A 72,089-nucleotide genomic window follows, 5' to 3' on the forward strand; every position below is an offset into this window, starting at 1 on the left:
AGTAATTCATAAATTATCAACCAGTAAATATTACAATTTAAATATGCACACAGGAATGACACAAAATCTGTAGAGTGCTTGTAAACATAAATCTCACTCTTACGACTCACTCGTCCCCGTTTTTCTTTCTATATTTAGACATAAAAGCTACTGATGCTGGTTTTGGGAGAGAAATGAGTCCATTCTGCCTCAATGCAAATCCAAACATGCTGCAAATCATTCGTTGATAAATTTTGAAATTGAAATACTTAATTGTTATCACAATAAATCTGAAGTCGTGATAACACTTTCCATTTTTAGATCAAGTATAAGATTGGTTTACTTTGTCCTGAAGGTATCTTATGTCATGTAAAAGATTTTACAACCAACATGATTTCAGAATCGAATCCCCATTCAGACTGTGTTTCAGTTAAGAGATGCCTAAGCCACTACTCAAAACATGATTCCGTTTTGAAAACAAATCAATAACTTATATGTGCACAAATAAAAAAGGGTAAAGAAATCACGTATTCCGCAGTTACTACCAAATTGTTTTGTGGATATTCAGTCAGGGGAGATGTCTGAGACCTACTAAGTTACAACACTCAATGAAAGGAAAGGACGATAACACATCTCCCCTCCTTCAAACCATTTTACAGTTGCCATCATCCTCACTATTGTTTTCATAGAAAGGTCACAAGAATATTTAACCAAGCCATTGTTGAGCACGACGATCGCCGCTAGCTCCAACAGAATGCCGAATGCTAATCTTTTCACTAGCATATTTTTGTTGAAGCCATTCAAAAGCATTTACATCAAGTTTTCCATTAACTGACTTCCCTTGCTTCCGACGAGTTTGTTGTTCCCATATGGAAGCCCACAGTTTCCCAACGGCATCCCTCTGACCAGTTGTAAATCTTGCCACATTATCAAAGGCATGCTTTACTAAAATATCAATTACAGTTTGACACCTGGGTAGAGAAAGGACAAAAAATGTCAAAATGACAAAACATTGTAAAATACATAAAATAGAAAATAGTACCAGCATCTACCATGGTGTTTTATAACGCCGAGCAGCAATCTCTAAACAAGTAATCAGGGCTACTCTTTGTGACTTGAGGAATCTCTTGGTTTCTTCCTCATCCTCTTTCCTTATTTTCACAGCTACCTCATTCTTTTCCTTTAGTTTTTCACCTTTCTTTGCGGATCTAGGAATCAGAGCATCAAGTCCAAATGGGTCAGCTTCCTCCCCACCATTATCCTTATCTGTATCATGTGTTTGACTACCTTCATCTGCCGTAACAGTGCTATCTATCAGAGACCTTGCTTCCTCTGCATCCTCTTCTTCTGTTGCAACAGGAAGATTAGATATAGCTTCCTTGATTTGCCCAGATGCTTTAGAAAACTGTATAAAAAGTAGGAAATAAAGCATGAGCAACAAACAGATAATCTTTATGAATCCACGTATTCGAGCTAAATATAAAAAGCTTAAAAAGGGCAACTATATCCTAACTTTAAATCTGGTGACTAAGCAAAAGATAACGTTACAAGTTACAAAATCCAGACAATCTTTCTCACAAAAATCAATTTGATACATTAATACTTTAATGGTCTCTCCACAAATACACAAAGTCAAAATATCAGCTAGTAGAATGCCAAGCCAGGAAATCAACACTTCACTTCAATGAAGATTATTGCTAGTTACAATCAAGACAAATTTTCACTACTCCCCAATAAAATGTTTTGTCCCTGGTGTCAGTCTATATGTCCACATTCAAGAGGTAACACCAGTCATGCACGAGTGCAATACCATGCCCCACTATGCACCTGTCACAAAAAAGTATGGCAAGAGTAAACACAGTGGATGGCTGTATTGGGAATGATGAAGCTTATCAATCAGTCATCCACTAGCCAATAAATCTTAGTATCGCTCCAAAAGATTTTTTCTTCCCAGTCTATCTTGACTTCAGCTTGAAAATCAAATCTTCAAAAGGCTATGTTGAGACACTATGATCCATCTTTGATCATAATTCAAGTACATGAAAAATTACTGATTTGATATGTCAAAGTGAAATGACAACTTCAAAGATAAACTACATCAAAGTAATAACAACTGTACTTGAATATTATGAAATTGTTCACAAAGGAAAGAATAGTACATCAATGATGTCATACTTTTCATTTTGAGATGATTGGAACAACATTACATGTCAAAATCAGTTGCATATCATTCCAATATGCTTTCATTGCCTCAAATAGGAAGAATTTCAGCAAGTTTAAAATAAAACTTTAGTGAGGATCATACCACGAAGCTGTCATCTGTATATAAATCATTTGCCACCACAGCACTAATTGTCCATGTTTCCAATTGATTCTTTTGCTTCTTATTGAGGTGCTGCAATTAAAGGATGGGTGAGGGGTCAAAAAATCCTTCACATACCCTCTCAGAGAAAAACAATTGTTAACAATGAATTGTGAATATCATGAACAAATTGTTAATCTTACTTCTTTGGCGTCTTGTGCTATGGTGAACAAAGAATGATAATCTGCCCGCACTGAAGGATCTGTACAAGTAATGGAAGATGACATTGCAGCTTCTAATATGGCAAAAAAATAATCACTAACTTCTGATTTTACACTTCCTGCCTGAATCAGCTGTATAGCAAGCTTTGCAGCCTTGCTGAACTTTGCAGGGTTCTTAATGTGTGAAGTTATCTTCTTCATGGCCTCTATAACCTGTGCTTGGGAGGCATCCGTGGTGGTTTTGAACTTCAAGCTTTTCTTAGGTGCTGTAGCTGAAATCACAATAGATAATTCAGAATTAAAAATAAAAAAAAATACAAACTCCATCATTTTAAACAGGGATGGAAAAAAATATAAAAGCAATACGTAATAACTGCACAATGTAGAAGCACCCTTAAAACCAGGAGAAATTTAACCTAAATTTTTATCATCTTATTATTTGTTTTGGAACACAAAATAAATAATCAAGGCAAGCTCAAATTGAAGGGTTAATGAGTGTGTTATACATTCTTTCGACGAGTCCGTGTCGTCAATCCGAAGTGTGAAAAGGATGGAACGTAAAAGGAAAAAGGGAAAGTGGAAAACCTATACAACTAAGGGTTGACGCGAGCAAGATATAAATTGAATCAATTGTTTGAATGAGTAACCCTAGGGTGGCATTTAGAAAAATTGCAACAGTATGTTGAAAACACAATTTGAAATAACCAAGAAGGGGAAAAAGAAGAATTGACCTTGGGTGTCAGGTTGAGTAGGGTTGGGGCGCTTGAGGGCACTTTTGAGGATTGGCTTAGGAGGCGGAACTGGAACTGCATAGGATTCCGTGTTGCTGGTAGGAACAATAATTGGTTCTTCATGGCGTGGATGTTGAGAAATAAGAGTGTCTGAGGAAGGAGGAGGCAATCCTTCGAACAAATCGTCTGCCATCACCAATGCTCTCTCTCTTTCTCTCTCTCTCTCTCTCTTTCCTTTGCTAATGAGGAAGACAAGCCTTTCACCCAGCCATAACATGAACATAACCGCGCATATTTGTCGTTTTGGACCAAACGACACGATACCGCAGCATTTTTTTTTTTTTTTAATGAAGCGGCATCATAAGCCTAAATTATTATTTTTTACTTAATTATATTTTCATTCTTTTAAATTTGAAGTATGTACTTTTTTTCTTAAAATTTAAAATTTATATTTTTAAACCCTAAAATATATATAAAAAATATTATTTTGAATTTTCAAATTTAAAATTTATTTTTTTATCTCTCAAATTAAAAAAAATATATTTTTAGTCTTTAAAATATATAAAAAAAATTATTATTTTAGTTTTTTTACTAAAATGTCATTAAATAATTAGTTGTATAAAATTATTTTACTAATATTATTGTGAGAGAAAATATCACATTAAATCAATTAATATTATAAAATTATTTTAATTTGTCATTGTTAATATTGTTATCAATAATTGTGAAGAATTAAAATAATATTTTTGCAATTATAGAAATTAAAATAATAAATTTTAAATTTAAAAGACTAAAACAATAATTCTTATATTTTGATAATTAAAAACACATGTTTTAAGATCGAGAAACCAAAATAAATATTAAAATAATATATATATATATATATATATATTTTAATATTACAGGGATTACAAATATAAATTTTAAATTTATAGATAAAAATAATTATTATCTTAAATTTAGAGGACTAAAAATAAAATTAAACCTTATTTTTTTCTCTCTCTATTTATTTATTTGAGCTAATTTTACTTTTTAATTATTAAATCGTTTAGTTTGAACTTTAATTTTTAAAATCGAAGCAATATTATATTTTCCGTTCAATTAAATTAATATTATTAGTTTTGTAATTTTTGGCTGTTTAAATTTATACATAATACAATTTTATAATTACTATTGAATTTACATTTATGAAAATAAAGATGAATAAAATACACATTGGTTTTGAGTTTCAACGTACTTCAACTATCTTTTTTCTTAAACTTTTTCTCAATATATTATTTATAACTTTTGAGTGAAATATAAAGACTTAATATTTTTGTACATGCCTCTTACTAATAGCAAGTTTAAAAGTGTTAGCTTAATATAGTTTTTAGTAAAATTAATATAAGTAAAAACTAACACTACTAGAATTTCTCTTATTACATGCGATTTTTCCTGCGAATTTTTCATAAAAATTTGCAAGAAACGTTGTTCCTGCAAATTTTTATCTGCAGGTAATACCTTCGTGGATAATATTTTTTTGCGAATAATTAAAGAAATTGCTATAAATTTTATTGATAATCTTTCAACTTTCAAATGCTCACAATGAATTCATCCGAAGCATTTGTTTCCATGTCTCCAACATGTGATACATAATCTTTTAAATTCTAAGATTATAGATTATAAGCCTAACACTCAACCATATAAATCAACTTGTAAGGTAAGTGTTGCCCCAACTTATATACTCTTTAACTGCTTTATTTTCAATCGATGTGGGACGTGAAATTTTTTTAAAATATTAAACTTATAAATTTAAATTTATTTTTTTATTTTTCCGGTGGATTAAAATTTGTAGGAAAATTTGCCTGCAAAATTTTTCTACCATTTAGTAAACATTACTTGTGAATTTATTTTTGCAAGAAAATCTGCAAGAAACAAAATAAAATTCTTACAATATTTTCTGCAAATTTTTACCATGGAAAAAAAATTCTATGATTATTAAAATTGTAGCAAAATTTGTAAGAAATATCTATAAATTATTTTTCGCAAATAAATTTGCAAAAAATTTATGCGAATATTTTTTTGCAGGAAAATTTGCAAAAAAATTCTGCGAATTTATTTTGCAAGAAAATTCATAAAAAATTTCTGCGAATATTTTTTTACAAGAAAATTTGCAAAAAATGACACTTTTCTAGTAGTGTAAATGTAATCAAAGAATACTTAAAATTGATCTTAAAGAGACTTGGGAAAATAATACTTGAGATTGTTTAACCAAGCATGTAAATATAATATTTGTTGAGGTTAAAAAGTACTTATAACAACCATATATAGCAATATAAATCTTAGTAGTGTACAAAAAATTTGGAAGTGGTCTTGGATAAAAATTATTACCAAAATTTGCAGGTGCTCTAAGGGGAGAGGTAATGTTCTTCATACTCTAGTTATTGATAAAGAGGAAGGGCACCCAAAAAAATACTTAACACTCAAGTTAGAGAAAAATTCAGGTAAGTGTAGAATTAGGATTAAAATGATACCTCATACTCAATATATAGGAGATTGATGTTATCTCTAGTTTTAGAGATAATGTTATAGATTTATTTCGGATGATGTATGGAGATATTATTCTTGATAATATGATCTTAAGTGGGATCTTGGATATCTGGGAGATATGGTGCAGTGCAAAAAATATTATTTGGTTGCTGGAGATAATAATCGCTTATGACTTTATCATTTAGGCTTAGTATGGGTGAGCTGTTGATTTTCTCGGTTTGTCCAAGCAGATGTTAGCTCAACTCAATCTTGCCGATCTAGGCAATACATAAGACCCCCAATTTTGAGCTCTTTCAAAGTGAAGGGACTAGTAGCCAATTCGTCTCGTCTTTGTTAACGAAAGTGAAGTAAATGGTTGGTGAGGGAGTTGTTAGGGCGTGTTGTGTGCATTTTGATAGTTTCTTGTGTGTCTTAAAAAGTGATGGTTACATTTTCAATGACGATATCTAGGTCATTTAGTAACATTTGATCTTTGATTACAAGCCATTTATGTAGAGAGAATGAGTGGTGGTTACTTCCTCCTCTTTTAAGAAGGGTTTTAATTATGACTATTCATTTTTATATGTTTTGTTGTTATGGCTTCTTTACTTTTGTTTTTGTATTGTATTTGTGACTTCTTGGCTACTTGCTTGTTTGTGTGCATTAGAATTTTCACTTGTTGCACGAGATTCATAAAACTAAAGGTATCTTTCTTCCTCTTCCTTTATTTTGTTTGCACGTTTTATGGAAAAAGGAAAAGTATCTTTGTAGGTGGCCTTCCTCATTGTTAGCAACAAGAGTATGAAGAACATCCTCTCTCTTGTCAAAACACCTACGAAATATAGTGAGAACAAAAACAAACCAATATAAAAAATGCATTTTTTCCCTTTTCCTTTTACCTCCTTTATAAGTTGTTTAAGTCATAATTGTATTTAATGTGGTTGAATGACTTCATCTTATTAAACCATATTATCTTGTCCTATATGACAAGAGCTAAACTTTGTTTATAATTTACATGATTAAACTATTGAGAAACCTAGTAATGTTGGTTCTCTTTTCCTCCCTTATACTTGCCCTCAACGTGTATTACTCTATATTTTGTCTATACTCTTCTACACTCATATTCTTTTGATAAAATGTTTCCTTCTTATGACACTCTTAAAGTCATACCAATATTTAATATTAGGTTCATTGTGAAGCCTTCTATCTTTTTATTTGAAGGTCCACCAATATATAGCATACCCTTAGAAGCTAAGGGTTGCTAGTGAAATATTTCTCCTCTTCACTCATTTTATGACGAGTAAAGAGTTGTTCCATTTTTATCTCTCAATCAATATATGCCCCTACATCGTGCTTCCCATGGAAGTGAGGGAGATCCACCTTGGATCCCCTTACCCACTGCTCTTTCTTGGACTTGGAAACTCTAAGTTCTTATCGGTAATAATTACTCATGTATAAACTATCTTCATGATGAGTGAAAATATGACTCTTAATGAGCTACTACTATGAGAACTATTACCATACTTTTTCTTATTTTTCATTTTCTAAGAGATTTTATTACTCTCTAAAATCTTTAAGTTCCAGTGGATCCTAAGAGAAAATATTAAGAAAAATAACACAAAATCATATTGTATTAAAAGATTTAAGTATTTGAACATCAATTAAGAAAATAAATAAAATAAATATATTAATTATGATTAATTAATAATATATTTTAAAATTATCAAAGCATTAAATATCAACATTATAATATTATCTTTCTGCAATATTTCATTTGAATGAAAGCATGCATGTATTAATATAAAAAAAATCATATATATAAGTAAATTATATAAATACTCTTCATATTTCACAAAATAGCATGTACCCTTTCTACTTTCCCCCTACACTAACACTTTGATTCAATAGAAATAGCTAAGAAATTGATAAGAGAGTCAAAACAGAGCGTAAAAAATCCCAAGCGTGTGGTTCAGTGGTAGGGGTTGATCCACGCTTAAGCAAGGTCAGGGGTTCGAATCTTGTCTTGTGTATGCAGCCGCGTTAAATCTTGGGGCCAGCTATCTCACCCTTTGAGGTGCCTCCAACGTAGCGAGGAGATTAGTCACTGCTACCGGCGGTGGATACTCCAGGAACGAACAAAAAAAAAATAGAACTTAAAAATAAGTTGGTTTGTTTAGTGGATATAAAAAGGAACTGGGCCCAATAGGTTTTTTTTTTGTTTTTTTGTTTTTATTTTTTGTTCACACGCATATGATAGTAGAATTAACATCGAAATAAGCCGGGACGAGAAATGTAACATACTATTGTCCCTTTTAATCGATAAGCATATACCCATATTCGGTTACGGTGCTATCAAACCTCTCCTTTCCTACAAAATTTGTAATCGGTTCTCCTCATATTAAATACGAGTAAAGATTTTTTCATTTTTTCTTTATTTTTTATTATAAAATTTTAAAAGTATGAATATCACTTTTCATAAAATATGTGGATGTTTTCTTGGTCTTGACTATTTTCTTTTAGTTGGTTAATTATAATATTAAAATATTACGATATTAATTTTTAATTTTAAAAAAAACTTCATTATTTATCCTTATATTCTTTTAGTTTATTTATTTATTTTACTTATTTTTTATTTTAATATACTTCATTTATTGTTTATTTCTTTTCATCTTATCAACATATATAATATTAATTCTTTTAATTCTACAATCAAAATTTTATTATATTTTTTATCCATTTTTCTTATTCTATTTCTCACCTATTTTTTCTCTCTTACAAATTGGATCCTGTACCGTCTCGCCTATTTCCGATACGATTCGTAGGAGTGGTTGCCTAAGCCCTTTCGCCTTTCAGGCTCAGGGCTGGAAGGCTAGTGTACCATCTAGGTAAAAATCCGACTAAGTGTACCGTCTAGGTAAAAACCCGACTAGGGGACCGTCTAGGTAAAAATCTGACTAAGTGTACCGTCTAGGTAAAAATCCGACTGATCTCTACTCGGTCATAATCCGACCTGTCTGCTCTGCAGGGGTAACTCGGCCAAAATCCGGTCTAACTCTCCCACATAGATACTGTTCCGATATCAGGGATAAGATCCCATCTTTAATGACAAGATATTCTCCAAATATTAACGGTTAAGGAAATCTCTTGATCCTCGGGGCCCAAGTGGCCCATGAACGACATACCATAAAACCCAAAACCCTAGAGTTGAGAAGGCAGATTACACTTTTGAATGCTCTGGCTTCGCGGCTTGACCTAGAGGAAACCCTAGTTCGTCCCGTGGCCGGAACATTTTGGCGCCCACCGTGGGGCTACGGTGAAACTTTTCCTTACGCCCCAAGAAACACAAAAACCTACGCCCTATCATGGCGAGAGGCGGCAACAACAACAATTCACAACCCCCTACCATGGAAGAGATGATGGCCATGATCAATGGCCTACGAGAGGAGAATGCGCGTTCCAGGGAGAGAGAAGAAGCTATTCAACGCGAGAATGAGGAGATTAGAATAGCGGCTAGTACCAGGACTGTGGAGGAGGATGTTATGCTGGAGGTCCCTAGAGACTTTCGACCATTTTCGGAAGCCATAGAGGCTGAGATCATCCCCAGGGATCATCGGATTCCTCAGGTCGAAGCTTTTGATGGAACGCAGGATCCCAGCCAGCACTTGACAGATTTCCGGGCTCAAATGCTGATATGTGGTGGAGGCATGGAGGTCCGCTGTAAGCTATTCATGGGCACCCTCAAAAAGGCTGCACTTGATTGGTTTAGCGGCTTACCTGATCGGTCAATCACTGATTTCGACGTGTTCAGCAGGCTGTTCATGGCACAGTTCGCCGCCAATAAAAAGAAGCCGCCGATCACGTCGGACCTGTTTGATCTCAAGCAGCAGCAGGAAGAGTCGTTGAAGGACTTCCTGCAAAGATTCAACGAGGTTACTTTGAGGATAGCGTCTCTAGATGAGAAGATGGCTGTTATCGCGTTCCAAAAGGGATTGAGGTCGGGAGCCTTCGACATTGCGCTGGAAAGAGCAAGTTGTCAGACAATGTCGGAAGTGCGAGCCTTTGCGCTGAGTCACATTAAGACGGAGGAGGGGCAGATCAGCAAGAGAGCAGCAGAAAACCGAGAGGGCGGAAATAACAACAAGGAAGGTAACAAGCATCTCCGGCCACGGTCGGATTGGAATAAGCGACATGATCGTTACAATACTAAAGAGGGTAACTACAGGAAGGCTGATTATGTCTCCAGGTCGGGGGCCGAATTGACACGTAATAGTGAGGAAGAAAAATTTACTGCACTTAATGTCCCCAGATGTCACGTATTGCATGATGTGAGCAGCGCATCACTTTTCGAGTTTCCCGCGCCGACTGACAGACAGCTGGGACCTCTCAAATCCGAGTGGTGCGAGTTTCATCGAACCCACGGACACGCGACCGAGAGTTGTTTTGTTTTGGGTAGGCAGATTGAACGCCTTATCAAGGAGGGCCGTTTGAAGAAGTTTATTGCCGGAAAGCAGGATGAGGGCTCGTCCGACAGACGACGCAGGCCGGGAGGAGAAGACACCGGGAGAGGAAGGCGTGAAGGGAGATCTCCACCGAGAGATTCCCCGCAAAAAACTACGGAAGCTCACCAGCGGGCTGTCCATGGAGACTTCAACACCATTGCAGGGGGATTTGCGGGAGGAGGACCGACTTCAGCAGCTCGGAAGAGATACTCTCGGTCAGTTTTATCGGTCTCGGATTGGGTGAAGCCCTCTCGGCCACCCATCACGTTCTCAGACGCCGACTTCGATGGGGTATCTCCCCACGAGGACGACCCCATAGTCATCTCAGTAATCGTCATTGGGTATAATGTAAAACGAGTATTAGTGGACCAAGGCAGTTCGGCGGATATAATGTTTTGGGAAGCTTTCGTCGGCATGAAGATTCCAACTGATCGCCTCATGCCGTATGCAGGTACGTTGGTCGGTTTTGCAGGTGATCAGGTAATAGCCAGGGGATACGCCGACTTGGAGACAACGTTCGGCCAGGGGGACAACATGAAGACTGTCACTATCCGATACCTGGTAGTGAACGCTCAATCATCCTACAGCATACTAGTCGGTCGGCCGACACTAAACAAGTTGGGAGCGGTCGTCTCCACGCCCCATTTAAAGCTGAAATATCCTTTGCCCAACGGAAAGGTGGGCGTCGTCTGTGTCGATCAAGAGGTGGCGAGAAAATGTTACGAAGACAGTTTGAGGGCGAGGCGACACCTATATGTGACGCAGGTTGATCAGGGTGTTCAGTCAATTGAGTTGGATCCGAGAGTGAGTCACTTTGATACCCGACCAGCCCCAGCGGAGGACATAAAGGAGGTTACCCTGGCCGAGGGGAAAGCCGTCAAGATTGGTGTATCTCTAAGTAAGGAAGACGAGGAAGGCTTAGTCCCATAAACATTTGTACTAGGTGCACTCTTTTCCTAACTCAGTATTTTGTCCCCGTAAAAATGAGAGGGGTTTTTGCTGAGAAGGTTTTTAATGAGGCACCACCCATTCAATTCCTAATGAATGTCATTTCAATTATTTTGTTTTCACGACTTATAACATGTGTCATTTTTGAGGCATCGAAGAACTCGTGATTGACCGGTTGGATTCCGACTGGGCGAGTATAGAACTCGTGATTGATCGGATGAATTCCGGCGGGGCGAGTATAAGCAACTCGAAGAACTCGTGATTGACTGGTTGGATTCCGACTGGGCGAGTATAGAACTCGTGATTGATCGGATGAAATCCGGCGGGGCGAGTATAAGCAACTCGAAGAACTCGTGATTGACCGGTTGGATTCCGACTGGGCGAGTATAGAACTCGTGATTGATCGGATGAATTCCGGCGGGGCGAGTATAAGCAACTCGAAGAACTCGTGATTGACCGGTTGGATTCCGACTGGGCGAGTATAGAACTCGTGATTGATCGGATGAAATCCGGCGGGGCGAGTATAAGCAACTCGAAGAACTCGTGATTGACCGGTTGGATTCCGACTGGGCGAGTATAGAACTCGTGATTGACCGGTTGGATTCCGACTGGGCGAGTATAGAACTCGTGATTGATCGGATGAATTCCGGCGGCGCGAGTATAAAAAATCGAAAGACTCGTCACTGATCGGTAAAAATCTGACGGTGTGAACAAAATCCAACCGTTTCAATTATATGATCGGATTTTGGATGACAATGTTGCTAAACATCCTTGAGGACTCGGCAACCAGCCGATTACTTTCAATTGTGCAACTCGACACTGAGCCGATTACTTTTAATTAGGCGAATCGGCATTTAGCCGATTGCTTACACTCCCACCTTTACGTCTTTGGACAGAAAACGGAATTTGGGCGACTAGCTTCGATTTGACAACTCCATCTTTAACTTAAAAAAGTTTTTTTTTTTTTCACTCATCGTATTCAGTTGGCGTATGACCGATCACTTGGTCAATTTCCTTTGTGAAGAAAGTTTTAAGCACGAAGTTTTGAATCGCCAAGTAGCCGATCACTTGATTCAAACATGACTTTTAACTTAGAAAGTTTTACACATATTCTTTCTTACTCGGCATTAGGACGAGACCTTGTTCAAAACCTTCAAATTTTAACTTAGAACCTTGTTGGGTCTCTCATAAATTATAATCGGAATTTGCCCGATTGCGTACGGTTCAAAACCTCTTAATTTTAACTTGGAATCTTTTTGTTTCTTGGAGATGGTAATCGGAAATGGAGGTGGTATTTGGAATTTAGCCGATTCGTCATGGTTCAAAACCTTCAAATCTGAACTTAGAATAATATATATTTTTTTTCTTACTCGAAATTTGGGCGAGACATGATCCAAATGTCACTTTGAACTTAGAATAATCATATTCTTTTTTCTTGATCGGATTCTAGGCGAGACCTCTTCAAACGTCACGTTCAAATTAAAATAATCATATTTCTTTTTTCTTTAGTCGGAATATTGCCGATTACACTTTCAGTTAGAAAAAGTTTCACATCTTTAGTCGGAATTCGGCCGATTATACCCTTCAGTCTCATTTTATGTTGACTTTTTTCATGATTACTTAGAAAACCTTCCACGCACATTTTGACTAAAAGTCAAAATCACCAATTACATGATCAAGCTCGCTTCTTGAAAAAAGTTTCACATGAATGTTTCAATCGACATGTAGGCGATTATTTTTCACGTGTTTATCTCATTTTAACTTTAGAAAAATTGTCCTCCTTTTAGTGCAGTCGGAATTTTGCCGATCATGTCATTAAATCTCATGATAAACTAGTCAAAAAACTTCCAAGTTTAATCGGAATTTCGGCAATCAGATTGTCAAATTTCATTGTAACAAACAAATTTTCTCATCATTTATAGTCGGAAATTAGTCGACTGGATTTTGGTGAATTTCAACTCGGTATTTCAGTGACCCAAGTGACTGAGTCGGATAGTTAACCAACTACTCTATTTGAAGCTTTTTAACTGGGTGAATTTTCTCACATCCCTTACCAGAGCCCGAGGAGCCACGAATTGAGATAACGAGCCTGTGAATCTTCTTGGTCCGTCCCTTGCCTTAGCCATAAAAGAGTGCTCAACAAAAAGCTGAATGTATCGGCTGAGGATAAGCCTTCTCGCCATACACGCTCAAGGCTGGGGGGCTAGTGTATGGTCCAGGACGAAATCCGACTAGGGGCCTCCACGAGGGGCATGTCGACCATGGCTAAGCCGTCTCCTTGTCTAGCAAAGCCCTTTCGCCTTTCAGGCTCAGGACTGGAAGGCAAGTGTACCGTCTCGCCTATTTCCGATACGATTCGTAGGAGTGGTTGCCTAAGCCCTTTCGCCTTTCAGGCTCAGGGCTGGAAGGCTAGTGTACCATCTAGGTAAAAATCCGACTAAGTGTACCGTCTAGGTAAAAACCCGACTAGGGGACCGTCTAGGTAAAAATCTGACTAAGTGTACCGTCTAGGTAAAAATCCGACTGATCTCTACTCGGTCATAATCCGACCTGTCTGCTCTGCAGGGGTAACTCGGCCAAAATCCGGTCTAACTCTCCCACATAGATACTGTTCCGATATCAGGGATAAGATCCCATCTTTAATGACAAGATATTCTCCAAATATTAACGGTTAAGGAAATCTCTTGATCCTCGGGGCCCAAGTGGCCCATGAACGACATACCATAAAACCCAAAACCCTAGAGTTGAGAAGGCAGATTACACTTTTGAATGCTCTGGCTTCGCGGCTTGACCTAGAGGAAACCCTAGTTCGTCCCGTGGCCGGAACAGATCCTAAATTTTTTAATCGTTAAGAACATTGGTTTTGGTTGAGAAAAAAAGTTTAATTAAAATACCTTACTATGTAGTAAAATAATAGTGTTTTCATAGTATTCATGAATAAGTTTGATTTCCTTCGACCGAATTCAAGTAAGTGTTGTCTGACTTTAAGTCCTATTTATATATATATATATATATATATTTTTAATAATGATCAAATTGAGGTTAGAATTTAAAATTTATGATCTTCTGAATATTATTTCAACCCCACCGACAAGACCCAGACATTTTCCAGTTTAAGTTATTAATCTTCAAGAAATCAGAAAGTACAATTTTGAATATACATATTTATTCAAGAATGGAGACATGAAATTCCCAAAAGCAATCGTTAGTAAAGACTAATCAACCTTATTCTCTCTCTCTCTCTCTGCATTTTATTTTGAAAGTAAAGTTAAACAGATAATTGAAGAAATGTATAGATGATATATCATTCTTTAATTTTATTGGTTAATATATATAAATGTAGAAAAAACGAACTTGAAAGTCTTGAGTTTCGAACAGTTTAGAATTAAAAGAAAACGAAAGGGAGAAATAAGTTCAATCACCTCCGTAGCCCTTATCTGCTGAAGTGGTTATTTTGTCTACTGTTGTGAATGAAATCCGATATTTAAAGTTGAATTATCAAAGTCGCCGCACAATGATCCCGAGGGCATTGAATATTGTTCCCCACGGAATACAACCATCTCATCAAACCTTGAAATGTAGCTAGAAAATGTTTGACTAGAGTAACCAAAATCCCCAACTTTTACATTTCAACTACTCATTGCTTATTGGATAATTAACTCAAGTTTCAACATATAACATCAGAGTTATCAATTTATAAGATTAGAAATCGCCAACGAAAAGATTGTTAACTTAAATGGTTGAATTAGCCACCATAAGGTTAAACTAGTCAATCAGTAAATGAAAGGAAACAATGAACTAATTTGTATAATAACTTTAACCAACCTATAGGCACGTATGAAATCATGTAGAAAATAGTCACTAAGAGACGATTATCAAAGGATAAAGTACTCTTATATATACTAGATTGAAAAATACACGAATTAACTTGATTTTTATAGTTTCTTTTACAGGTAACTAATCTCGTCCAAGAGACCTTGGAATGAAAGAGCTATCATTCATATTTAGAGTTTGCTAACAAGGACATTAACAAAAAGCAGATAAATGAAAACCTAATTCTTGATAAGAATATTTTTTTTATTATATATGATCTGGTTGGGTTATGTTATTGGTCAAAAAATACAAAAATCGTTACCTAACCCGTAAAGTGTTGGATTTTGATTGGGTAAGATTGAGTCTTACACGAACGTTAAAAAAATTTGATCTGAACTCCTTGGGTCGGTTAGGATTAGTTCATATTCACAAATTACTCTCTACTTGCTTACACCCCAAATGTGGATTCCCTTATTATTATTATTATTATTATTATTATTATTATTATTATTATTATTATTATTATTATTATTATTATTATTATTATTATTATTATTATTATTATTATTATTATTATTATTATTATTATTATTATTATTATTATTATTATTATTATTATTATTATTATTATTATTATTATTATTATTATTATTATTATTATTATTATTATTATTATTATTATTATTATTATTATTATTATTATTATTATTATTATTATTATTATTATTATTATTATTATTATTATTATTATTATTATTATTATTATTATTATTATTATTATTATTATTATTATTATTATTATTATTATTATTATTATTATTATTATTATTATTATTATTATTATTATTATTATTATTATTATTATTATTATTATTATTATTATTATTATTATTATTATTATTATTATTATTATTATTATTATTATTATTATTATTATTATTATTATTATTATTATTATTATTATTATTATTATTATTATTATTATTATTATTATTATTATTATTATTATTATTATTATTATTATTATTATTATTATTATTATTATTATTATTATTATTATTATTATTATTATTATTATTATTATTATTATTATTATTATTATTATTATTATTATTATTATTATTATTATTATTATTATTATTATTATTATTATTATTATTATTATTATTATTATTATTATTATTATTATTATTATTATTATTATTATTATTATTATTATTATTATTATTATTATTATTATTATTATTATTATTATTATTATTATTATTATTATTATTATTATTATTATTATTATTATTATTATTATTATTATTATTATTATTATTATTATTATTATTATTATTATTATTATTATTATTATTATTATTATTATTATTATTATTATTATTATTATTATTATTATTATTATTATTATTATTATTATTATTATTATTATTATTATTATTATTATTATTATTATTATTATTATTATTATTATTATTATTATTATTATTATTATTATTATTATTATTATTATTATTATTATTATTATTATTATTATTATTATTATTATTATTATTATTATTATTATTATTATTATTATTATTATTATTATTATTATTATTATTATTATTATTATTATTATTATTATTATTATTATTATTATTATTATTATTATTATTATTATTATTATTATTATTATTATTATTATTATTATTATTATTATTATTATTATTATTATTATTATTATTATTATTATTATTATTATTATTATTATTATTATTATTATTATTATTATTATTATTATTATTATTATTATTATTATTATTATTATTATTATTATTATTATTATTATTATTATTATTATTATTATTATTATTATTATTATTATTATTATTATTATTATTATTATTATTATTATTATTATTATTATTATTATTATTATTATTATTATTATTATTATTATTATTATTATTATTATTATTATTATTATTATTATTATTATTATTATTATTATTATTATTATTATTATTATTATTATTATTATTATTATTATTATTATTATTATTATTATTATTATTATTATTATTATTATTATTATTATTATTATTATTATTATTATTATTATTATTATTATTATTATTATTATTATTATTATTATTATTATTATTATTATTATTATTATTATTATTATTATTATTATTATTATTATTATTATTATTATTATTATTATTATTATTATTATTATTATTATTATTATTATTATTATTATTATTATTATTATTATTATTATTATTATTATTATTATTATTATTATTATTATTATTATTATTATTATTATTATTATTATTATTATTATTATTATTATTATTATTATTATTATTATTATTATTATTATTATTATTATTATTATTATTATTATTATTATTATTATTATTATTATTATTATTATTATTATTATTATTATTATTATTATTATTATTATTATTATTATTATTATTATTATTATTATTATTATTATTATTATTATTATTATTATTATTATTATTATTATTATTATTATTATTATTATTATTATTATTATTATTATTATTATTATTATTATTATTATTATTATTATTATTATTATTATTATTATTATTATTATTATTATTCTAAGGAGATAATACATGTAGTATCTTAAAGCTGATAATTAAGTGTACTTACGAGACACAACTTCCACAAGTTTCTTTATATTTAATTATTTTCTTTCAATCTTATAATTTTTAATAAATTTTATTAGCTAATACTCACACAATTATATATCAAGTATCGTCCTAAATTGTTTTACTCAAATATATAAAATAAAAAAAAAGACACAAGATAATAATGGTTTTATAAAAAAATTGAAATATAATAACTATTTTTTAAAGAATATTATAAAAATATAAATGAAAAACAATAATTAATATTACACTGACAAATTAATATAATACTTATTTTAAAACTTTTATTTTAAAAATGATATTTATTATGAGATGAAGAAAATAATAAAATGTGTGTTATAAGAAATGTATAAGACATAACACTCCTTTTTGAGAGATATTGAACTCATGAATTGGAATGCATAAAAAATCTGTCGAGAGATATCGAGTAGTCTTTTAAATAGATATCAATATATTGAGATTAGTAATCGATTTTTTTTTTTAAGAAATGTCCTAGTTTATAAAAAAAACTAAAGAACTAAAATAACACAAATATAAATTAATATATTGTTATTATTCAATTACAAATTATTATATTAATTTTTTATCATTAATTTTGATATATTATTTAGATTATGTTATATGAATAAAAAATTATAATAATTATATTAAATTTTATAATAATTATATTGAAAATCACATCAATTAAAAGTATTAATTAATCAGCAACATAATTTGTACTAGAAAAGATATATAAAATTGAACTCAAACTAAAAAAAAGATCACAAAAGTTGACGAGATTCTATTTAGAACGTAATTGGGACAAATTACATGTAGAAAATTTAGCTGTTTTTTTTATAGTAAAAATGTTCTTCGTACTTTGCAAATTGAGGAAAGAGAAAGAAGAAAATAAAAATGACAGAGACAAAATAATATGGTAAATTAGTAATACTTTTTAATAATTAAATTAACTGAGAAAAATAACTAATTGAATTATTATATGTAATATTACATAAGTTTAAAATCCAAAAAACATTCTTTTTTTTATAGTTGAAATACGAGTTTTAGAAGTCCAATGTCATTAAACTAAAAACCACAAGGAAAAGATACAGCCGACATATCGACAAGTAAAGGGAATTTAGCCTAACTTGGGAGAATCGAAAAAAATTGAAAAACCTTCAACTACTGAGAATCCATGTTTGGCAAAACTATTAGCTACCTGATTTGCCTCGCAGAGGATGTGGACACACTTTAAGTCACGAAAGCCTCCTACAATATCTTGACAATGAGATTTACTAATGAGTAACAACTATGCTTCCTCGGGCACCCTTCATTTAGAAATTTACCGCAACTTTAAAATCTGATTCAATGTGAAGATCCAACCCTATGCCTTTCTCCTTTATCAAACGCAATCCATGGTAAATAGTCCACAATTCAGCTTGTAGCTAGCACTGAGCAAATCCCCACTACCCTAGAATAGCCAAACACAAAAACTCCATTGTTGTCATGAATCACACCACCACAAGCTGTAATCCTTGACTCTGCCACAAGCCTGTCACTGTTAAGCTTAAGGATTCCATGAGGAGGACGTGACCAACCTATTGTATGAAGCATCTTCCCTTGGATATGTGAATTAAAGCTACTTGACATTGAAGCTTTAATTAACTCTCTAACACGACCAGTCACTTCACAAACCACCTGTTCGGGAATAAGACTAGTTTGACTAAAAATAAGACTATTTCTAGCCTTTTAGATTGCATCCAAGCAAATTGCAAAGGTACATGACCAAGATTTGTTTGTTCTCGATAAGTTAATTAACCTTCAACCAATCATTCAACATGTAGGCGTAGAAATCCTCATTATGGTTTGTTGCATGTAGACGTTGCTAGATGGCGTGAGCGAAGTCGCAATCCCAAAGCAGGTGAATACAAGTCTCACTAGCCCTATAGCATAAAGGGCAGTCATCACTATTAGTTATCCTTCTTGCTAGCCTCCAAGAACTTGTACAGAGACTTTCATGAGTCACCCTCCAAAGTAGGCATCACACTCTCTCCAACCCTTTTCATTTCCAAATCAGTTTATATTAACTATAATGAGGCAACATAGTCATGGCATGAGTTGAAGCATACATAGATTTAATGGTAAACATACCATCTTTGGATCCACCCCACACCATGCAATCTGCATCATTATCTGTATCTGGTGGAGCACTACCTAACACTTACAAAAAATACTTCGTTGGTAAAAACTGTCGAATACCCTCAATACTCCAATTCCCATCCACCCCCATGTAATCCTCTAACACTTCCTTCTGTTCTTGCCATGGTAAATATGTATCAACCACCTCTATTAGGATTGTACGTGACTCTAACCAGCAATCTGACCAGAACTTAATGGTCTTACCATCACAAATACACCATGCAATAAAAGGATTAATATTCTCCCAAGCTTTATCATTCTCATATGAACATATACACATGTCATATCATATTTAAACATTCATACATATCATTACCAAGCATACATGTGAATCATGCATCACCATACATCATATATCATACATACATGATTAAATCTTCAACTTTAAACGTCCATAAGTATCATTTTTAATCAATATTTCTAAACATACTCACGCCTGGTGTAACCATCTCGCGCCTGACCTAACATCCAACTCGAGAGCTCTAAGGCTCATTCACGTCCAGCGCAATCAACTCGCACCCGACGTCATTCAAATAAAGACTCATAGGAGTCTCCACGCCCGGCGCGCCTACCTTGCACCCGATGCCAAATCAAACAAAGACCTCCAAGGGTCTCCACGCCCGGTGCACTCACCCTGTGCCCAGTGTCAAATCAAACAGAGACCTCCAAGTGTCTTCACCCCCGACGCACCCACCTTGCGCTCGGTGCCATATCAGTAAAAACCCATCCAAGCTACTATCTGATATTGCACCCGACGTGGTTCTCCTCACACCCGACATGAACTCATCCAGAGACTCTCATTTGCAATTGCGCCCAGCGCAACTAACCTCGCGTTCGGCGTGATCAAGAAACGGTTGCTTTGATGAATGCACGCTCGGCATCAAGAACATGCGCCCGACACAAATTCATACAGCAACCTCCCAAAACTCAGAAAATTCCATCTATAAAACCTGAAAATCAGGAAATCCAACCACATGCAATTCATGAAATGAAACACATAGACTTCATACAACTAGAAAACAACCTTTGTTTCAACATGCATCTACTAGACGCATCAAAATCACCACAACTCCCATTTTTTCCAAAACCCCGAAAAATGAGAAACACTTCAATTCAGCCATTGATTCCCAAAATTCATGCACCAATTGAGTTTCTAAACTCACATGCACCCAATCAATCTACATTTTATCTTGCTTCACCTGAAAATTGGCTCAAGATAGCCAAGAACTGAGATAAGGATGGCAATAGGGCCCCATGAGGGCGAGTAATAATAAATCCGCCCCCGCCCCGCTGAATGAAAATTGGCCCTATACCCACCCCATATCCGCGCGAGTATCCATTAAGCGGGTATCCATGAATTTCTTGAATACCCACGGATATCCATGGATATTTATAAAATTTTTAAGAAATTAAAAAAAAAATATTACAAATAATTTTAAGTTTATATTTTAATGTCATTGAAATATTAAAAATAAAAATTCAATGTTAATTTTGAACTTTTATTTAACGTTAATTTTGTTGAAATAATAATAAAAATTCAAGATAATCAATAATTTAAAATACATCAATCTCACAAATAAGTTAAAGTCTCATCACAAAGCTACAATAATTCAATATCATAATTGCAAATGAAAGTAAATAACTTAAAATACATAAATCTTATTGGTCCAATCAAAGCTAGAAAATTAATCAAATTACATCCAACATAATTCTATAACATGCTTAACACATGTCGGTAACTTCATCAACCTCACTTTTGTAAGAAAATAAGATGAGAGAGTGTAGTTTTAGGGTTATGTGGTACAAGGATAATTAGGATATTTAAGAAATAATATTAAACGGGTACCCGCGGGTATGGATATCATCATACCCGCCCCCGCCCCATTTATAAACGGTAAAAAATTATCCGTCCCCATTATCCGCGGGTACCCAATTAGTCTATTCATTTATTATCCGTAGCGGGTTTTATCCACAGATAACCGCGGGTGCGGGTATTTTTGCCATCCCTAAACTGAGAAGAAGAAGAATTTCCTCCGAAGCTCGACTCCCGAACTTCAATCCTCCAAAAACAAGCTTCCTAGCCTGAATTCCAAGAAAAGACAGATGAGATTAGTAATCTAGAAGAGAAAAGGAATCAAACAGAGAAATTTGGAAGAGAAAGGAGCTCACAGACCCAAGGTCCTTCTCTATAAAACTTCTCTCTAAATTTCTTTGATAATGAACTTATGAAGTTCCCTTCTCAAAGAAACCCTTATATGTACTCTTCTCTCTAGAGTCAACTAAACTCTGAAATCTACTCACTACATTACATTATTAATCAAAATTCTTTAATTTAAAAACTATATTTAATTATTAAAGTATTTCAATATCATAACAAATTCAATAAACTAAAATAATTTAATATCAAAAATCCAAAATAAAAGTTAAAAAATTATAATATTTTAATCTCACAAGTATAAATAAAAGAAATTTAAATAATATTATATTTTTATTTAACACATGTATTATATATTTGAACAAAAATATTTAATAATTTTATTATAACGAGTATTTGATAAATATATGTGGAATAAATATTGTGATATATATATTTATCCTCGTCTCTATTTATTAATAGATATAAATAATTTATTTAAATTATTGATAAGTATCTATTTAAGTGAATGGTGAATTTTATCTATCAATATTCGTAGGTAGTTTTTTTTATTTTTTTATTTTTATTTTTTTTTATTCTTAATCGTTGAAGAAGAAGAAGCATGTGGAAAATTTCTGAGTGAAGAACGCATAATAGAATCAATCCACCGGAAAATAAAAAGATAGTGGTGTTGATTAAATAATTAATAAGTAATCATCCACACATGAAATGACACAAGCCATGGTCGCAAATTAAGCAAGGAATATATCGTGCCCGCTGGCACCCAAATTACTAGTAACAATCAAAAGATGATGTTATCTATTTCTTTTCACTCCCTTTTATTTAATCTTTCTTCAACCAACACATGCACCATTATTTTCTGCGTTGAAATCTCACTGTATAATTATCCTTAATTAATTATTCCACTTGTACATTGAAACGAAAAACAAAATAAAATCAAAGTTCCCGGATCAATTAGTATTAAACACCCATCATTACTCTCAAGTCTTATCCTTTAGTTGATAACCGTTTGTTCTCGCGTAAAATAAACAATCCCGAACAGAATATTAATTAAACCATACAATTATGGGGTCATAGATGAACCGAAAGTCTTGTTAATAAAAATAATATCAGTCAAAGAGTAAACGTAAAAGATATTAAATAGGACCATTTAAAAATAAGTATTCAAAACACTAGTCAAAGCATATAGACATGAAAATCTTAAAAGAGGGATGCAATATTTAATACATCTTAAAAAAAATATTACTCACTAGTTATTTTCCCAGTCTTTATAAGTTGGCTTACAAAATCATGTGATTGAACATATATGAGAAGGGAAAAAAATGGTCAAACATGAAATAGAAGCTGTGCTGTATATATTGGTTACGAGGGAGTAGCAAGTAGTAGTAGCTTTCTCCACCATCTCTCTCGTATATATCAACATTGTCGGGAGGCGAGCAAGTTCATGCACCCCACTCTCCCACCCCACACACATATAAATATTATATTATATATTATATAATATACAAACCAAACCCTAATCACCTTATTCCAAACATCATCATCATCTTCTTCTTCTTCTTCCGTATTATTTTTTTCTACACAATACTATATCACTCTCTTACTAAACAATAACCATCTCCCTCCTCCGATCTTCCATCTATATAATTAGTTTTTTTATTTTATTTTTGTTTTTCAAGTTATGTCGAACCGGTGGTGGACCGGGTCCATGGGTCTGGATAACTCTGGGGACTCGATGAGAAAAGCGGATCTGGGGTTTTCCATGAACGAGAGTGCGGTGACGAACCACATAGGGGAAGAAGAAGAGGAGAAGGAGAACAGCGACGAGCCAAGGGAGGGGGCCATCGACGTGGCCACCACGCGCCGCCCAAGGGGGCGTCCACCGGGCTCAAAGAACAAGCCCAAGCCGCCCATATTCGTCACCAGAGACAGCCCTAACGCGCTGCGAAGCCACGTCATGGAGGTAGCCGCCGGAGCCGACATCGTCGACTGCGTGCTCCAGTTCGCCAGGAGGCGCCAGCGCGGGGTCAGCGTCCTCAGCGGCAGCGGCGCCGTCGTCAACGTCACTCTCCGCCAGCCCACGGCGCCTGGAGCCGCCATGGCGCTCCACGGCCGCTTCGACATCGTCTCCCTCACCGGCTCGTTTCTGCCCGGGCCCTCCCCCGCCGCCGCCACCGCTCTCACCGTTTACCTCGCCGGAGGGCAGGGGCAGATCGTCGGCGGCGGGGTGGTGGGGCCGCTCGTGGCGGCGGGTCCCGTTTTGATAATGGCGGCTACGTTTTCCAATGCAACCTACGAGAGGTTGCCCTTGGAGGAGGATGATCAGGAGCACGGTGGGTCTCCGCCGGGCCTGGGCGGTGGTCCCGGCGAGGCCTCGTCGTCGATTTCGGTGTATAATAATAATAATAATGTTCCTCCGAATTTGGGTGTTCCGAACGGGCAAGGGCAACAGATGAATCATGAAGCTTATTCTCTTTGGAGTCATGCGAGACCACCTTACTAGAGAGGATCATGTCATCGTGATTCATGAAGAATCATGACATGGCTACAATATCTTATATAGAACTATGATATGAGGCTTTCTTTAATTGAGTAAGTTAATTATTAGCTCGAGACTTTATTTTTTATATATATCTGATATATGATAATACATAGTTTATCTGTATATTTCATTTACTTCAACCGCTTCCGATCTCCTCTCACTTTAATAAGCAATAACCTGGAGTGACCATGGCGTTGCTTCTTTCTGTAATTTCTTCGGTTTTACCCAAGTGACTTGATTTTTAGTTTTCACTCATGTTATGCGTTCTTCTATTTCCTTCTTGTCTAGTATTGTGCCTGCATACAAGAAAGAGACTAGACTAGAATAGATCGGCAAAAAACAATATTAAATATATTAATTTAATTATACATGCATTTGTTTGTTTGTTTTTTTTTTTTTTTTTATGTTCCTGGAGTATTCACTGCTGATAGCAGTGATTAATCTCCTCGCTATGTTGAAGGCACCTCAAAAGGTGGGATAACTGACCCCAAAATTTAACGCGACTGCATATACAAAGCAGGATTCGAACCCCTGACCTTCAAAGGATGAATGCTCAAAGGATCGAGGCTCAATAAATTCATATACTTGTGCTTGTGCTTGCTCCACACTCAATTTTTCCATGTACCTAACACAAATAATTATTATAAGTTAAATGTAATTATTGTAAATTTAGACTCATAAAAGAAAATATGACTTACATGACTCACAGTTGTATGATAGATATATTTAACATGGAGTTTCCCCCAACAATCTCTAATACATCAGGTAGGGATATGTATAGTGGAACATCAGAGCTATCAACTCCAAAAGCTCTAATGTCTCACTGCAATTGAATTTGTTTCTTTTTTAATATTGGTAATATGGTTAGAAGCCTAGATATGGGATCATCCTCAGCTTCTGCGATATTAGCATGATCAACATGAGGTTCTCTCATGACCTCCTTACCACGATTGATAAAATCCTAAAGAAATAATAAAAATTAGTTAAACAATAATAGAATTATAAGAATATAAAAGAGCAATAATAGAATTACCTTTGCCCGTGCTAAAAGCGACATCACCAAACGTTTTGGCCAAGCTAAGAATGTGCTGGTTGCCTGCCCCACTAGTTGAACCTCTGTATTGGGCAAAGGCACTAGAGCAGCAACATCTTGAACTTGGTCAACCACAACCCGTGTCCAGTCTGGCTGTAGAGGGACACCATGGATGGTTGAGCCACCCTCAAATACTCGGCCAATAGCCACTAACTGTGGGGGGTCATCCTCAACATATAACTCACACTGGTTTGGTACATCAGTGTGAGTCTGTTCCCCTGAGGGATCTGGAGCAGCATAACTCCCTTTAGTGCTAACTCGAACACCATCATGAGCAACTGCAGTCTATTGCTGAGAACGAGCCAAAAGTTCAAACTTCTGTTCAAATTCTTCTCGAATGTTCTTTAATTTCTCTTCAAACTGCATCATGTCCGACATAAATTAGTGACTCTTTATTTAAGAAACTGTTATCGCATTTTTATAACGTCGTATTTTCGTTTTTCTGACATAAATTAGGTGATGTAGTAGCCTATTTTTGCACTAATAGGGTGCATTCGTTTGTTCTAGATCATGCAATCTTGACCCATGATATTAAATTAAAGAAAAATAGATAATTACAAAAGGACAGGGAATTCAGGGTCCCGTAATGAGAAATTAAGCTGAAAAATTCCATTTGATTATATCTTTGTTCTTATGAAAAATTGTATATAAAATAAGTTGCTTTTGTTCTCTTCTTCTTTTCTTTCTCCTAAATTTTAAACCAGAGCAGGTGTTTATGTCATGAGATAAATTCAAGAATCAAGTGAGGTATAAATAACGTTACTCACCCTCAATTCACTCTCTTACTCAGTTGTACATGTTTAAAATATTATCTTATTTGCAATGCTTTATCTCTCGTTAGTGTCTTATATTCAGACATGAGATACCCCATGTTTCTTAACATTATGTGTCTTCGAGCTGATCGATGGTTAAAATATATCGAAGCTAATCATTGGTTAATACTTAATATCATTTGTTAATATTAAACTTTATTCTGATAAACAACGCCCTTTTTATATAAAACTGCAAAAATATATTTATTTTCATTATATATAAATGAAACTTACATTTGCAGCAGGCCCAAATATCAGTATCAAAATAGGCTATATTATACAAATAATAATAGAAGAGCTGACGCATTGGAGTTGCTTCTAGTGATATCTATCAAAAAAATTCTTTATCTCTCGTCTTCTACCTACACACTCAAAAAATGTGGCTGTATGTTCTACATTTTTCATTGATAATTTGATATATATTGGTGTGCAATTGTACAACTTCTCTTTCTATCTGAAACACTTGTTTAGGATTTGTCTAGATAAATTCTTTTACAAATATTTATAAGAGATAAAAATAAATAAAAAAAAGTTATTTTTATAAGTTAAAATTAACTTATGTATATAATTTAATTTACAGAAAAAAAATGTCCTATATAAATTTTTACTAAAAACTTATATTTAACTTATGCATAAATTAGTGTTAAAAAATTATACATAAATTAATTTTAATTTACAAATATATATATATATATATATATATATATATATATATATATATTATTTTTTTTCTTTTAATTGTTTTCTCCTAAAAATGTATACAGAAAAATTTATTCAAAGAAACCCCTTAACTGTGGGACTCTAATATGTTTCAGTTCAAATACTTTCTTAGTAACACTTCATCAAGTTTCTCGAATAGCTTTTAGTTCCACTACAAAAATCCCTATTGTCTGTTAAGAGGATTTAATTGAAGGAGGGCGGAGAGAGCCAAGCGATCTCGATCCAACTAAAAATCGTTTTTCAACAATTCTTGTGAAATCTTTTTAGTGATTAATTATAATTACAATTAAATGGAGGTCACTGGTTTTTATAGTTCTTTCTCAATTGAATCTTTTGAATTTTCTAAATGAAACCTTAGTCTCCCTTCAGACAAGGGGAAGAGAAGATGAGTTTTATGTGCTTATATATATATATATAATATAGACACACGTTCATATCTTATTTATCTTTAGAATTACACTTTAACAATCTAGTTGATCACATGTATCAATAATGAAGTTATTACAGCTTTTGTCAATCACGTAAAATATGACTAGATTTCAATGACCACCACATCAATGAATAAACAATAGGAAAATTATATGTATTGTGATATCAATTAGGGGTAATAGGAAAATTATATGTATTGTGATATCAATTAGGGTGTGCATGATTTAGTTTTTTTTATAAAATCACATTGAACCGTACCACACTATTTTATTAAACTGAATTGATTTATGTATGAATCATTTGAACCATACCAATAAATTAGTTTAAACCCAAACTATTTTTATAAATGGGTTTAAAACAGGTTTAAAGTCGATTTTAAAATCAAATTAATTTTGAACTAGTTTTAAGAACTAAATTAGTTTTAAATCGATTTTTTTAAGAAAAAATAATTTTTTTTCTTTCAAAATTGTGAACAAAGTTATTATTAATGTGTTCTTTAGGGATAAATTAAAAATATTTTACTAGTTAGGTATTTAACTCAGAGACTAATTAAGTAAACAAATATATTATAAAAGTAAAAAATTATTTATTTTATTAAAATTTATTTTTTAAAAGAAAAAAAAAGTTTACACAAAGTGAACTCATAGAAGTTAACTCAAAATCGTTGAAGAACTATAATTATCATTTGAAAAATTAATCATGAATCATGATTTGATAACTAAAATTTACCTCTAGTCTAAAGACAATCAAAAAGTTAAAGGTTAAAACCTTAATTTGGTTTTTTATAATATTTTTTTGTTTCAATTTAGTCCCACTTTAATTTTTAGTTTCAATTTGGTCCTCAATAATTTAAATTATTGCAATTTGGGACTTCCGTCCAAATGATTTAAACGGAGTTAACTGTTGGCTACGTGGATGCCAGGTGGATGCCACGTAGATGCATAGGTGGATGCCAAATTCCATGAGTACACCTGGAACCAGAATGACTCCTTCTGAAACCAGAACGACCTGTTCTGCTTGCACATGTTATGTGTTAATTTTGACACTAAAACGGGCCGTTCTAAATGCAAATTTAACACACCATGAGTGCAGCAGAACGAGCCGTTCTGAAACCAGAACGGGCCGTTCTGAAACCAGAACGGGCCGTTCTGGTGTTAGAACAGGTTATTTTGGATTCAGAATGGTGGGTTCCAGAACGCCAAATTTATGCTTGTGTTGACCAAAATGCCGCAATGTGATTCAAAAATTGAAAATAAAAATTCATAACATATCATAAATTCAAAAACAGAAACATGGTTCAGAAATTGAAAACAAAATTTCAGAACATATGCTAAAAAAGTTCAAAGAAATTACTGAGAAAGGAATCACCTAGATAACGTTGAAGGGAAACCCTAAATCACAAAAATTCAAGTTGTACCTCCTCAAGAACAGGTTGTTATTGATGGGGTACATCGTCAATGACTTCAAGGGGAAACACCGTTTCGTTTCATCCTTGACTGTATAATGTCAATTTGGTAGGAAGTGGTTCACTCTAGTTTGACTAACAATGAAATAAAACCAGCTACCATTGTCCTTAGTGATACACTGCATCGTCCTTAATGATACACTGTATAGCCCAAATGTTTAGCAATTAAAGTTATCAATCCCCATTGACAATATTACCAAATCTAGTGTTTGAAATGTTTTATACCTTGGGTCTTTTTTCTTGCACGATTCACAACCGTGAACTATAAGCATTGACCATTCTGGAACCAGAACGGCCCGTTCTAAAATCAAAACAGCCCGTTCTGGTTATACTATTGGTGTGTTAATTTTGCATCTGGAACAGCCCATTTCAGGTACAAAATTAACACACCAAGAGTGCAACCAGAACGGACCGTTCTGGTTTCAGGTGTATTCAAGAAATTTGGCATCTACCTACGCATCTACGTGGCATCTACCTGGCATCCACCTGACATCCACGTGGCTAACAGTTAACTCCGTTTAAATCATTTGGACGAAAGTCCTAAATTGCAATAATTAAATTATTGGGGACCAAATTGAAACAAAAAATTAAAGTGGGACTAAATTAAAACAAAAAAATATTATAAAGGACCAAATAAGGTTTTTAACCAAAGTTAAAATAAAAATACAAAACACAATAACCATAAACAATATTCAAATATTTCATGCAATATTGTAAATCACTAAATAAGGTTATTCCTCTTAGCATCATTTTTTTTTATCAAACTCAAGACGTGGAGACTTGAGGATCAATCACAGTACTAGTTTGAACAACGAAAGTTGATACTAAATTGTGAGATATAAGAAATATAAATAAATAAATAATTTTGATTTAATTTAATTTTATTATTTAAAAGTGCTGGACCGAATCTAATTATCAATGAGATTTGATTTTTAAAATTCATTTGATGTAAACAATGTGGTTTGTTTTTTTTTCTTTTCAATTTGGTTATAATTTTTTTAAAATGATGCAGTTAGACGTCAAATTTAAACCAGTTCATTTAAATTTTTTTCGCACCCCTAATCTTAATCATGCATACTTTTAATTGATTCAACTTTCATTACTAGAAAAGTGTTATTTTTTTTGCAAATTTTCTTGCAAAAAAATATTCGTAGAAAGTTTTTGCGAATTTTTCTACAAAAAAATATTTGCAGAAATTTTTTGCGAATTTTCCTGTAAAAAAATATTCACAGAAATTTTTTGCGAATTTTCCTGTAAAAAATAATTTACAAATATTTTTTTTACAAATTTTGCTACAATTTTAATAATCATGAAAAAAAATTTCATGGTAAAAATTTGCGGAAAATATTATAAGAATTTTATTTTATTTCTTGCAGATTTTCTTGCAAAAATAAATTCGCAAGTAATGTTTACTAAATAGTAGAAAAATTTTACAGGTAACTTTTCCTGCGGATTTTCCTGCAAATTTTAATTCGCAGGAAAATAAAAAAATATTTAAATTCATAAGTTCGATTGAAAATAAAATAATTAAAGAGTATATAAGTTGGAGTAACACTTACCTTACAAGTTGAATTGTATGGTTGAGTGTTAGGTTTATAATCTACAATCTTAGAATTTAAAAGATTATGTACGAGGCATGAAAATAAAAGATTATGAATTATTAAAATATAGAATTTATAGTAATTTTTTTGGTAAAAAATATTCCTGCAGAATTTCTTGCGAAAAAATTCGCAGGAAAGTTTCCTGCGAATTTTTTTTGCTAGAAAATTTCCTGCAAATTTTTCTTTGCAGGAAAATTTCCTGCGAATTTTAAAATTCGCAAAAATATATTATCCACGAAGGTATTACATGCAAATAAAATTTCGCAGAAAAATTTGCAGAAACAACGTTTCCTGCGAATTTTTCATAAAAATTCTAGTAGTGTTTAATTTTTAGTTAGATTATTGAAAAAATCTTTAAATGCAAAATCATTTTTCACACACATGATATGAACAAATAATAAACTCACAATCTTTATTTATGCATGAAATCAAATAATGTTTGTATAAAAACTTAAAATTATATAAAAAGAAAGATTCTCAATAAACTAAGATATATTATAAGAAATGTCACATACAATAACATACAAAATATATCATTATAAGTAAAATATATATAAGTATATATCTATTTAACATATAATTATATATAATTTTAATATTAATTTTAAATAAAATTTAATAACATATTTTATATGTTACTATGATTTATATTAATATTTTATAATAATATATTAAAATATATTATATTTATTATATAAATAAAAATAATTTTTAGTAATACATATTGTGTGAATATGTATTACTATATCATAATTTATTTATAGCGACAAGGATAACACTCATTATTTAAGCAACGTGCTCGTTAAAAATCATTTTAAAAATTCTTATACCGACATTGCATTAAAAACATATTAAACTCGTTAAAAATTCATTATATCCGATGTTACTGCAGGTACTCCAAACCTATTATTTGGCGCATAGTGATTTAGCCAATTATTGTTTGGAAGGGGACGAAAGTTTGAAGCTTGAACTTTCCATTCGAATTCTTTTGAACATATTAATCTGTGCTGGAAAGGATCATTTGTATATTCACAAGGTAAATGAGGATGGAAATTTTTCTAAAGAAAAAAAAAAATTAATATATAATTTTTTTAATATATGTAAACTATGTGCTACCCAAATCTTGAAATTCCTGTGACCCCTGTATTGGTCTGCGTCCCGAAAGTCTAAATATTTATTTGGGTGATGGGCTGATAGCGATTATGAGTGAACCTCTGTTGTCAGTTCAATAATTAATATAATAGCTTCTATTAAATCACAATTATTTAAATTATGCGCACCAGCAGCAAGCAATTGTCAATGAATCCCTCTCTTATCTACTACAGAAGGAAAGTATATATGAGAATGAAAAATACATGAACGTGAGTTTTGTAGTGATCATAAACCGAACACTTTACCACGAACACGAATTCGAATGACTTGATGGAAAGTTGTTATTGTTTAACTACTAATTTTAAGTGGAGAGTTATGTTCTTATTTAATTAATAATTTTAAATTCAAACTCTAATTATATAGTCCAGTTCCTACATACATACTCTTATTATATATCCTAATCTTTATCTATGTATCTTTTAAGGAAAGAATGTGCTTGTAATAGTAACGGTGCACTTCATGTTACTAACTTACTAGTACTATAATACTTTTGTTTACAGCATGTGAATAATACTTATGTTCTCGGAAACCCAAACACTTTTTATGCATACTTGCAATATGCCGCAAACACAGAAGATGTAAGTTAACTTCTTAAAAGATCAAGAAAAATATAAAAGATGAATTAGACTGTAATGATACATCTAAAAGTTCTCAATCTTGTAAGCTCTTCTAAACGTCCTAAAATATGACAGTAATCTGTCACAGCAAAGCAGTCAAACTGACAAAATTGGCAAGAGGATCCTTATCTAATATCCATTCTTTTCAGTATCTATATTTCACAAGGTTTTCTTTAAATATATATTTATGAAATCAGTTTTAGTCTCTAAAGATGCTACTTTAATTCCTTTGATGTTGACTCTAGGGGTAAACATATTCACCAGTAGTCTCTAATGATTAGTTTTACAACTAATCACTTTTACTTTTATGCTGCTATAGAGTAGCCTTCTACCCAAAACCATTTAAGAGAGTTTCAATACTTAAGTATTTCATAAATTTTTTTATTACATTTAATGTAAAACTTTTAATATTGTTACTACTTTTCATAGTTAATGTTTATAATGATTTTCACCCTTGTAAACTGACTAGATGATAGTCGTTCTTTACAGCTTTACTCGCTTATATTAAAGACAAATAACTCAAGATTGAGTGGAAGAGTTTCTTAGCTTAAGTTTTCAACTAGTTCTTTCTGAAAGATTATTGAAGTGAATTTGTCTCTTTCAAAAAAATTAAAAAAAAAAAACTTCTCTTTATTTTACACAATCAAAATTGAGTTTAAACAACCTAACTATCGAATACATTAGACTTTATTAGTTCATCTTCTATTGCATCAAATATTGCAGCTGTTGAACAAATTGCTTTAGAACAAAAACTCACCAACAAATTTAACTTGTCCTAGATGATATATATAGTAGGTATGCCATAATTTTAGCCTCCCTTCACGCACACGGGACACAACAGTGTTGTTTTTTTCCCCAGTTGTGCCTTCCGGTTTTGATACCTCTTTAATTAGAGTGGCGGCTAACTCTTTAAAAGTCAAAACAAAATTAAATCTTCTGAGCATGCATTATGTATACTTACTTTATTTACTGTAAATTTATCTGTGGAAAAATGAGCTAATGATCAAACGCAAAGGATCAGTGTACTTAATTTTGGAACAAAGTTTTCTTCACTCAAAGGATCCTAGAGAGTAGCAAACACGGAGGATCCAATTCACGTGGCCATGTTCATGAAACCCTAATATATTATTCATCTGCTTACTCTCCTTAGCAACATTCTAAGGGTAAAGTGTGTAGTTATGCGCTGCTGGAGCCCATTTAGGTCTGACAAATTCAATATTCAAATTGCTTAAAGTAACCATAACACTTCAATAAAGACTTACCAACGAATGCTTTATCCTATTTTTTTTCCTCCAATTCAAATTGTTGCTCTATTCAGGTGGAATTTCCCCAGCGGTACTATGATGATATGTTGTCAAAAAGCCTAACTAATTTCTAATACTTTAATAGGAATTCATAGACGAATTCGATTACTAGCATTAAGAAGCATGAACGATTTCAATTTGATACACCACAATAGTGCATATTTAATACTACTATAGTATAAAATATTGACAGTGATTAATAATCATCATTAATTAATGGGAGCCACTCATCATCAATTGAAAATTGAGTGCATGTCCCTAGTTTAATTGTCAAAGTACTCGATGCTTTAACCTATTTTTTTATTTATTGACAACATGAAGTAGCCGTGAAGTACACGGCTCTAGCTGGATTAATAGGACTATCAACATAAGTAGGTTACACACATGCACTGAGGCGAATTAATATATGAAAAATAATAAGAATTTGTTTAACTTCAAGTTTAATGTTTTTTTTAGAGAATTTCATTGAAAATAAAGAATATTTTTTAATAAAAATTTAAAAAAAACTTTTGGATTTATATTCAAACAAATTTTAAATCTACTAATAATATAAATTTGTTTACATTGTTATTTAATTATAAACTATCATGTATAATAAATTTATTTATTTTATAATTACTTTAAAATTCCTACACTATGATTGACTTATATCGATGTATTTGTTTTACTTTTACACTTAATAGTTAATAGTATGTAGAAATTAAACTCTGTAATTCAAACTTTGAGTAGTCACGAATAAATAACATATGTACTGTTATTATAATAAAATAATTTTATATTATCATTTAATCATAATTTTTTCATATATGATAACTTTATTTATTGACTTTTATAATTAATAAATACAAAAATTAATTAGATAAAATTTCTAAGTACTTTTGATGTTATTATGCAATCAAAATAAAAGTTTTATCTTAATCAATACTCTACATCGACATTTAATGCAGATTTTTATCATGTTGATTACTAAAATAAGCCGTAATTTTTATTTGAGAATAATATTAAAAATACTTAAAATGGCGAGTTTTGTTCTTGCAACAATTACTTTACAATTTGTATTTATTATTATCTTTGTTTTGTTGGTAATGTAAAAAATAAAAAAATTATGCTGACCATACATGAAAATTAAACACTAGAGTTAGTTAATAATTATTTGAAATTTTACACTATATTTAGATGTGAAAAAGTGAAGAAAATAGAGTGAAAATAAATATTGTGTAAGCTTCTTTTGTAGTTTGAATTATAAGGAAATAGGAAAAAAGTAAATGTGATAAAATAAATTATATAATATTAACAAAGATACTTTTCATACCAAAAAATAATAAATAATTTTCATATTGGTTTTATGAGAAGGGTAATACGGTAATATTTAGAAAAGAATTTGGTGTCTCACCGCAAATAAAAGGAAATTTTCTTTTGGATGTGGGTGGATAGTTCGAAGCTCTTCTTACTCAATTCCCCTTCTTCCAAACCAAAGAACTCTTTCACGTTCACCCTCACTTTGTTACACTTAAAATGCTGCTGAAACAAAATAGCATCAACTCGACGACTCATAACAATGAAATTACATATAACATTATTTCAAATCACGAAATTAGTCATGCATCACTTCCTTTTTAAAATTTTTAGTGATCAATTTAACATTAATTCATCAAAACGTTTCAGAAGAATTCTTAAAAAAGTAATTATGATCATTTTGTTTGATCTTGATCATTATTTTTTTATTTATCCAAATTATAATGATATACCGGAATTCACACTTATTAAATCTTAGACTACTGTGTCGATCTAGTGGCCCAACGAAACATGTATGATATGTATCAAACTAACAATCATGTTAAACGTAAAGTCGTAAACATTGACGTAAACATTGACATCATGTGATAGGTTAGTATTTATGTATAAAAAAATGTTGTTTTGTAACGGAATTTTTTAATAATTATTTTGTCGGATAATAAATATGTTTAGTGAAACATGTAAAATTTAAATATGTTTTCTATTTCTGCAATATAATTTTTTAGTATTTTTTAAAATAATCTTTGTAATATTAAATATTTTGACATTAATGATGACTACCGTTTGTTACCATATTAACCACAGATGCAACTATAGAATAAGGGAGAACAATTAAAATATATACTAGAAGAACTTAAATGAAAATAGAGTATATAGATATTAATTAAACAAAAAAATTATGTATCCTGTTTTTATATATAAAACTTAATTACTTAATTTATTAAGATTAAAAAAATAATTAATTTAGTTTGATAATAAATTTATCTTATTTATGCCTTTTTTTCCCTAAAATTACTCTTATGTTACTTCTCTTTTCTAATTAACACTCATATATTTTCTAACAACTTATGCATGTTTTATACTATTTGTTTCTTCTAAATAATATTCATTTTTCATATTCTTTAAAAGATTTATAATTAATATATTTTATTAAATCAAGATAATATATTTTAAGTATGATATTTTTGTCCAAAAAATTAATATATGAGACAATAAGTTAAGTCTTATATAAAAGAACAAACAATTATTCTGAGTTGAATCTTATAAATAAAAATAGTTAGGCTAAATCAAAAGTTATGTAATAGTAGGAATTAATTACTTTTTAAAAAATTAATAATACTATTTTTAAAATGATATTATAAAAGACTGAAATAAAAAATCATATATATCACAGTATTAATATATTTAAAAAACCTTATTTGTCTGAAATATTAAATATCATATGTTTCAGGGGAGGTAAAATTATGCAAGAAATCCAAATTCCAGGCAAAGTACATAACATGAAATCAATTAATACATCATTGGGCAAGGAATATCATAAATCACATTAATAATATAAATATCATAGATCTAAATGTGTTATTAAAATAATTTTGTTAGTATAAAAAATCAATATCATATATCGGTAATCGGTTATACATTATATTTACTTTCTCTTATCTTATAAATCAATTATCTAATTCATTATGATTAGGGGTGGTAAAATGATTCACGGCCTATGAACTAGCCCACTGATTGATAAAAAATTATAACGAATCAAGTTAGATATCCTAACCCGTTAAGTTAAGTAATAGATTGGGACAAACTAACTCTTTATTATTATTATTATTATTATTATTATTATTATTATTATTATTATTTATTACAATTACTATTTATTATTATTATTATTATTTATTACTATTACTATTTATTATTATTATTATTATTAATATTTGATGTAAGTTTAATTAAGTCACTTTTCAAATTTACTTTATGTATAATCTGTAATTTGTTGCGCAACAAATCTGTTGTATTGTGTATTTAATTTATTTTATTATTTATAATTTAAATTTTTTTGTACAATAAATTTGTTACAAGAGTTATGAATATTATTATAATTAGATATCTATTTCATTATGCAACAAATTTGAGATTTGTTATGTAGCAAAACAAATAAAATCAATTGTAATTAAATATTTATTTATTTTTATTTTTTAAGTACACCGATTTATGTAAATTCCTTAGATATTGAGAAAAAATATATTTGAAGAGTAACTCAAAATAATTATGTATTTTTTCTTCTTCTTTTTTTTCCTTTTTCCTTTTTATTTTTTGGCACACGATATGGGTCAAGATTTTTAATCCATTTTTGTTTAGTGGACTGGGAACTCTTTTTTGGCAGACCATGTCTAAACACACCAATCTGACCCAATTTGTCATCCTAACTTTGATCAAAGAAATTGATTAATTTATTGATAACATTAAATTTATACTTTTTTAAAAATTATGTTTAGCATTAGTAAAATTCTTATTTTACTAATTATTTATTAAATTAAGTGAAATAATTTTAATTAAAAGTATTTTTATAAAAATTAATATGACATATTTTAAATTAATTTTTATAAAAAATTTACGCAACACTTTTTATATATATTTGAGCCTTGTAAAAATGATTGAGATATATATTTGAGTCTTGTAAAAAGGATCGAGAGTAATCCATACTAATATTTTAACATGTGTAATGCTCATGCTATATACTATACTAAATTTTATAATAAATAAAATGTATAAATAAATATTACACTTAAATATATAAATTATATTTAAAATTAGTATAAATATATTATTATATTAAAATTTAAGTTATAAATAATTATGATATATACCTAAAAATGAAATTAGACAAGAAGTTAAAAAAAGGCAAAACATCTAATTTGGTTCCTTATAATAATTAATAGTTTTTATTTCGTCCCTCTATAATTTTTTGTTTCAATTTGGTCCCCAATAATTTAAAAAATGTCAATGTGGGACTTTTCGTCCAAATTTTACAAACGGTGTCAAACGTAGATGACGTGGATGCCACGTAGATACATACGTGACAAGTTTCCATAATCATTCTTTAATGAACCTGGAACGGCCCGTTCTGAAACCAGAACGCGTTGTTCTGATCCCATTCGTTGTGTGTTAATTTTGTAACTGAAACGACCTGTTCCAGATGCAAATGTAACACACAACGAGTGAATCAAAACAGCCCGTTCTGGTTTAAGAACGGCCCGTTATGGATTCAGCACGGGCCGTTCTGGAATGCCAACCAGGATTGATGTTTAAATTTAAGTATTACATTTCAACAAAATGTTCAACAAAATGTAGTAATGTGGTTCAAAGATTGAATACAAAAATTCATAACATAACATAAATTCAAATATTAATATATGCACCAGAGTTGATCTTTTCATCCTTATTTTTCATCATTGCCCATATAAATAATAAATCAATTAGGCGTAGTTTACCGTCTGAGCCGCCACGACCTAGAATAGTAGATGCAATAAACTTATGCATAATTTTAATGGCAGCATGACAAATGTAGATAATTGCATTAACCAACCTCCCATTTTGTATGACCTATTACAACCCCCAAAACATGTATGAATTAAATGATCTTGGATTTTTTTCCCTTATGGTTTGAAATCCAAAGATACCATTAAATTCCTCCAAATTGAGACGATACTCTATTAAAAAGTTTAAAGAAAATCAATCCTGGTTCACAATTTGCCCCAGTTAAAATTTCAATACGGAGAGAATTAAGATATTCAAGAACAATCCTTGGATCTGGAACGGCCCGTTCTGACGGCCCGTTCCACTTGCATTCTTTGTGTGTTTTTTTTTAATCTAGAACGGCCGTTTGTGGCATGCTACCTATACATTTACGTGGCATCCACGTCATTACATTTAACAGCGTTTGTGAAATTTGGACGGAATGTTTCACATTAACATTTTTTAAATTATTGAGGACTAAATTAAAACAAAAATTTATTGAGAAATGAAATTGAAACTATTAATTATTATAAGGAACCAAATTAGATGTTTTATCTAAAAAAAATAATGATAAACTCTCATTAAAAAAAGTGTTAAAAATACTGTTACATAAGATAGAATATGTTTAATATGTAGAAATTAATTATAGAGTTAACATTTAGTTTGTTAATTTAATTTCTATTAAAAAATATATCAATCGAATTACATTTAATATATGATAATTTTTTTTTTTTGTAATATGATATTTTTGTTGTGAAAGTATAACAAGTGTGTGTTTGATTTCAATTTTAAAATTTCTTTGTCTCTCTCCACGTCCAAATAGCAATTTAAGGAGAAACTATTATTTTCTCCTTCCAGCCAAACGTGAAAAATCACACAACAGCAAAACCCAGCACATAATTCACGTATTCTACTTGATTAGAGGCAATAATTTGAGCGGGTAAAGCAATCACGTATTCACGTGCATCTTTCTACTGTTTGATCATGACAGCATTACGTAATCTGCCGATTAATATCTTTGCGGCTACATTTTCAACCGTAAATCTTTACCTTCCAAAAGATTTATTTTTGTATTAATTTGAAGCACAAAAATCCCTTTTTAAAATTATTCACCGTTGGATTTAGAATTCATCTCATCATGCAGTTTAATTATCAACTGTACGCGATCCAAATCCATTAATCTAGTGGATAGAGAAAAGAACCCTATGATGATTTGACAATTAAGGTGAAATATAAAACTATTTTTTTAAAGAAACAGAATTAGTTCATTTCATTTAAAACTTGGGATAAAATATAAGATGAAATGTGATTAAATTTTTTAAGACTAGCACCGAACTCTGCTTTCCTAGCTAACTTATAGGTTACAGAGTTGGCTTGTCTATATGCAAAACTGATGTCACAGTTTGTAAAACTACCTAGGAGTGCTTTGCAACTAATGGTTATGTCGCCAAATTTTGTTTGCTCTGGTTACTGTTTGTTCATACTAGCAAAAACACGATGACAGCCAACTTCGAACGTGATTCTTCCAACATCAATATCCTTGGCCCATCGAAGAGCTTCCAGAAGGGCTAAAGCTTCACATTCATGGGAATCCAGGCCCTAGTGAATGTTGATTGATTTGGCCTTCACGAAGGTTCCTCTATGATCCTGAGGCATAAGCTTATACCATATGAAAGATGGTTGCATCTACATTGCACATTAGGGAGCCTACGTGAGGGAGCTTCCAAAAAAGCTCACTAGCTCTTATGTGCTTCTTACTCGAAACACCTTTGTGCATGGCACTGTTCCAATCTGCAAGGTTGGCTTTCACTTTGTGAATGATATCATTGGAGCTCCACTCTGTTCCCTTCCAGATCTTAGCATTCCTCCTCTCCCACATGCACCACACAAGCTCATAACAAACTCAGATGCTTTTTCAGAGCTCCCTTTCCGAATCACCTCGAATATTGCGTTTTGCAAACTGTCTGCATGTTTCAATACCTTAATAAGATTACTGGTTGTCCAAACATTGTTGAGCTTTAGAGCAACCTGCAAAAACATGCTAAGAGTTTTCAATGTGATTATCGCAAAGAACACAATTAATAGGGCAGGATACACCTCGAGATTGTAAGTTTGATCTTGTAGGAAGACAATCTCTACAAACTCTCCAGAGGAAGATTTTGACTTTTGCAGGGACATCCAGCTTCCACAACATCTTCCATTCTCCTTAAACTACAAGGTGATCAACGCTCATCACATTTTCTAAATAGCCTTTATATGTTGATCTCACAGTATATCCCCCATCATGATTCATGAGACCAGTTCCAATGTTCTAATCAGTCCTTTGCTTGTCGATAAGATCAGAAACTTTCAAATTATGACTTTCGTTTGATCTAGCTAGGATTGAAAGTGCATCTGCTATTTGGGTTATTCTTCAACCAAGGCTCATTCCATACGGTTATGGATAGACCATTGTCGATCTTCCAATGATAACCTGCTTTAATAAGGTGTTGAGCATTCCAAATGCTTCTCCAAGAATAACTCGGGTTATATCCAAGTGTTGCAGAGGTAGTAATCATTAGGGTACGTAGTCATCATGAGGATACGACAGGTAGAATAGAAACTGTTAATGCATTAAAAGTGGAGCAATACAACACAAAAACTTTATAAATTATCAGGACTGGATTAAGCCACACTTTATTGCTAAAGAAACATATATATATATAATTATTTCAGGGTCGTAAGAGCAACTTCAAACAATATATGATTTAAACCTTCAGCATCCAATTCTTTCGTTAAGGTTAATTTAAACCATTCCGTTAATTAATTATACAAATCAAATTGGTTTTGAATAAATGATGTGGTGTTACCAAATTCGAACAAGTGATTGTCTTGGTGATGACCGATGAGTTAACGATTTAGGTTCCGTCATAGTTTATTAGTAGATTTTAGAGTGTTTAATACATTTATAAAATATTTTATAAGTAAATCATAAGATATGTTGGACTTATTTTAATAAATTCTTTAATATAATTTATTATTTAATTTATGTAAAAAATTATTTGAGAAATAATCATGGTTGAATTTTATCACTAATATAAATATTTTTTTTCTTTTCATTTTTTCACTATAATACAATTTTATATTATTTTTTATTATTTCTTTCAAAGATTTTCGTTTCTCCTTCATAAATTTTTGTCCCTCTTTCTTTTTTCTCTTTTCCAAATTTTTTTTTCTTTTATTTCCTCTAAAAAAATTCACATTTCCCTATTATAAAAAAATTCTCGTAACTTTCTTTTCTAAAACAACACATGTTTTATTGGAAATCTCTTTATCAATTGTATGATACACTTTTTTTTTTTTTATTTCAAGTTTCAACTATTATTTTACTGCTTATTGTTTTTACACATCACGTAATTTTTCATTACAGACATCAAGATTCAAATACTTGAAATTTTTTTCTTCTATTTTTTTTATTTTTTTTAATATTTTTTTTACAGAATATATGAAATTAATTTTTAATTTTAAAAATGTACTATTCTTAATTTTAGTCATAGTTTTATATATAAGTGATTTCTCATGTTTTATTTTTAATTTTATTTTTTATAAACTAAAATTAGGTGATCGTGACTAGTAATTTTTTTATTTTTAATATTTTTATGTTATATAATTTCGTTTTTAAAATTTATTTTGTTACTTTTAAGATTTTGATTTTAATTTCTAGTCAAGATTTAATTTGTAATTTTTTAATTTTTAAAATAAGATAACATCTTATAATACTTAAATAATAATACATTCAAATACTTAAAAGTTGTAACAGTGTTTATCAACATGTATACCCAAATACAACAACCTATTAAATTTTAAGCATTTATAGTTTTTATTACATAAACATTTATTGAATAGAATCTTAATTAAGTTATTTATCCAAACTAATCTTATTAGTCAAATTAGTATATCAGTTATGAATAGCACGAATCAATCTCTCTCTCACTCACTCTCTCTCTCTCTTTATATATATATATATATATATATATATATATATATATATATATATATATATATATATATTAAATTTTCAAGTTTTTCTTTGTTACAAAATTTTTATATATAAAAAAATATATTTATGTTGTGCATTTTGAATGATTAATATTGGTTAACATTAAAGTTTTTAAAATTCTTCATATGTTTGATTTAATTGTTAACTTGACTGATTTTAACTCTAATTATAAATTTTGTTTTACTCAAAAGTGGCATAAAATAACAATTTTCCACATAATTTTTTTGTCTAAGAGTAGGTTTAATAATAAGACGGGTTAGGACATGGTGATGACAAAGGCACAATGACTATAATAATAACAATAATAATAAAAATTATTATGATTTTATTTATATTCTTTTAATTTAACTTATTTATTTTAATTTAAAGATTGAAATTGAATATTTTAATTTTCACATAAAAATGATACTTTCATATTATTTCATTTTCATATATGAAAAAGTTCAACCAAGTCCCATTATGTATTATAGAGTATTAAAAAATAAGTTTCTCATGTAAGGTTGAAATGGTCCAGTCTTGGTGGCAAAACTTTACATTTTAATTTTTATTATTTTAGGGTCTATTTGATTAAAAAAAATGAAGAGTTAGAAATTTTGTACGGTTAAAAGGAAGAGAGGAAAAATATTTTAATGGAAGAGAGTTAAAAAAACTAGTTTCTTATTTGATTTTAAAAATTATTTTACCTTTATATCCTTATAATTTTAATTTAAAAAACATAAGATAATTTAAATACTTCACTCAATATTTTAAATCTCTTCTCCCCCCTTCAAATCTCGTCAATATTGAAGAGACGCTAAACTGATGAAAAAGGATTTTACTTCCCTTTCTCATCCTCTTATTCCCTCTTAAAAATTAAACCAAATAGCAAAATTTTATTAAAAAAAAAAAACAAAAACAAAAACCCTCCGACCCTCCTCTGTAACCAAACACAATAGTAGGAAACATAATGCATACCTATTGGACACGTTGCACCTTATCTCCAAAACTCAAAAAAATGTGGAGTGGTCGCACTTCATTTGCAGTTTGCACTTCTAAATTATATTGACTGACTGGGTAAGCGTTCAGTAGTCAAAGAAGGTTGCATGTGACATTGTTCAACTACAATAACAGCAGCACTGTCCACTGTCTATACACCATACCATACTCCATTCCATTAAACTTAAACTCCTCCAAAGTGTTCCTGACGGCTCACTAAGACACGCTTATCTCATTCCTGATTCTAGCTAGCATTAAAACAGCTATTGCTTAATCCAGTGTCCATTTATTATTTGTAATTTGGGCCCCGCTAGCGTGCAAGTTAGCATGAATTTTGGCTGTAATTTCCAGATTAATATTTTTTTAATAATAAGAAAATTGTAACTTAACTAATTCTCATTGAATACAACACACGTAAGCAATTCATAAATAGATTATCTGAACTGCAGTCATGAGATCTAAATTTTTTTTTTCTTCCAAAACTAACCACTTCAAATGCCCAGTGCACCAAAATTTGGGAGTGAAAATAAAGGACTACAGAAACATCAGAATTCTTGACTTGTATTTTCTACCTGTTTCTCTTTTATACTCTTCATCCGGCTTCACACAGGCACACCGCACACCAAGGGAGATTATTGACAACCAAGCGCAGGTTTCTGGAACTTCCCGTGAACCCACACTCTTCGCATGCACTTCCCTTTCTGACGATTTACAGACTTCACACAACAATAATCAAGCTCAAGCTGCACAGTTCATAAACTAACAAATTAGAGGTAGTCAGTGGAAAATAATGTCAGAAACACACCACAAACATTGGAGACACCTAAAATTTTAAAAGAAGGTTGACAGATGAAAGTTATCATGAACAAACACCAACAGTCAACAGATTCTAAACTCAATTCACACATACAAGAACTAGCAATAATAAACCTTGTGCAGGAACACAAGTCAACTTATGTTTCTATTAAAAAATAATTAGAGATCCATCAGTTATACCAACCCCAAATATTTTTGTTTTCCAATTAAGCAAGAAAAGTACCTCGGTGAAGCCTGCACCCAAAAATAGGCTCCGTACAGTATCCAAACAAAAGAAATATGATCGCGTTCCATCAGACCGCATGTATTCCCTGAATCCCACTCGCTTATCAGGCTCAAATCGAAGCATGGTCATATCATAGAGGCCTGATTACAAGGGGTTCAGTCATTGCCAGTACTTAAGCTTTCTAAAGAACTACTTAGGATAACATAAAGCTAAGAAATTATTTTCCCAAACGCTCTGTACAGAATAAGTTGGCTAGTTTGTTTATTACCGTAGTCCCTAAAAAAAACCATGCCTCCTGGCTTTAACACAACAAAACATTCCTTGATAGACTTTGGCATCCTTTCCGGAGGTACAGCTGATAAAGTGAATACCTGACATGACATGTCAAAACAAGCAACTTACAGAATGAGAGGTCAAGAATTTTTAACTTACAATAGTCGACTGAGTTTATGATTTATTAAGCAGAATACAGATAAAGCCGTTTGTGTATACTGAAGAATTTAGATAGCTAACATAGAGAGATTAAACATCACTAAGGTAAAACAATCATATACACAATGAGTCTCAGAAAGTTGTAGTAAACATAAAAGCAACTGATAAATAAGAGGCACAAGTAGACTAAAAAGTACATATGAAACCACTGACATTAAAGTATGAATGCATGCATATTCCAAATTATAGCTATGTAGAGATAATGAGCATTACGCACCATAAAGAATCAAGGAAAAGCTGAGTTGACATAAAAATAATAAAGATCACTAAAGCAAAATGTCACGTGGTTTTACAACTTAGAAAACAACCCACTAGGTAGCAAAATGCAATATGAATAGAATATAGAAGAGGCAAGAATGGAGAATGGAGGAAAGAATACAGTGCTGTTATTGGAGAATGAATGAACAAGGAAGATAATCCTTCAGAAGGGTAGGGTCCCCCTTTTCAACTGGGTTACAGGACCCAGTTCTGCAAACAATCTCTCTGAATGACTTCTATGCACAACCTTCCTCGATTATAGTTCAAAGACTAATACATGGACAGATAAATTGAAACAAAGTTTTCGTTTTAGAAAAAGACTAATACATGGACATGGAGAGTATATATCTGTAACATATGTTCTGCATCGCTTTCAAAGAGAAACATTTGAAATAATATTTAACCCTAAAGTAACTCAAGGTGATGATTATAGTTCTAACATATGGTCAAGGTCTGGAAGCACCATATCATTGAACTACTGATAATTTTAGAGGAGAAAAGTTCAGACCAGCGTTACAAAATCTACTCCGCCAACACAACAGCCAAACTCTTCGGACGGATAGGGATTGGTAGAATGCAGTCCATTATTCTCTCTGACACCTAGAGAGAACAGAAAGAACCAAGTCTAACTTTTTGATTGAGTCATTGCATAACATAAAGGCTTAATTGTATTTTTTACTATCCATGTTTCACCATTTTGCGAATTTTTCCGATGTCAACTTTAAAATTTGCACATTTTGTCACCTAAATTTTAACATTTCACACATTTTATCATCTTTTTAGTTAACTGTGTGACACCGCTATAATTCAAACAGTCAACTAAGGGGCAACAAAATGTGCATAATTTTGAAATTTGGTGGTAAAATGTCCAAATTTGAAAGTTGAGAGGCAAGATTTGCAAAACTATGAAACATGAGAGGCAAAATGTGCAATTAAGCGTAGCATAAAGGTAAAGCAAAGTAACCTGACAAGCATTGTGACTGCTTTTGTGAGAATTGATCTCGGCAAGAGTTGCATGCCAGCCAATATGGGAATCCATTAGTGGAAAGGTCACAACAGAATGTACGGAAACGATGGTGAATGGAAGCAACTGTGGTGGCACCACTTACAATCTCTTTAGCCCTCTCAAGAGTCTCGTCACTACAGTCGCATGCATAAACAATCACATCTTTGTTGGCCCTACACAGGAATAAACATTAAAAAAAAATCCCCAAAAATGAAACGATAAAGGAAAATAATCCAAGAGAAGAAGCGAACCGTAGAATAGGAAGAGCAGTGCTGGCATTGCCGCAACCAATTTCCAAGAGCTTAGAGTTTGGGGGACAGGAAAGTAGTTCGGGGAACTCTTTCAACAAATAGCGTCTCTCCTGGATGGAATGAAGAGGTTAGTTGGGGAAATTGAATGCGAGAATACGAAGAGGAAAAGGGAAGGGACCTTGAAGAATTTTCCGGAGGAATGACGGAGGTGAAATTGCTTCCATGCTTGGACGTCGGATTGTGGCGACGGCGACGACGATGAAGGAGCGGATTGGAAGTGGTAGGAAAAGCAAGGGTTTGCTTCCACCTCTGATCTTAGGTCTTCCCACTCGAAGTCCTTGCAGAAGTATTCTGCTTCTGCTTCGACTTCACCACTCATTCTCGCTCCATTTGCCCAATCCATGCGCCTTTCTTGTTTATTCCGAATTGAACACGTCTTAATTTTTCATTAAAATTAGTCCAAAAAACCTAAAATTTTACTTACTCTTGATTCATTTTTCTTTTCTCATGTTTCTTTCATTCTTACTTTTTCCTAGTCCCAAGTTTTTTCCTAGCAGGGAGGGCTTCTAATATTATATATACAGGAAGGGTCAAGCAAAATTTTATTAGTTCATAAACCTCCAAAGGAGGACACCACAAAATTGTGAGTAAAGCTCACTTTTTTTAGTATGTTTAGTTTAATGTCTTGTATTTACTTCACCTCACGTGATGTTATCATATAGGAAAATTTTCTCAAGAAAAATTATTGCTGATTTATAAATTACTAAGTGTACCGGAAGGACCTTATCGGCCACGTGGATTGGCCACGTGGACCGGCACGTCATGTCCTATCAGATATTGACACAGCTCAGGCAACATCTCGGCTCGGCCACGTGGATCGGCCACGTGGACCGGCATGCCATATACTATCAGATGATACTGCTCGAATACCACTTCGGTCCGACAGGGGACTAAGAACTGTACTCTTCCCCTATTGGCTCGGCCAGAAGCCGAGAGAGGACGTTTCGGCCGTGTTGTCTCGGCTCGGCCAAAAGTCAGCATCGAATAATTAGAACGACGATTATGATTAGTAAGGATAAGTACATGATTAAGACATAATCAACCGATTAACATCATATTACCTAATTTGGTAAATGTCAGAGAAGGCCCACCATGCTCAGGTCTATGTCAGGTATTATAAATAGGTCACACGTAAAGAGGTATGTCACTGTTCATTTTATTACCCTAGAAAATCGTGCATATCCTGACTTGAGCGTTGGAGTGTCTTTTGCAGGTACCTCCCCCCTCCGAAGAATCCACCTAAAGCTCTCGTTCGGCCCTCCTACACCCCAGAAGACTACGAGTGTACTCTCAAGTAGGTATACTAAGAAAAAAAGACACTATGTTAAAATAAAAAATAAAAAGTGAACAGTTATTATTAAATGGATGAACAATTTATATATATATATATATATATATATATACATATCTTTTCTCATTTCATTTATGCATTAGTAAATTAAAATTTAGAATATAAAATAAAAAGTATAATTTTCTTTATAAAAAAAAAAAGTGGATACTCATTTATCCCTTTATATAGTGATATGGTTTAAGATAAATTAACAACACTCAAATATTGAAAAATTTCACGCTTGTTTTAAAGTATCAATGGGCTCTCAAAAAAGAGTATATGTGTTTATTACAAGTTTTAAAAGAATATTCACCAGAATTATTGCATTCTCATAATATAAAATATTTACGTTTGCTTTATTTCTTATTCACAGTGAAAGATGAATCTCTATATTCTGATGAAAATGAAAGTTATTTTTCAACAATGACTACCCCCATTTTATTTTACCTCATTTTTTCTTCTAATTTTATTTTTCAACTTTTTTAATTATATTTTTTTTTGGTTAAATTACTAAATATCATCCAAATATACATAAAAATCATATTCTTATGAGTGTATTCCTAAAACCTTAGAACAAACACCTCCGAATATCAACCCGCATTTGATTCTTCTCCTAATATCATCTCTCTCGGTTCGATGGAGGCAAGTTGTAGCGTATAAACCAGCATCAGTATCCCCGTTTGTAATATTATCTTGTTTTTGTTTTGTTGTTTTATCTCTCATTACCAAAATAAAAATAATAATAAAAGCATAACCTACAAATGCTTGAAAATAGGAAAAAAGTAAAAATAACATGACATTTTAATTTTTGTAATTATTATTAATGAAATCACATTTTCTTAAACCAAGCAAGTTTTTCCAAAACTGTCTTCACATTTTTTCACCTGCTCTTTGTAGGACTGTTCTAAGTTCATCTGCTATCTGATGAAGTAGGATAGGTTTTTGGATGATTCCATTCATTCCCGCAAGGAGGCATTTCTCCCTCACATGTTCTTCTGCACTTGCTATAAGAGCTACAATCAAGGGCCAACTACGGCTATGGAACTTGCGGATCCTCTTTGCCACTTCAAAACCATCCATTTCAGGCATGTGAAGATCCAACAGGATGATTCGGAATGAGTTACCAGAGCCACTTACAGCACTCAGGCACTCAAACCCTGATGAAACAGCAGTTACTTGACAACCAAGCTTCTCAAGTAGCTTCTTGGTCACGGTCCTGTTCACACCATCATCATCGGCTAACACAACCTTTATGCCTCTCAACTGTGAATTTGAATAATCTTTAGATGCAAATATTGATTTTTCAAGTGATGCTGGTCCTATCTGAAACTTTAGAAGAAGAGTCATGCCTTGCACCAAACCCAGGGAGTTTGGTGATATCCATATATTACCTTGCATCATCTGCATATTTTTCCATAAAGTCAGAAAATTACGAAAACAATCATTCGGTGAAGAATTAAAACATTACATAAGGTCATTCTCTGAAAACATCTAACAGAAGGGAAGGGTCAGAGGCTCAGAGCTACAAACTTGGGTTTAGGATGAAAGTGAAACACAGAAATTACGGTGCCTTAGTATAAGAATTGTGTACTTAAATGAATATTATTGTAAATCTTGAGTGTATAAAAAGCAGGATCCTACTTTACCAGATTCCCGAGCTACACAAGATGCCACTTTATGATTTAGCTAGCTATACATACACCCACGTAACCCCAAAATGCACGAACCTTCTTATTGGTCGCCTAATCCAACTGATCAAAGGAAACAACAATTTTTTCTAGTCTAGTAATGGTAGGAAAATTCTAAAACTAATGAAATGATCTTACAAATAAAAAAAGACATGGTAATCATTGCCATTTCGTTTTGCTACTATAATCTTCATATTTCCCGCCTGAGTTGTGAGCCTAACAGAATCCATAGTTTCAATTATCTAGGAAGGATAAACTCCCACAAAGGATAAATGATGTTACACACATATATGAGGTAAACACAAGGATTTTTCCAATATACGGGAAAATAGCTTCCCTGCAATGATGTTAAGCCAAGGACATCATGACTTTGAGTTAAGTCACAACAGAAACGAAATGCCAGCTCTTAGCTGAAACCCATACAAAGAGGAATCTAATCAAAATTGTGTCAAATAAAATAAAAGTAATCGGCAATTTTGTATTAACAGATTACCCATAATTTGACATTCTTGATGAATTGTCAGAACTCGGAAGAAACAAATACTTTAACTATAGTTGGAGTTATCATATTAATGCTTTACATTTTAATGAAAAAAAATGGCAGTAAAAGTGACAGATCAGTGCATAGTCAATTTGGAGTAAAAGATCCACTTAGAGCATCCTAGGTTGCCACCATTATTCAGCAATATATGAGCCAAATTAAGCTTAACGCAAACTTGCAAAGCAAGCAACGATGATTCCACTACTGAGCACCATGCTCTACATATAACTTTCAAATGTTAAGGTGATAACCTAATATTTTAAGGCATGTAGAAGGTGGCTTCAAAAATGTTGCATTCAGTTAGTTGCTGACTTTGAAGTTGTGATATTTATTTCTTCTAGGTCAAATGTTTGATGCATAGAATCTCAAATTCATCTCTAGAAGAAGAAAAAAAAGATTGTACGGAGACATAAAATCATTGAAGTGAAACAGCAGATGTCAATAGCCGTTTAGAACTAGTATTTAACTTGATATCCCCAAAATTATTTCCCCAGGCTAAAACCATAACTGACAAGAGGCAAGTAAACTTTCGAACCAAACTTGTGTTTTGTAACATGCAAGCAACCATGCTAATATGCAACATTGGTCCGACCAAAACCAAGATATCACCCAATCTAATTTATTATGATACTTTAACCACCCATTTCCAACATCATAAACAATTCTACATTGGATAACTCACCTATTCCAAAAATACAGGTCAGCAGCAAATTTGTCAAATCAATCCTATATGCATAAATTGTAATAGGTTAAACTAACCATTTGGTCCCTATAGGTGACAGTGACACTCGCTAAAAAATCAGTCCTCATATGAAAAAGGCTCAAGTTTTAGTCCCAATAAAGACATATAGGGACTAAAACTTATGAAATATAGTAAAAGCGTGGACCAATGTGTACAAATAATGAGGGTGTATATGGACTATAACTAAAGATTTTTGATACAGGGACTGATTCCTGAATATAAGATTAAGGACCAAATGGTTAGTTTAATCAATGTAATTCGAAGGTCTAAAGCTAACTGCTAACCATTCATACAGTTAATGGATGAACGCATAAATTCTCTTTGGGGAGGGAGCAAGTTACAGTTAAAAGATAACATGGAAATATTATATATCTGAATATAATCAAGTAGATGGTGATGCACATATTTGATATAGATAATGATGCACCAACCTGTACTAACTTCTTGCACATGCTGAAGTTTAGGCCCTCCTTAAGTTCATTGTTGTAGTACTGCCTCCTACGGCTATAATGTGCTGTTGAAGTTGCTTCATCTTGCCGAGGCCTATCAGTAATCTGAAAATCAAATTTTATATGTACATACTCGTTCTGACCGCTTGATCTCCACATTCCAAAACTTTTATCATCCTTATCTCCACCATCATTTTCAAGAAAAACTCGAAAATTAAGGATCCCTTTGTTGTTCATGTTCAATAAATAGCCAATCATGTGCAAAATTACTTGAAAAGTCCTTGCCTCATCACCCATAACTGCTTCAGGCAAAGACTTCTGGACATCAATTTCAAAACCAAAGCCTTCATAAACACACAGGCACTTGGCAATGCAAGCAGCTTCCCTCATCATTGAATGCAGAAGGAAAGGCTTCATCTCTAACCGGAAGCCTCCCTTTTCATTTTCTGAAATCTCCATTACATCATTAATCAAACTCGAGATCACATAGCCAACTTTCAACATTGTATCACCAATAATCTTCTGCTCAGATCTCAAATTATCCTCCTGAAACAATGAAAGCATCCCCAGAACAGAATGCATAGGCCTCCGCATTCCATGGCTCATCACCTTCTGAAACGACTTCCTTGCCTCGCTGGCCATCATTGCGTTCTTTTGAGCCTGTTGCAATGCCCGGTTCCTCTCTTCCAGCTTCTGTCTCATCAGCTGAGACTCTTCAAGAACAGATGCATGAGACAGGGCAACAGCCACCTGATCAGCAACCACTTCAACTATCTCCATCTCATGACACGTCCAAGCCCTTGAGCTTGAACTTGGAAGAACCAAAACCAGTATAGCATAACAAGTTTCAACCAACTCCGGAGTCCCTCCTTTGAAATTCGACACATGAAGTAACGGCATACGAATAGCTGCCACAGCACCCAACTCCCCAGACCCACCACTACTTGCAGCCCCTAGAGCGGAATCAGGCCTCAAAATCCTCACCCCCTTAGTTTTTCTTATCTCCAATACATCTGGATCATTCACAGGAATGAAAGTCGGAAAATTCTTGGCAGAGTTTGTTTTCAATTCATGGGTCAAGTGCATCTCTCGCCGGTCCTCGTTGGGCATCCAAACTGCACAATTATGCAACTTCAACGCCTTGGAAAGCTCAACAAGGGTGGTGTACAAGATGGTGTGCTTGTCAAGAGACTTCCTAATTTCCCTAGTGAGCATCCTAACATGCCAGCTTGCCTCCTCCTGTTTCTTCATCATCCCAACCTCTTGACCCAACTCCATCACATTCTGCCTCAGGAAGAGCTCCCTGACCTTGATTTTGAGGAGAAGAGGGATGAGAGGGGGAAGGGTCAAAGCAGTTGCACAGGAAACAAGAGCAGTGAGGAACTTAGCAACGGTTAGGGAAAGCAACAACTGGAAGGAGGGAGCGCCGTGATAAGAATAAGCATTGAGCAAATGGGTCAAGCCACACAGCACTATGAAGGCGATAAATTGAAGGAAGAGCAATTTGAATGGAACGTTTGAACGGCTAACAAAGTAAAGGAGTTCAATGGGTATGGAGAAATACGCAACGGCAATGAAAAAGTCGCTGACTTTTTGGCCAACGAGTATGCTATGTATGCTCCAAATCCCTTCCCCGTCATCGCAGTTGCAGTTGTCAAATTCAACATCGGTGGCGGAAGCAAAGGCAACAAGATAACAAAGCAGCAAGAAGAAAAAAAGAAGAAGAATTTCCATGGCACGAAGTCAGTGGGTTTTCGAAACCACCGACGAAAGCAACAATCTTTATGTTGACAAATCTCATAACATGAGGCAAAAGAGAAGGGAGAAGCAGAAAGGTTCACCGACCAAGCCAAACCAAACCTAACCTGAGGGAATCTGCGAAATGAAGAGATGGAAGATGAGAGAGTGATGCAGATCGCGCACAGAAGCAGACTGGAATCCTTTGAGATCTTTTGGTTTGGACCTCTTTCTCTCTCTCTTGGGAAAGGGAGGAGTAGGAGTAGGAGGCGGAAGAAAACAAGGGGAAGCAAAAAAAGGAAAGTGTGTTACTGTTTGGAGGGTGGGGCCGGAGCGTAGAGATTTATAAAGTTGATGAACCCAAGTTGTCTCTGCGCTCTGTCTCAGCTTCACTCCCTCCTACACCTCTCTTCTTCATCTCGTCAAACATCATCTTACAACTTACAGCCCCTCTCTCTCTCTCTCTACCTATCACCTATCACCTATCACCTATGTCTGTTTTTAAAGGTCGGTCTGGAAAACATTTCTCTTTTTACAATTACATTCATGTCATTTCATTTCTCTTTATATATATATTAGTCGTAAATTTTGTCAAACTAACTAATGAATTGTAACTTTATATCTTTTTAATATGTTTATGTCAAATTTTGTTAAAATTAAATAATAATTTAAAAATAATCAAATCGTTCATATTATATTAAGTTTATAATAGTTGATAAATTATGTTATTTGATCCCTCCTTCTATCTCTTTCTCTTTTTTCTCTCACTCTTTCTCTATATATATTAATGTTTTTTTCATGTTTATATAAAATATAAAATTTAAGTAAAAAAAATTATACATTATTTGAATGTATTAAAAAATAGCATTTCATGATTAATGTATACAATAATTTGATAATTTTTTAATAGGTATTTTAAAAAAATATTTTAAATAATTAAGTGTGAAATTTACATTAATATTATATGAAAAATTAAATGTGCAATATATACACATACTTAATTATACTTTTTTGATAAGTATTGTTCAAAAAAACTAATTTAATATAAATTTAAGAATTAAACGTTTAAAATAATTATTTTAAAGAATAATAGACCTGAATCTAAAAAAATAAAAGAAAAAATATAATTTGACCTAAGTAATATAAGAAAAATTATTATGACTAAGAAAAAAGTAATTAAATTAGTTAATTTTAATTAATTTTGCTATAAATTTCAAATTTATTTTTAAGACATCTTTTTATTTTGAGTGATTGTTATATTTAATGTTAATTATAAGTGAATGTAAAATTAATTTAAGGTATAAAGAAATTTTTTCATAAGTAATTTTAAAATTAACAATTGTTGTTTATATTTAGAATAAAAAATTAATTTATTACTTATAATTAGGATAAAAAATAATAATATAAAAGAAAATAAGTTATATATGACAAAATAAATAATTTTATAATATTATTCGATTACAATTTTAATGTATCGTAAGTTTGTTATTTTTAAAATAATTATGTTAAAGTCATGTTAATAATTTTAAAATTAATTAATTGTGTGTTTCTTTTTACAAATGATATATAGTTATTAAACTCATAATATTTTTTTTCATCTTATTTGTTCAAATATTTATTAGTTTCGATAATTGGTATGATATAAAAAGTAATAAATAAAAAAGATAATAATATATCAATTATCAATTATTAATTTAAAGATAACTAAATTTATAAAATATTTTTATATAAGTTAACAATTAATATATTTTCTTTCATTTTACACAATTTCTTATTTGACTGGGGCTAAATCCATTAATAATTAGTTGACTTAATATGAATTATTGAATATTTATTAGTTGGTAATCTTATAAGAAATATTTAATGTAACTAATAACGGATAAACTATTTAATAATCCATATTAGTGTTTTTTATTCATGAAATTTGAAGTTAATAACAACAAATTTATAATATTCAAGCATCTTATTTAATCAGTTGAGTTATATACTTCATTGATGTAATCCATAATAGTATGAGTATGTAAAAAAAATTCCGAAAAGATTTTTTGTTAACTATTATTGTGTTTTATTTTATTAAATGTATTTAATAAATATTTTAAATATTACCAAAAGAATTATTATCTTTTCCAGAAATATTTTTTTTTTAATATTTTGAAACTCTTAGTAAATAGATTTTTGAGCATCTATTCTAAGAAATCAAATAGATTATTTTTAACTTGAAAAAGAGCCCCTACAACTCATTATAACGGCTACTCTAATAAATAGGGTATAACTTCCTTAAGAACTAAGGTCCCTCCCTCATTGTAATGCGTATAATATATATCTAATTTTTATGATTGTGATAACTTTTACTCTTTTTTAATTAACTTATTTATTTTAAACAGTACAGTTTATTGACTTAGATAAATAAAATAAAGTTTATAGTTACACTATTATATAATTTATAATAATTATTTTTTATTTTACTATGGTAGAGTGTCATGATTAGTTAAGTTTTTTAACCCTTATTAATATGGGATTGAATTTAATATCTCTCATAGTTTATATTTTTTCTACGAGGACTTGTATTGATTATAAAATAATAATTTAATTATAAATTTTTAAAGAAATTAGTGATTAATTATGTCCTTCTATAAAATCGTGAATTACACTAATTTAAATTTATTTTATTAAAAAAATATTTTAAATTTTTATTTTTACATAAATCATTTTATTTATATCATTATATAAAAGTGATACCCTTCTTAATATTTGTTTTTGATTTTCATTTTTATGTAAATTATTTATTCCTTGCTTATTTTCAGCAACTTCTAAAAATTACCTTCTACAATTTTTTTTCTTTTCTTATTTTATTCTTAAACTAGTCCTGTGTAACTGGTAGTTTTTTTTTCTTTCCATTTTAGTCTAAAACAACCTTCAAATAATTGTTCATGAATTTTTTTTTCTTTTAAAATAGTTAGGTGCCTTCTTCTGCTAGTTCCGAATGAACAAACTAAAATTGAATAAATAGTAATATATAAACACACTATTACAAAACATGCAGCTAATTAACACTTCATTTTTTTTTATATTTATTTTATCAAATTATAAGGATGACATTACGGATATATTCATATTAATATATGATATTATTATCTTAAATTTAAATTTTTATAAATTTATTTTTGATTATCACTCAAAAAATATTAAACCAATAAAAATTCTGTATATTTTATAAATTTATGTTTCTCATCTTATTTTCATTATGTGAAATTTTGTTTATTTTCATTTTTTTAATATTTATTTTATCAAATTATAAGGATGACATTACGGATATATTCATATTAATATATGATATTATTATCTTAAATTTAAATTTTTATAAATTTATTTTTGATTATCACTAAAAAAATATTAAACCAATAAAAATTCTGTATATTTTATAAATTTATGTTTCTCATCTTATTTTCATTATGTGAAATTTTGTTTATTTCTCAACAATCATTATTTCAAACAAAATCCTAATGTGAAATCTATATCTTATATTTGTATCTATGTTGTTGTTTGTTTGTGTTTTGTTTTACACTCAACAGTATCCCATTAACAATATTTATAAATGTGATTAATTTTATAAAATAGGAGATTAAAAAAAATATGATTAATATTAACTACTTAAAAATCAGTTATTTTTTTAGAACAAAACCACAGTTAATCACCAGTAGATATTTTAATAATTTTATGATATTATTAACTATTTATGACGTAAAATTAATTGATGTTAGACATTTTAATAACTTCACAATATTGTTAATCATACATTAATAGTTTAATATAATTATATTCATCTATTTTTAACGAGGAATACCTAACCTTGTTCAAACATATAATTATTTATTTATTTATCAAAATATATTTTACTTTATCAAAAGTTATATATAATAATAAGACATTATTTATTTATTTTAACACGTCTAACTAAAGGTTAACACTTATTATTATCGTGATTTTCATGTTTAATTTTATTATATAATCGATGAAAGTTTTAAATATTTTTTTATATTTCAATATACTAAATATATTTATTTTATTATTTTTATTAAATATAGAAAAAGGCAAAGGGAATGATTTCTTAAAAATATAATATTATTCTAATTTTGCTATTCAGAGAATCTCACTATTTTAATATATATTAAAAAGAAATAATCATAAAACTTGGATATATGACATGATATAAAATTTGAATATGAAATGGTACTATCAAGCTAAACGTAACATATGAGAAGACATTGTTGTTTCCATATTATATTCCATTGTACAGTTGAATAAAAGCACTTATAGAAAGTGTCAAGACAACGACTGGTTTGTTACTTTCCGATGTTGTACATCACATGTGAAAAGAATATAAAAAAATTCAACATCTTTTTAAGGAAATAATCATACTAATTATTTAAGAGTTATATAATATATTTTCATATTATACTTCTAACATTAATTAAATATACTAATAGTCTGAAAAAAAAAAAAACAAAACTGACATTATCATTTTATAATAATCATTTTAAAAAATTAGATTTAAATCTTTACCTTCCAAAATAAAAAATACAAATATTTAAAAAAAAATAGTATACCAACAATTAATCATAAACTAGTCAACACTGAATGCCGGAAAAAGCAAAAGAAGAAGGGAATAAAAAAAACCATTTTTGGTTTGGTTTAGTAGACCACAGAGAAGACAATAAAGGACAATGTTTGCTGACAAATGCCGCAATGACTCAGTCTCTCAACTCAACCATGATAATCATAATCATTGTTAGAGATGTATGTCAGTTCCCAAAATTGATCCTTCTTGAAGACTGCAAAATTTCACATTTCAAGAAACAAGAGCCTTGCTTTTTCATCATCTACATCTAGTCAAGTTACCCCTCCATGCAAATAAATGCACAGGTTGCATTTTTCTTTTATTTGAGAGTAAAATACAAAAACTAATTTATTTTAATAAGATAATAGTCTTATTTTATTTTTAACATGATAACTGAAAATCCAAGTCAAATAAAAATGTATTTTTTAGTTAATATACTTTATTCAATTTTTAATTTTGGAACAAAATGAATCATTTCATAAAAACTCTTACATATGCAGAGGTAAAAAAGAAAACTCTTTTTTTTGTTCTTGAATACGCTATTAAAAAATTTCTACTTTAAAATTACTATTCGTTGTGAGTCGTGACTTGTGGTGAATGCTTCAACTTTAAACATATTTGAGTTATATGTTATAATATAAACTGTGGTGCCTGAGGGTGTTATGCAGGCCCATTTATAATTTTTTTGCTTCATAAACTCATGTTATCTTTTCATAAGCACAATAGGTTGGCTCGTGTGTAGCAGGCCTGAGGGTGTTATACAGGCCCATTTATATTTTTAAGCCTTTATTCACGTTATTAACTTTTATTTTTAAGTTAAAAGTTACCAAAATAATAATAATAATAATATATTACTTGAGTTGGTTAGGTTGCTGGCTTAGCTTCGAACTACTATCGTCTCTCTCACTTTCTGATAGTATGGTATCAAGAACTTGAATTCCACAATTTCTTTCACTCACACATTTATGGCATTGGCATGTCGTCCACAATTTCTAGAGGAGTATGACTATGAATGTATGATGCGAGTGAAATAATTAAAGGCATTGATACTTGTACGCCGTTAAAATGAGCTCAGCCCGGTGAGTCAATCCGGCCCATTACGGGTTCGAATCGGGTTGGGCAAAAAAAAAAAATTTTAATACGGGCTAATTTTGAACCTAGTTCACTAATAACCCGGCTCATCCGGGTTAAACCCGTGGTGAGCCAGACTGACCCACCAACCCGTTAAAAAAAACTTATGCTTCAGTTTCAGTTTATTGGGCCCGATTGCCCAAATGAGCATTAGAGTTTGAATTATATTTGAATTATTGGGCCCAAAAGAGTATTTAAGATGATTTTGAATTATATATGTTTACATGAGATTATTTAGATTTTATTTGATTGTATTTAGAATTATCATTTAATTATGATTTTGGGCTTTAATTGTATATTAAAAAAAATAGTTTTTAAATTAGGTGAGTCAACCCGTTTAACCCACCAACTCGTGATAGGCCGGGCCGGGTTCAATTTTTTTGAACTCACTAATAAATGAGCCGAGTTGGATTGGCCTACCAAATACTCAACCGTGGTGGATCGGGCCGGGCCAGGCCGAGTTACCTGTTTTAACAGCTCTAACCAGAAGATCATATTGAGAAAAAATTACTGATCTAAACTCATAGGCAAGTAAAACTAAACAATTTCTAACAGGAAACTTTTAAAAGACTCTCAAAACACCACATATTAAACAGAGGAATTAATGTTGTTTTATCAATTTCCTGATACTAATATGACATTTAATATATTCTCAAATAAAATAAACTTCAAATTTTGTACTATTAGAGTCATCAACTGACACATAACATTCACCCTACAAAAGTTTAAAAAGATTAAATATCACACACACAAACACAAAGTGTATATAGCAAATGCTTTCCAAGAAGAATTTTTATTGATTTTCTGAAGGTCAATGTATAATTAATAATCATCAATCTGTAAAGCCAGGAGCAAGCTCCTAGAGCCTGAAACCTAATTCTACCAAAAATTCTTTCTCTTCACATAATAGTTATCCGCTTATCCTTATCTTGACGAACCTTCACTACTTGAAGAGAACTATTGAAACCAATGATAATAACGTTTCATTGAATAACAGTGTCTTTGGTAAATTCAGTTCATATTATATATATAAAAAGAATAATCTGCGTGACTTTCCCCTTTTTCCTAGCTAGGTTGATTTATACCTTTAATATACTAATTCTACCCTAATAAATAGAGATAACTAAAACTACTTTGTATGTTAATATTCGAAGATAAACTTTTGTTGGTAGCACAAGTTAAGTTTTTTAAGCAAAAGATACACGAAGGATGATTGATCAAATGTGAACCCCATTACTCATCCCCATTACTCAGTTAGTCATCATGATCATATAGTATACTTTTGCTTTTGACCTTGTTTGAAAAGGAAGGAATTTAATGGAATGGAATGACATCAAGTGCTATTATTTGCGTTTTTAAAAATACAATGAAACAGAATATAATTAAGACAAAAAAGGATGGAACTATAGCTACTGATGGAATAGAATAAAAATGAGATTAAAGAGATGAAACTATTAATAAATTATATTTTGTCTCTAAATTATTAACTGTTTAGCGCACTGAAGGCAACTTTATACATTGGTTTTTTTAGAGTTTTTAAATAATAGATTTATTTCTCAAAGAAAGATGAACTCCATAAACTTCATAGACAAAGGACACACATTAAGGTAGAAGAACTTGAAAAGTGCTAGACAGTAATGGAGCAAAGACGAAAGCTTTTGACCCTTTACAAAAAAAAAAAAAAAAAACCCTTTAGAATAGCTATGATTAAAATAATTGTTTCTTATTGATAAAGATAAAAGATATTGTTTCTTTTTTAAAAGAAATAATTATTTTTTCTGCATCTCTTACTAAATCGTAAAAACATTAACATTTTAAAAGTAAAATAATACACACTACTTGCCACTAAGATTATCTTTAGATTTTTAAGTGAGATTCATATATATACATCACTCATTTTTTACTCTTCTCAAATTTAAGCATCTTTGTAAACAGTTTTTTTTTTTTTTAATCCAACATCTTTCTTTCAATTCTTAAATAGGTCCCACAAAAATATTATATTTTTACATATCATTAATAATTTATTTATTATCTTAATGTTTTTATGAAGTTATAAATCAAGAGATTCTTTATTCTACTAATTTGTTAAATATTTTTTAATGATACAAATTAATATATTAAGTTTTTTTTATTAAATTATAAATTAAGTTACATTGTGACATTTTCTAACGTTAACAAATATATAATAAAATTAATTTTTAATTATAAAAAATAAAAACATATGTGTTTTTATAAGTTATTGATATGCTTAATTGAAATCAAAAGATCTTATTTAGTCAAATCTTCGAAAAAACTTTAAAACTTTAAAAATTCAGGTCGCGGATGCCCTAAATCCATTTAGCCAAGTTATTATTATATAAATATATTTTGAATAAAAAATACAATACAATAATGTAAAAGTATCTTTAAATCACAAACAAATTGTCGTATAATTAAATTTTATATATAATAGTTTTTTGATATATAGATTATATATATATATATATATATATATATAATTACCTTAAAAATTAAATTAAAAATAATTTTAAATTAGTTGATACCATAAAAACTTTATATTTATGATGCATGCTTATTAAACTCGTGTTTATCAAAGATATTAATACCTATGATATATTGGTCTAAATTGTACTAAATTTAATCATGTTAATTTTAAGTCATTGTATTGAGAGATTTTTTTAAAGTGTTTAATCAAGTTCTTTAAATAAATGAATTATCAAGAAATGCGAACAAATACTTTTTATAAAAAAAAAACGATAAGTACTTTGAAACAGTATATGATTATAAAAATAAAGCATATGAAGATTCAATGTATGTTAATCAAAGATTAATTTAATGACCAATGACCAAAGGTGACAATTTATTTGAATGGTCTCCCAGTTCAGTAGCGAATTACGATGCCAGCCTCCAAGCAAGACAAAAGGTATGTGGGAGGGTCATCTTAATTTTAAGCCATTGCACTTTCTGATATTTCCATTTCTGAACATTCCTTCTCAGTCATTGACCCCTCTTTTGTCTCCATTAAGTCAATCCTTTACCAAAATTGTTAGTTCCACAAGTGCACACTTGCGCATACAAATGTTCATAGAATATAGCACTACTTTAGAGCACGTTTTCATCACTCGTCTCTCTCCCTTGATATTTGTACTACATCAAGGGAACTAATACTATCACCAAGTTCATGCACAATGTTTTGAACTTAGAAGTAAAATTGTTAACGGTTCCATTCAATTTATAGAACTGTACACTATATATATAGAAAGCTCTGTTTATATATAATAACAAACCCGACCAAAGATTCTTCTCTCTTTGTATAACACTTAGATCTATAAAAATTCCATTTCTCTACCTCTGACCACAGCCCCCTTACAAATATAAAAAAAAAAAAATCTAAGCAACAAAACCAACCACTAACCTGTTTAATTCAGGACTCCTATATTCCTTCTCTCCTTCTCTCGTTTTCCTTTTATGTCCATGGCATCAACATCAACACCAGGCTCATCTTCAGAGCTAACTATCACAGTGGAACGCAACCCTTCAAAATCACGACTATCAGAGCTGGGTATAAATTCGTGGCCCAAGTGAGTGAACAAGATATATCAACTTAATAGATTATTGCTTGAGTATTTTTTTTTTCTCTCCCCCTTTTGCCTTTCCCTTTATTAGGTACATATTGGGACAACAATTTCATCTTAACTATGCATGACTCATAAGTGGATCTGATGATGAAACTTTGTGTATAATTTTCAGATGGGGTTGTCCTCCTGGGAAGTACATGCTGAAATTCGACGCTCAAGAGACGTGTTATTTGCTGAGAGGGAAGGTGAAGGTTTACTCAAAAGGCTCGTCTGAGTCCGTACAATTTGGTGCTGGGGACCTTGTGACCATACCTAAGGGACTTAGTTGCACGTGGGACGTATCTGTTGCAGTGGACAAGCATTACAAATTCGAGTCTTCTTCCACTCCTACACCTTCCTCTACATGTTGTGATCAAAGCTAAAGAACATTTGAATTTCTTTTTTCGTTTTTATTGTTTATCGTGCTTAATATTCATCAGGAAAAGATAAGGTTACTACTTCTATACTACTGGTTCAAACGAATGTTATAATATTTCTTCTTAATTCAATGTTCAAAGTTGTACTTGCTTCCGTATTTGATTAAAAAATGTATACCTAGCTAGGAAAGAAAAGGAGCTAGAGCATGCATTTGCACTTGTGTTTCAGGATGCATGCACTTTTCCATGTTGCGAATGCTTTCTTTGACTGGTCATGCATGGAAGCTTGCTTTGCCTTCTCTTTAATTGTGGGAAATTCAATAGCACTGGGAGTAATTTGGGTTCATAGACAAATTAAGGAGATGAAGTACGCTCACATGTGAATATATCCTAGCTACTATTGTAGTCTATCCGATCGAACTAGATGCTTTGTAACTGTGTAACGATGTTCCTCCTTTAGTTTTGATCTTTTTGCATGTGATCCCACACCCACAACCTTAAAAATCTCAGGCTTTATGACATGTGCAAAATATATGAGGCGAGGTGTTGATTAGGAATTGATGCTCAATGTCCTGAATCAGTTTTGCACCGTTGATGTCTAATTTGACCCTTAGCACCGAATAAAGGGTGACATTATTTTAGCCCCTGCTGGGGTTGGGGGAATATCTATATGCATCTTTGATCTTAATTATTTGTTATTTTCCGGCGCATATATATATAAAAATTGTCTTTAATTTCAACGATTGGCATGTCTCATGCTCTAGGGTTGGAATTGGATATGCTTTGTCTTTTTACTAGGGTCTCCTTTCGGAGGGATGATCCATGCCTTCTGAATGGGAAAATTCAAGCAGCAGTGAAAATTTAATGGCCTGTGATGTTTGCATTCTTTTGCGTGTCCACTTGATTTAGATTATTCTAACTGCAAACGGGTTAAAATACATGTTAGAAAGTAATCTCATCAACTCAGTTCTTCTCAAAATATATAAATATTATTTCCTTCTTTGGTCAAACATCCAATCCTTCCAGTTTGAAATTCAACAAAACGATAGCCTTAGTCAAAATTTTAGTCTCTATAAAATATACCTTTTCAAGTTTATTATTTTTTGTTTGAATTAATTATTGTAATATCATATATATTTTTATTTTAATCCTTATTGTTATGTTAAATTTCGTTATGGGGTGACGATCGAGACTCAAAAGTTAACATGTCACATATAGAATCGGATATCATATATGACAATTTGGAGACTATAATGTTAGTCTTATTATGAGCGTTGAAATATATGAATTTGTTTGTTAAATATCAGTAATTAAGCGCCCTAATTCTCAGTAGGCTTCTTAATTGGATGTAGGATCATTTTGTTGAGAAATATACTTTGATTTGTTTTGGCTTTAAAAGAATTTATTGTGTTTACCTACAACATGCCATATCTTGCATGCATGATTAAATATTTGAATGTGATTTTCTTTCTAATCTTTTATTTAGATTGTAAGTTCTTATTCACTATTGGTAATTTGTGGTATATTAATTTTAAATTTCTTTTTTCCGGTCGATGAATATTTTAATCATATGCTACTTTCTTAATTACTATAAGATTTAATGTAGAATAATTATTATTTTTTATATAAAATTATACTTATATTTTTTATTAATTATTTTTAAACTAAAATATTCTTAATTAAAAATATATTTTTTAATTTGATAAAATATATTAATTATAACTTTTTATTGAGCATGCACCCTAATTCTACCTCTTCATATAAATGAGGGACAATAAGATGTGGTAATTAGAAGAGAAAAGATAATTGATTGGGACAAAAGAGTATAATATAAGGCTAATTTTAAAAAATATATAAAATTTAATATTTTAGTTTGTGCATTTTATAGACCAAATATTTATTATATATGATTAAAATTTATAATAAATTATATAAATAAACATTATATTAGAATATATAAATTATATTTAGAATTAATATAAATTAATAATTTTAAATATATAAATTATATTTTATATTTAAGATAAATAAATAAATTATTTTTATTATTGATAATTTATTTTAATAATATTAAAATTTAATTTATAATAAATATCAACCATCAACCATCAATCAACCACTATATATAAAATACAAGTGAATATATCAATGAGATAGTTTTTAGAGCTTTTCTTAACTTCATATTTAATTTGGTTTTATTTATCATACTTATTTATGAATCAAATATCATTATTCTAAAATAAATTATCAATGAATAAATATAATTTTGTGTTAAAATATAAATTATTTATCATAAGTTTAAAATATAATTTATATATTTAAAAATATTTATTGTAATGTTAAATATAAATCATATATTAAAATATAATATTTATTTATATACATAATTTATTTTAAATCTTTATTAGTTTTATATAATAAGTATTTAACATGTACATTATATAAACTAAAATATTAATTATATAAAAACATTAAATTAGATAAAAATTAGAAAAAAAAATCTCTTAAAATATTAAAATGCTCTCATGTAAGCTAACTTCTAAAAATACTAAGATAAGTCGATTGCGTTAAATATATAAAAGTCGATACGACAAACTTATTATTATTAATTAGAGTATATATATATTTTTTTAATCTTTGGTGAATTAAGTAACTAAATATTATTTAATAATATGATTTGTAACTTTTAAAAAAGACAAATTAAAAGCACGAATTTCATTAAAAATAAAATAAAAATTTTAAAAATCAAATATCATGTATTTTAAATACGACTTCTATTAACTTAAATTAAAAAATAATAACAAATCATGAATAATTGTGTTTGAAAACAATATTTTTACTTTCAACATTGTGTACTTCAAATACAACTTATTTTTTCAATTTTTTAAAAATATACTCAATGTAGAAATTTTGTAAAAATATTATCCTATGTGTAAAAAAGTTGCGGCTCATGATATATACACCTCTTTTATTTTTTTTTTAAAAATTATAAAAAATTATAATTTTTTTTAATTTTTTAATTTTACACCTCTAATTTTTAATTTTTTATTTTTTCTTTATTTTTACACATTTAATTTTCTTTTAATTTTTACATGCTACCAAAATAAGTGGGATGAAGAAAAGGTAAGGAAGTGCATGTAAAAGTTAAAAAAAGGAGAAAAAATGTGTGAAAAAAAATACTAAATTAAATATTATTAATGTAAAATTAAAAAATTAATAAAAAATAAAAAATTAAGAATATTTTAAAATTTTAATATTTTTAAAAAAAATGTGTAATTATAAAAAAAAGGAGGTGTATATATCATGATCCAAAAGTTGCTTATTGAATCTTGGTGTATTCATTGCCCCGGCCTGGGTCCAAAAGCAATTTTTATAAGAACCAAATTAATTTTGAATTTTATAAGAAGTATTTATAAAAGGCCGGTCCAGGAAGTACCCAGCCCAAGAGGAAGTGGAAGGGTGGCGAAGGAAGAGCGTTAATGGAAGAAGAGAAAGAAGCAGTGATGGTCACACCTGGTGAAGTGTTGGGTAGAACCTCCGATGTCAAAGCTGGAAGAGGAGCATACGCCGCGCTTCACAACGACACCGTTTATGCCTCCCTCACTGGCTTCCGCCGCACTCTACCTCCCGCGCCGGACTCCTCCGACCAGGTAGGGTTTTCCACTCATTAACCTACTCATCCCAATTTTACCAATGAATTCACCAAAATCCTTATCTGCGTTGCTTGTTTCTTCACTTCGAAGCTGAACTCTAATTATAGTGATATACTGTTGATATATTATTTGTAACTTGCAGAGACCGACTATTGAAGTGACTGGTCACAAGGCTCATGGACCTGTTCCACAACCTGGATCTGTCGTCATTGCGCGGGTATAACCATGCCTACGTTTCTTTCTCACGCGCTTTATATTACTGTTTCTCTGTCTTCAACCGTGCCTTTTGCTTTCGTAGGTCACCAAAGTCATGGCTCGGACCGCTTCAGCTGATATTATGTGTGTTGGATCAAAGTCTGTTCGAGAAAAATTCTCCGGCATCATTAGGTATCTTATACTCTTAACTTCTATATTATTTAGCTATCATATCTAAAGCTAAAGGATTGGAGGAATTGTAGTCATTATAGATCTTGTATGCTTAAGATGAAGTTATTTTTTATATGCAATCACTGCACGGTGAGGTGAATTTCGTTTTGTTTGAGTTCTCATAAGATTTTGTGTTTGAAAGTGTTCTAGTATTTATGATTCTTATTTTGATGACAGGCAGCAAGATGTTAGAGCAACTGAGATTGATAAAGTAGAGATGCACTTATGTTTTCATCCTGGTGACATTGTTAGAGCTCATGTGGTATGATTACTTTTAAGACTTTTAATAAGTTGATTTCAAGTTTTCCGTAATGCTCCTCATCATTTGGTTTCTTCTTGCTGCTTGAATAACGCCTTAACCCAAATCTCTGTCTGTTAGCTTTCCCTTGGAGATGCACGGGCATATTTTCTGTCTACTGCAAAGAATGAACTTGGTGTTGTTTCTGCAGAAAGCATCGCTGGTAAAATTTTGCTCATATTGTGGGAGTTGAACCCCATAAGTAATCACTTCAACAGTTGCTAGTTCGCTGTTGTTTATGTTAATTTAGTGACTTGTGGGATTGTTTGAGCCTTGCTTATATAGTTTGCTGTCTATTACTGAAGTCTAGTTTATTTGTGGCAGATATCTGTCAGTTTCCCTTTTTCTGTCTATTTAGGGACTTTAGTTTTTCTTCTGCATGTTTTTCCTTGGGTAGGGACACTATTAGTACAATAGAAGTACATTTGGGTTTGAAGGAAGCTCCCTCTAAGACTGATACTTTCAACTTGAACTTGAATAAATGCTGGGCCGTTGACTTCTCTATATGGAAATTTTATCTATAGGAGGATAGCTAAAGCCCTAGGGAGTAAATGCATTTTTCAATTGTATGAGAATAATTTGGATGTTCCCCACAATGTGCTCTATATTTGAGTTAATTGCATCAATTTTTAGGTAATAAACAGTTAAGAACAGCAACAATGGCTCCATTATGTTAACATGCTTATTTTTGATTCATCACATTTATAGCAAGCACTGAAGTAAAATATAATATTTACATTATAAGTTGTACACTCGCATGGGCTTGAGCACCTATCAGGTAGGGATTTTCATCAATGCTGAGCAATATTGAAATGGATTGTTTTATTTAAGCATACGTGGCTATGAAAAATTGTGGAATGATGTTTTACATATCATCTTTTATTTTCGTTGAAAATACCTGATTGAATCAGTATGTGCCTCAATGTTATATATTCTCTGTTTAGGTGCAACTATGGTTCCAGTAAGTTGGACAGAGATGCAGTGCCCATTAACAGGCCAAATTGAGCAAAGAAAGGTTGCAAAGGCTGCAAGCTGACTAGAGTACATCATCAAGCTGGAATATGTTTTATAGAAATTTACTAACATGCTTTGTTGTTAGGTTAAGAAACTATAGCAAACTTGTATTTTACATTGATTGCAGGTTGGTCTACTTATAAAGTAGCACAAACACGGGATTTTAATTCACTCGTGTTCTGAGCTGAATTTTGTTATATTTTATTGTATTTTTTCAATTTAAGGCTATTGATTACTATCATTGTGAGACATGATTTAATTTTCAACTTAGAATGAAATTGGTTTCATATTTTAGACTAGTAGTTAAAGAATCATTTCGAGTTAAATGTTGACGTGTTGGCTGTTGCATATCAATTTCTCAAGACGTTGGGCCATGCTTGGTGGATTGCTGCTGCTTCGCATGTTATCTTTTTTCTTTTTTTTTTTTGTTGCAAAAAACAAATTTTACGAAACAGAAGATACATAACGATGATAACGGGGTTGAGACGTATTTTTGATGGTTGTATTGTTTACCTTGGGTCTCGTGTTTTAGCAGTATTTGAAGAGCCAATTTATGGCATCGTTATCTGGTTTTATTTAGCACAGCTGGTCTGTTTGCTGGTCTTTTTAAACTTTGTTATGCTGCGGAAGTTTGATTTTCGTATTCTTAATTCTCATTCTTCTTAAGGTCTATTAGGACCTCTGCAAAAATGAAAAGAAAGAAAAAAATGCTCACTTTTGTGGAGGGAGTCAAGAGATTTGTTATCGATGTCATTTTACGTATACGTCGCTTTTGTCATTTAAATTTCTGGCTTAAGTGCGGTGTAGGAGTCACGAGATTTTTTGAAGGACGGAGTTATTGAGGAAAATGCGTAATTACTTTCTTTATTATATATGCAATGAGTATGTATCAGCTACAACTACAGGCCAATCTCTGGGGAAATGAAGTTACTAGCCATCTGTATAAGGGCTGTGCCCCATAATTTTGTGGTCTCATTTGAACACGAATCTAGGCTCAGGGTGCTAGCCAATGACTACACTGCTGGTTTCCTAATCCATCAATAATCACTTACATTTATGATAGAAACCATTCCTCCAAGTGGAGCAAACCCATTCAAGTCTATAGTCGGAGGCCCAAGAATAAAACCCAATACTGAGTGTTAGTGAGACTGCTGTTAGCTGGGAGGGGTATTTTGGAAATTGCAGATTCTGTTATTAGAAAGTGAGGGTTGGTTATATATTCTCTTTGTAATAATCATGGGACAGCTTTTGGAAATTGGTTAGTGATATTGGGAGCATAGATACTCCTCTCTTGCTTGGGAGAGCCTTGCTCTCTGGAAATCTGGTTTCTTTCCTCTCTATTCTGTTATTTTCTATTTCCATTGCAGGTACCTCAGATACATATTGTATCATTGGTGCTTTCGTTGAGAGACATTCCTGTTATTTCTTATTCGTATATGAGAACGAGAATGACGTCGCAACGCCTGGATATTGTTGAATCAGAACTTGCCGAGATTAAACAAAAACTCCAATCGCAAGGAGCCTCCATTGTCGCGCAATCATCAAAGCTGGATAGCTTGACCTCCGCGGTTGCTGACCTTGTCAATGAGATGCGTCAAGCACGACTCTCAACCCTCACATCTTCACCTGGTTCAGTAACGCAGAATCAATTACTCGTTGATGAGTCTGTGGCTGCCAAACGAGTGGACCTCCCTTCGTTCTCTGGAGAAGATCCAGTGGGATGGCTGGCGAAGGCTGAATTGTATTTTTCCATCCAGAATACAGCTCCAGAAACGCATATGTCCCTTGTCCAAATTTGCATGGAGGGTGTGACTTGGCACTGGTTCAAGGTTCTTTCTAATGCAGAACCCAATTTGCAATGGGAAACGTTTAAACGTGCCCTCTTGGATTGTTACGGAGACCATCAATGGGGCAATCCATTTGCACAACTTAAGCTTCTCCATCAATCCACTTCCGTGGATGAATATGTAGAGGCTTTCGAAGTGCTCTTGGCTCAAGTTCCTCCCATGACGGAGACCAATACATGGGGTTTTTTTTGGGCGGCCTTCGCGATGATATCTGCACCGAGGTGTTAGCATTCGAGCCTCCGAATCGGAATCGCATGATTTCAGTAGCCCGACTTATTGAGCGGAAACTGGACTGGTCTTCCCCATCTCGAGCATCTGGAGGACGCCCTTCATCACAATTAAAGCCATCTTTATCAGGAAATGTAGGGATTGGTTTGAATTGCACTTCTCACATTGGGCCCACAAGCCTTTCTCACTCGACCAACAACATTAATGGGCCTCGAGATCCAAGGCCCAAGACTCAAAAAACCCACTGTGTCGAATTCTCGCTCAGGAACTCGAAATTTATCTTATTCGGAGCTCCTTGAAAGAAGAAACCGAGGCCTCTGTTTTAAATGTGGCGACCCATGGGGTCCGACCCACGTGTGTCCAGATCAACATTTACGTCTCCTGATCTTTGAAGGGGATGAGTCTCCCATTGAGCAACCAGAGTTGCCTTGTATTGACGAGCCACCAATTCCAAACAGCGAGATGCAATGTCAAATGTTGGACTATCGAGCATTGGAATCAGGGGATCCTTCTCAGGCAAAAACTATCAAGTTTGATGGAGAGTTGAAGGGGTATCCCATCCTTCTTTTGGTAGATAGCGGTGCTACCCACAACTTTGTGGCTCGTGAACTTGTAGCTTCTCTTAATCTTGTAATAACTCCTACAGATTCCTTTTGTGTGGGATTGGGAAATGGATCGAAGTGCTACTCGCAGGGCTTATGTAGAGCTATTCGAGTTAAGGTTGGCCACTATTTTCTCTCTGTGGACGCTTATGTGTTGGATCTTGGGGGCGTTGACATCATCTTGGGAATGTCGTGGTTAGAAACCGTAGGACGCACCACCATTGATTGGCGTCGAAAGACTGTTAGCTTCAGTGATAAGGGCGAGGTTGTTACTCTCCAAGGACAGCATCTCCGTGGCTCCTCGGTCACACCAGCTTTGCAAGGAGTGCTTCAGGAATTGGTCATTGATGAAGATCCTCTTACCACGAGTGAGAAAGATCTCTCGCTAGAATTGTGCAATGTCTTGATCGCCCATGAAATTGTCTTCCAACCACGCACAGGACTTCCACCCAAGCGATCTCATGACCATGCAATCAATTTATTTCCAGGGATCAAGCCAGTTAGTGTCCGACCGTATCGATACGCATATCACCATAAAGATGAGATTGAGCGTCAAGTGCGCGAGCTTCTTGCAGAAGGGGTTATACGACACTCAGTAAGCCCATTCTCTAGTCCGGTAATTTTGGTTAAGAAGAAGGATGACACTTGGAGGATGTGCGTGGATTTTCGAGCCTTAAACAAGGTGACTGTGTTGGATAAATATCCTACCGACCATTAATGAATTAATTGATGAGCTTCATGGATCCCAAGTCTTCTCTAAGATAGACCTTAAGTCAGGCTTCCACCAGATTCGGATGCAGGACGCTGATGTTCCCAAGACTTCTTTTCGAACCCACGAGGGGCACTATGAATACCTGGTCATGCCTTTTGGATTAGTCAATGCTCCAGCCACCTTCCAAGCAACAATGAACATGGTCTTTCGTACCTTCTTGCGTCGTTTCGTTCTTGTTTTTTTTATGATATCCTTATTTTCAGTCCAGATTGGGGTACACATTTGACCCACTTGCACGAGGTCTTGTCCTTGCTAGAAACACATTCTTTTGTGGCGAACAGGAAGAAATGCTCTTTCGGATTGTCCTCAATAGACTATTTAGGACATGTGA

The 72,089-nt window shown here is 31.3% G+C and overlaps 7 protein-coding genes across 9 annotated transcripts; 4 read left to right on the plus strand and 3 right to left on the minus strand.

Annotated features, from left to right (window-relative positions):
- Window positions 1-494: 494 nt before the first annotated feature.
- On the minus strand, window positions 495-3,494 carry LOC109805153 (nucleolar/coiled-body phosphoprotein). 2 transcript variants are annotated; one of them, XM_083059829.1, is made up of 5 exons: window positions 3,234-3,494; window positions 2,485-2,768; window positions 2,285-2,374; window positions 1,032-1,384; window positions 495-950 (listed from the first exon to the last, which is right to left on the minus strand). In XM_083059829.1, the coding sequence occupies exons 1-5, from the start codon at window positions 3,424-3,426 to the stop codon at window positions 686-688; spliced, it is 1,185 nt and encodes a 394-aa protein (XP_082915955.1). In that variant the 5' UTR covers window positions 3,427-3,494; the 3' UTR covers window positions 495-685. The 2 variants fall into 2 exon arrangements, with proteins under 2 accessions (XP_082915955.1, XP_020222741.1); XM_020367152.3 differs by having other exon boundaries at window positions 2,485-2,774.
- Window positions 3,495-9,103: 5,609 nt separating this feature from the next.
- LOC109816213 (uncharacterized) lies at window positions 9,104-11,170 on the plus strand. Its single transcript, XM_020381113.2, has one exon. It carries the CDS (start codon window positions 9,104-9,106, stop codon window positions 11,168-11,170), a length of 2,067 nt encoding a protein of 688 aa, XP_020236702.2.
- A 12,218-nt stretch (window positions 11,171-23,388) lies between these two features.
- On the plus strand, window positions 23,389-24,811 carry LOC109793493 (AT-hook motif nuclear-localized protein 20). The gene has a single exon (XM_020352962.3). It carries the CDS (start codon window positions 23,700-23,702, stop codon window positions 24,519-24,521), a length of 822 nt encoding a protein of 273 aa, XP_020208551.2. The 5' UTR covers window positions 23,389-23,699; the 3' UTR covers window positions 24,522-24,811.
- Window positions 24,812-43,994: 19,183 nt separating this feature from the next.
- LOC109805441 (Methyltransferase family protein) lies at window positions 43,995-47,197 on the minus strand. Its single transcript, XM_020367510.3, has 7 exons — window positions 46,807-47,197; window positions 46,629-46,738; window positions 46,336-46,550; window positions 45,880-45,971; window positions 44,890-44,992; window positions 44,619-44,761; window positions 43,995-44,322 (listed from the first exon to the last, which is right to left on the minus strand). Exons 1-7 carry the CDS (start codon window positions 47,029-47,031, stop codon window positions 44,212-44,214), a joined length of 999 nt encoding a protein of 332 aa, XP_020223099.1. The 5' UTR covers window positions 47,032-47,197; the 3' UTR covers window positions 43,995-44,211.
- A 1,615-nt stretch (window positions 47,198-48,812) lies between these two features.
- On the minus strand, window positions 48,813-53,684 carry EIN4 (Signal transduction histidine kinase, hybrid-type, ethylene sensor). Its single transcript, XM_020367499.3, has 2 exons — window positions 51,421-53,684; window positions 48,813-49,419 (listed from the first exon to the last, which is right to left on the minus strand). Exons 1-2 carry the CDS (start codon window positions 53,170-53,172, stop codon window positions 48,889-48,891), a joined length of 2,283 nt encoding a protein of 760 aa, XP_020223088.1. The 5' UTR covers window positions 53,173-53,684; the 3' UTR covers window positions 48,813-48,888.
- Window positions 53,685-62,051: 8,367 nt separating this feature from the next.
- LOC109795407 (uncharacterized) lies at window positions 62,052-63,050 on the plus strand. Its single transcript, XM_020354902.3, has 2 exons — window positions 62,052-62,505; window positions 62,675-63,050. The coding sequence occupies exons 1-2, from the start codon at window positions 62,393-62,395 to the stop codon at window positions 62,922-62,924; spliced, it is 363 nt and encodes a 120-aa protein (XP_020210491.1). The 5' UTR covers window positions 62,052-62,392; the 3' UTR covers window positions 62,925-63,050.
- Window positions 63,051-66,331: 3,281 nt separating this feature from the next.
- On the plus strand, window positions 66,332-68,550 carry LOC109817091 (Nucleic acid-binding, OB-fold-like protein). Of its 2 annotated transcripts, none has more exons than XM_083059830.1 (6): window positions 66,332-66,568; window positions 66,714-66,788; window positions 66,870-66,958; window positions 67,175-67,259; window positions 67,377-67,497; window positions 68,240-68,550. In XM_083059830.1, exons 1-6 carry the CDS (start codon window positions 66,398-66,400, stop codon window positions 68,329-68,331), a joined length of 633 nt encoding a protein of 210 aa, XP_082915956.1. In that variant the 5' UTR covers window positions 66,332-66,397; the 3' UTR covers window positions 68,332-68,550. The 2 variants fall into 2 exon arrangements, with proteins under 2 accessions (XP_082915956.1, XP_020237878.1); XM_020382289.3 differs by having other exon boundaries at window positions 66,335-66,568; window positions 67,377-67,458.
- Window positions 68,551-72,089: the final 3,539 nt, after the last annotated feature.

The sequence above is a fragment of the Cajanus cajan genome, chromosome 7 (genome assembly GCF_000230855.2).
Source record: "Cajanus cajan strain Asha chromosome 7, NIPB_CcT2T_4, whole genome shotgun sequence".
Lineage (NCBI taxonomy): Eukaryota > Viridiplantae > Streptophyta > Magnoliopsida > Fabales > Fabaceae > Cajanus > Cajanus cajan.

Coding starts and splice junctions, on each gene's coding strand:
- LOC109805153 (XM_020367152.3), bottom strand. CDS start 3,426: ATGGCAGACGATTTGTTCGAAGGATTGCCTCCTCCTTCCTCAGACACT. Junction 2,775..3,233: donor TACTCAACCTGACACCCAAG/GTCAATTCTTCT, acceptor TTGTGATTTCAG/CTACAGCACCTAAGAAAAGC. Junction 2,375..2,484: donor TAGCACAAGACGCCAAAGAA/GTAAGATTAACA, acceptor CTTTAATTGCAG/CACCTCAATAAGAAGCAAAA.
- LOC109816213 (XM_020381113.2), top strand. CDS start 9,104: ATGGCGAGAGGCGGCAACAACAACAATTCACAACCCCCTACCATGGAA.
- LOC109793493 (XM_020352962.3), top strand. CDS start 23,700: ATGTCGAACCGGTGGTGGACCGGGTCCATGGGTCTGGATAACTCTGGG.
- LOC109805441 (XM_020367510.3), bottom strand. CDS start 47,031: ATGGATTGGGCAAATGGAGCGAGAATGAGTGGTGAAGTCGAAGCAGAA. Junction 44,993..45,879: donor GAGTAGATTTTGTAACGCTG/GTCTGAACTTTT, acceptor ATGTCATGTCAG/GTATTCACTTTATCAGCTGT. Junction 44,323..44,618: donor TGGGTGCAGGCTTCACCGAG/GTACTTTTCTTG, acceptor TGAACTGTGCAG/CTTGAGCTTGATTATTGTTG.
- EIN4 (XM_020367499.3), bottom strand. CDS start 53,172: ATGGAAATTCTTCTTCTTTTTTTCTTCTTGCTGCTTTGTTATCTTGTT. Junction 49,420..51,420: donor TGTGCAAGAAGTTAGTACAG/GTTGGTGCATCA, acceptor AAAAATATGCAG/ATGATGCAAGGTAATATATG.
- LOC109795407 (XM_020354902.3), top strand. CDS start 62,393: ATGTCCATGGCATCAACATCAACACCAGGCTCATCTTCAGAGCTAACT. Junction 62,506..62,674: donor GGTATAAATTCGTGGCCCAA/GTGAGTGAACAA, acceptor TATAATTTTCAG/ATGGGGTTGTCCTCCTGGGA.
- LOC109817091 (XM_083059830.1), top strand. CDS start 66,398: ATGGAAGAAGAGAAAGAAGCAGTGATGGTCACACCTGGTGAAGTGTTG. Junction 66,569..66,713: donor CGCCGGACTCCTCCGACCAG/GTAGGGTTTTCC, acceptor TGTAACTTGCAG/AGACCGACTATTGAAGTGAC. Junction 66,789..66,869: donor GATCTGTCGTCATTGCGCGG/GTATAACCATGC, acceptor TTGCTTTCGTAG/GTCACCAAAGTCATGGCTCG.